At 38.7% G+C, this 72089-nt stretch overlaps 3 protein-coding genes across 5 annotated transcripts in view; 2 read left to right on the top strand and 1 right to left on the bottom strand.

Moving 5' to 3' along the window:
* The window catches only part of LOC121320563 (protein FAM124A), a 29316-nt gene extending 8800 nt beyond the window's left edge, over positions 1-20516 (top strand). The window contains exons 2-4 of the mRNA XM_041258992.1: positions 4409-4440; positions 10729-11468; positions 16388-20516. Of these exons, the coding sequence (XP_041114926.1) occupies positions 4409-4440; positions 10729-11468; positions 16388-17215 (1600 nt within the window). The 3' untranslated portion in view covers positions 17216-20516. The remainder of the gene's footprint in view (positions 1-4408; positions 4441-10728; positions 11469-16387) is intronic.
* A 5563-nt stretch (positions 20517-26079) lies between these two features.
* On the top strand, positions 26080-34103 carry serpine3 (serpin peptidase inhibitor, clade E (nexin, plasminogen activator inhibitor type 1), member 3). The gene is made up of 9 exons (XM_041260175.1): positions 26080-26356; positions 28029-28327; positions 29430-29663; positions 30758-30955; positions 31393-31591; positions 32037-32137; positions 32231-32317; positions 33484-33567; positions 33971-34103. The coding sequence occupies exons 2-9, from the start codon at positions 28069-28071 to the stop codon at positions 34012-34014; spliced, it is 1206 nt and encodes a 401-aa protein (XP_041116109.1). The 5' UTR covers positions 26080-26356; positions 28029-28068; the 3' UTR covers positions 34015-34103.
* A 1357-nt stretch (positions 34104-35460) lies between these two features.
* On the bottom strand, positions 35461-71617 carry LOC121320562 (integrator complex subunit 6-like). 3 transcript variants are annotated; one of them, XM_041258988.1, is made up of 18 exons: positions 71195-71617; positions 70979-71056; positions 70232-70381; positions 62430-62519; positions 56586-56769; positions 54567-54692; positions 53972-54135; positions 51905-52057; positions 50975-51107; positions 50115-50209; positions 47458-47568; positions 44682-44897; positions 44252-44378; positions 43141-43283; positions 41784-42024; positions 39400-39771; positions 38534-38627; positions 35461-36439 (listed from the first exon to the last, which is right to left on the bottom strand). In XM_041258988.1, exons 1-18 carry the CDS (start codon positions 71303-71305, stop codon positions 36346-36348), a joined length of 2682 nt encoding a protein of 893 aa, XP_041114922.1. In that variant the 5' UTR covers positions 71306-71617; the 3' UTR covers positions 35461-36345. The 3 variants fall into 3 exon arrangements, with proteins under 3 accessions (XP_041114922.1, XP_041114923.1, XP_041114924.1); XM_041258989.1 differs by having other exon boundaries at positions 53984-54135; XM_041258990.1 differs by lacking the exon at positions 62430-62519.
* Between the last annotated feature and the right edge of the window lie 472 nt (positions 71618-72089).

Genomic DNA, 72089 nt, shown 5'->3' with positions numbered 1-72089 from the left:
TGCTTTAAATGGTAAGCTGTTACAGCACATAAAATGATTACACATTTGCTCTATTAAATACAGATTGAGAAAACAGAACAATAAATGTGAAATTGCAGTAAGTAATAATCCAGGAAATGTATTAGCCATATGTGCAACCAGTCCCCTTACAGTTCAATTTACATTAGGTGTGTGAATACAACATAAATGACCCATACTGTACCTGTAGGGCAGGGGTGGCCAACTTTTCACAGACCAAGAGCCAAGAAAATAAAATGTACAGAGACAAAGAGCCACAAACTATAAAAAAGTGCTTAATTTAGCATTTCACTGATATGTTTATAGCAATTACTGTTACAAGTCTATCACACACAAATTAAATGAAGTAGACCTTTCTTTTTTCCATTACATACTTAATATTGATATCCAAACAAATACATTTTCAGTATAAGCATAGTTTTGTTTTTGTCTCTTATTTGGGTGAGTAGCTAACTACCATTTGTTTTCTTATGAGAAAAAATAACAACAACAATAATAACAACAATAAAATTTCCTTAGCTTGTATGACACAGGAAGGATCTGCACTCAGTGTGACTTTTGGCATTCTTTGGACTATTTTCTTGAAATGTGACTTGTACTTCACTGTGCTTGAACGCAACAGTTCACGTAAGTGCTCATCAGTCAGAACAGATATCTACTTGGATTTGACATGTTTGAGAGTAGAAAAAGCGGACTCACAAACGTAGGTTGAGACAAACATTGAAATAAGTCGAAGGGCAGCATGCCTTATGTTTGGGTATGTGTCCTTTGGCACAGCACTCCAAAAGTGAAGCGTTCCCTCTTTTAGAATAGACTGCAATCTGTCATCTTCTCGAAGTTCAGTGATTTCCATTTGAGAAGCTGCTTCATCAGTGTCTAACAGGAACTTCAAACAGTCTGCTTCAGCACTGAAAGGGTCAGCCACAAATCTAATCTGAGGTCTTTTCAACTGAAGATCTTGAAATCGTCCAACACAACTGCCTTTAAGAGCTTGAAGCAGGGCTGAGTAGTGATGTATACTCTGTCGTAGTGCTTCTGCCGTATCGTTAATTTAATTAGCTTTTAACGTCGGTGGAAAGTGTGTCAGTTCTCCTTGAAACGCAAACACACTTTGCACAAGATCAGGCAACAACTTTAACTTCCCTTGTAGACCCACATTTAGTTTATCCAAATGCAACAACATGTCTGACAGTAATGCCAGATCTTCTTCACAGAGTTCTTCGATCAGATTTTTTAATTGTGAGTACGAATGTAGTTGACAATTTCCAGAACAATTTTCATAACATGCTCCAAATTCAGGTGTTTTGACACCAGCTGCTCTCGATGAATAATGCAATGAAATGTCCAAAATTCAGGAGAGCTATCATCAACGTTACAAAGGCCCACTAACCCACTTACAGACCCTGACATGGATGGCGCTCCATCTGTAGCAACTGCAGTAAGCTTCTCTAAAGGTAGCTTGTCTTTCTTAATCACAGACATTAATTCTTTGTTGATATCTATGCCCTGGGTTCTGTCTTTAAGTGACACAACGTCAAGCAGCTCTTCTCTTACAGTACAGTGTTCTGACACGGTTCGCACAAACACAGGTAATTGAGGCTTTTCCTGAACATCGCACGACTCATCCAATGCGATGCTTAAATACGCACATTGTTGGAGTTCTGAATACAGCCGTAGTTCAATGTCACTATTTAGATCGGAGATCCTGCGTTCTACCGTGTGACGTGAGAGCTGCAGGTCTGAAATTTGCTTTTGCAGTTGATTGTTTTCTGGACATAGGACAGCAATAACACCACTAAGGCAGGTTTTCACAAACTCGACTTCGGAGTAGGTTTTTTTTTTGCAGGGGCAATGTTCCAGGCCACTTGGTAGGCGCACTCAGATTGTTTGGCAAATTTGGTGAACATTTACATCTGTTTATCCATTTGCTTTTTGAAGGTCTTAAAGACCGAAGTTCAGAATCTTTCGGAAATTCTTTGTCAGTGTAGACATAGCTTATAGTGAAATGGCGTTGCAGATTTGAAGATTTGAACTGCTACATAAAGGCCTGGCAAATAAGGCACATAGGTTTTCCAATGTGTTCAACAAAAATATACTTCCAGTCCCACTCCGGTAAGAAGGTTCGCTATTCATCTTCATATCTGCTTTTTTGCTTTTTTTCTGCCATTTTGAACAAAACAAAATGCTGCTGCTTGACTAAGGTTGGAAATAGATCGGCTTGACATTAAAAAAAAAAAAAAAAAACTTATTGTGTAAAAAAGTTATTCATTGTGTAATGAAATATGTGGAAAGTTCAAAGAGCTGCATTTTGACCACAAAAGAGCCGATGGTTGGCCACCCCTGCCATAGGGGATAAAGTGGAGAAGTGGTAACAGCACTTGTATTTTATCATTACTAAGTATTGAAACATGTGTAATAAATTGTGCTTTCAGTGGAAAATAGTCCAAATCATAAAACCTCAACTCAAGATTGCATGAGTAGAACTTGTAAGAAGGTTTAGTAGATTTAGTACAGGCTGGCTTTAATACTTTCTAGAGTGACAGAGCAAAGAGTGCAGTCAATGAAGGCACCATGTGGAGGAATGTACAGCTTCCATTTCATCTGTGTTCTCCTCAGTACTTATCTGATTAGTCAAGGTTCTTCTTTCCAGTGCATAAAACAACAGAGCTGGTTTGGGAAATGGGAAAATAATTGAATGGGTGGATGGGCTTACCACCCCATACAAGACCATCTTCCCATGGTGAGAAGGAGGGTCAACCATCTCCTGTATCAAAGCCAAGAGGTCTGCTTGCAGCCCTCACAAGAAAGGCACTCAAGGTTGTCTGTCAGATTACTTATGCCCATTGCTTTCACTCGCCTGGGGGGAGAGGAAGTTAGCACACCCCAGAAACCCACCTCGGATGTCTGGTGCTATTTCAAATAAATCGTTAAACTGGAAACCAAATATGTTGTTTTGTGGTGTGACCCAGATGGTCCTTTGTAGCACGGTGATGATGAAGGGGCTGACAGCTGCCCCTGGCCCTGACAAGAGGCACTGCTTCTTCTGTTGCTCAGGGCTCTGATCTTGAATACTGAAAAACTGTATTGGTCGGTTTAGGTTTGTGACTAAATACCCCCAAAAGAAAAAAAAAAAAAGAAGAATGTAGAAGGAGACAAGATACAAGGAGACAAGGTACAGCACGCACTGTGGTTTGAGCAGTTGCCTCAAGATGCCTCAACACATCAAAACTCCAGAAAAGTATTTTTGGGCAACATCAGAATAAAAACTGTCAATTCACTTTTTGTATAGTTTTCAATGAAATACAAATCACCTGACAAGCATTGGTGGGCCAAATGGCTTCCTCTCGTTCGTAACTTTTCTTATATGAGAAATTATATTGTAAGAAAGATGATTTCTGAAATGTAGGCTATTCTGAAACATATCCGATTTTTCGGATGTAGGTAGTTTGTTTTAGGAAGTAGTTATTTTTATGATTATTATTATTATTATTATTATTATTATTATTATTATTATTATTATTATTAGTAGTAGTAGTAATAGTAGCCTAGTAGCAGTAGTAATAGTAGTCGTAGTAGTAGACCTCCTCAGTTGTGAACCTCAAAGCATTTTACTAGACACCAAGGCTCCCGACAGGAGATGTAGCCTTCATTCAGAAAGATCCATTGAAGTCAACTGGAGCTATGCCAGTTGGCGACAAGCCCTAGTCAAGTCTTATTTACTTAGAATTGAAGAAGGCTGTAGCTCATCCAGAGCTTAATGTCCTTTACAGTCAGACGGCTTCGAGCAGTGCCCCTCTGTTACATGGAAAAACACAAGTGAGCATACAATAAGCAACAACTGGGTTTACAGAATGCTGGCAGATAGGTTTAGCGAGAGCGTGTAACTGGAATAAATTTGGTTCCAGTATGGAGATATAAAGTGTTTTGAAGCTCATCCATGATGGAACCCAGTTTGACCCCAGTTCCCACCCACTTGGACGGGACTGTGGTGCTGATCTACAGCGACACCAAGGAGAACTGGGCTAGAAGTGATAATCACTGGATAAGGAGCGGTGCCAGGCTCGTTATCTGAAGGTATTCCCTCACTGGTGATCTATTACTTTGGAACATATTTGGTTTTTTGCATGCTAATGAGGATTGGCAAAAGCACAGGCCTGGATTTGATACAGATTTTCACTTGCTTAAATCTATTCTCAAAACTTTTATCTAGAAGCTGGTGCAATACCAAGGTTAGTCATCCAAGATGTGTTCTTTGTATGGTGGTGTATACATGTGATCTGTGTGTGCTTTTTTATTGAACTCGTTTACACACAATATTTAAACATCTTGGTATTATAGATTTATAGCCTTACTGATTTCATTTTTAATCTTGTGTCATTTTTCATTGCAGGTCTGACTTCAGCCCCATGTCTTCCACTTGTAGTAAGTATAGTCTTGTATACAGCATTTGAATTTCACATCTCACTCTAACCCTTTCCCTCTCTCTGTAACATCCTGTCATTCAGTTACTGGTGATTTAACAAAATTACTAGAATTCCACACATCGTTTCTTGAACTTTTATTAAAAAAAGTTGAAAGGGTCCAACTTCCATTCTTTTTCTCAAGTTACAGCACATGCCTTTTCAGTGTATTTGTACGCTACAGATACCTTCCCAAAAATGAATTAGAACTATGCAAAGCTAGATTTAGAAACACAGCGGATGGGTTTGCCACTAACATTTCCCTCCGCAGTTTAACTACTATATAACCCACACTGCGCAGCACACATGTGCTCAGTGACCTTGCTGCAGCAGGCTCCCAAGTAGATCACAATGTAGAGATTATTTCCAATATTAGACCATTAATCTCTGCTCTACGAAACAGAATTAGCCTAACTAACTGGTGAACAGTAGTGTCTTTTCTTTTCCTGCTGGAGAGAATTGGTTGAAGTGCCCGTCTGTACGTTATACCGATTTACACTCGTTTAGAGATTTGTTTATCCATTTGTGATGGATATCAAACACAGGTAGAGAATTATGTACAATATCCACAGTATACACAGGTAATGTTCTGTGTAGTATCCTGTGGTCATTTTGGTAGGTACTGTACAAGAGGTGTGTGTTACACAATTGATGTAACTTAAGGAAGATCAGTCATGCATGCTGTATGCTTTATACTCACTGTGCTAACTGTTACGTACAAATATCCTCTACGGGTAAGGCAGATTATGTGAAAGGAAGGTTATAATGGTCTGTTTATTCAGTGCTTGAACAATAGTGACTAGGTAGTGGGCAGCGTGGTGCATTTGCACATAATTTGATGCTGCCCACAGATGCAAAGGAGGTATGTGATTATTTATAATATATACTGCAGCTGGGGCCACTTAGGCATGTAGACTGTCTTTACATATTTAGCTCTGTCATTTTCCTTGCCAGTGAATGTTTTTAATGGTAGGGACCATGAAAGGAATTTGTGTTTGAAGGTAGATCACTGACAGCAATCCTTAGGAAGCTGCCTGTAAGACTATGTAGGCAAATATTTAATCATTTTAAATCTGCCTCACAGAAAATAGAAAAACAAAAACCTTATCCACGGATCCTAGTTTACATTTTCAGAAGACACCAGTATGAGCGCCCCGTATAAAAGTTTACCACAGTATTTCTGCAGTTTTATCATGCTTTTCTCATGGTTACACTAGACATTTACTGTCCCATGATTTACCTTGTGTCTTAATATGCTTTACCATGCCTTGCTATTCTTTACAACGCTTACCTGTACTTTACCATGCTTTCACTGTTCTTTAGTACACTTTGCTATACTTTTACTATGGGAAGCTTTTAGAAGGGACAAAAAGCATCCTTTTCATAATTTTCCATTTGTTAAGACCAACCCCTCATTTTGTAGTTAGTGCAAACCACTTGCATTTGTTATTAATTTGTTCATAATATACACAAGTCTTAAAAACTTCATACATGTCTGCAATAAAACCCCAGATTATTGTATTACCTGTGTGTACTAACAGTAACTGTTTTTTAAAAGATCATCTGAGAAACCTGCTTTGAAAGAAAACGACAATCCTCATAGTGTATATTTGCCATAATACATGCATAAATAGCGCCACTTCAAGTACCCTGAGAAATATCTACACTTACACGTTTCTTTATTTATTTGCCTGCCTTGCCCTTGAACCAGACAGCTGCCTCTTTATGTAGAGAAGGACCTCTGCTTGTTTAGCATAGCAGTATAGTTCTGTCACCCAGAGTTGTTGACCTTTGCCCCTGCGGTAACTCAGCTGTCATTCTTATCAGTGTCTGTGTGGTTGTGCTTATTTGGAGAAAGAAGGTTGATCCAAATAAACACAGACACATATCTGGAGCGTCTGTGGTCCCTGCCTTTTTTCAAATGGGCAAAAGTGTGTTTTCATAACAGGCACCCTGGAAATGTGCTGACAGTCAGAGGTATTGACTGGTACATCCATCCTGTCTGCACAACACAATTCATAGCCGCTACATTGTTTATCTGGTAGGAAGGAGAACACACATGGGGCTTTCCCAGACAAGCCGGTCCTGTCTTCGCTTGAACTGGGAGTAAAACACTGAATTTCTCCAAAAAAAAAAAAAAAAAAAAAAACATAACCGTTTTAAGAGAGGTCTTATTATTCTATGGATGATAAGACCCTTTTTCGGGGTATTCGTCCAGTATATTAGACATTTTCCTAAGGAACTTACTGAAAGAATACACCCACTAACATCCAAGTTATCCCTACAACAGGATTTCAATCTTTGCCCTCCTTGTCAATAACTTGTGAAAAGAAGATGTTATATTTACCATGCCAGCCTTTTTTTAAAGAGAGCCACTGAAAAACACTACACTTAGAAAAACTGCTTCCCGGGGCTGTTTCATCTTAATATCTTAATGCCATAAGAGGGAGTCAATTACAAACTGTTTCTGAAACTACAGGTGCAAAAATGAGTTACTGTGTAAAAATGGCCTTATAAACATGTGCATTGAATTCAGTCTGCATTTCGTAGGATCTGCACACGCTACTGTACTAATTAAATGATTTAAGGGGCACTTGCCAGTTATAACTAACAGATGTGTCTGTTTAATTTAAGTAATGAAATGTGTAATGTATTAAAAACATGTGCATAAGTGGTCATCCCTTATAAACAATGCCTCAGCAGCAAAAACTTGTATTATATTTTCTGTTGAGCAGCATCAGTGGTATACATGCATACGGTACATACAGGAGGTTTTGGTCTTGGTAGAACGCTAACTTACAGTATTCACAAAAAATCTTACTTATACAAAAGGTTCTACAGACCATCTCACTGTATCAGATTTATCAGATGTTTTTTTTAAATGTTTTTAATAAAGTCCGTCCAGAGAAGAATATGAGTTCTATGTCGGTGGTTCAGTTTGTGTAACAATATCAGTCTGTCTGGCAATCTGGGCAATGCCTGTCTCTGAATTTGATGTCAGCGCATAGTCTGTCAGCAGCATTGTTAAAGAGAGGAGTCGGGGTAGTCTTTCAGAAAGACTGGTGCAATCTGTAACACACCTGTCAAAATTCGTTTCTGTGTTTTTTTTTTTTTTTTTTTTTTTTTTTTGCTGTCCCATTAAAAATGTATTTTCATTCTTTTGATATTTCAGAAAGTTATTATTCTAGTATTTTTGCTCCATTTAGTAAAGGGGTCTTAGCCACTCACTATACAAGACCTTCATAGCTATATAAATAGGTACATGTACACTAGGGATCACTAAAAACCTGCTTACAAACTGCTTATTTTAACAAAACCTGATTAATTAAAAATACCAATACAGAGCCAGAATCAGCCAACGGTTTACCATTTTAAATATAGTAATACATCTATAATTTTCTAAACTTTTAATGTAATTGAATTGGGTTCTCGAGTCCAACCTATTACAGACTCCAATAAAAATGCCTCTTATAGAATTTTTGTATATAAAATGTGAGCCTTCAGTGTTTGTGTTACTGAACTTACCTACTCTTACATCATACAACCAGTAGCTGTTTCAAAGACAGGATCAGACATCTGATACAGATTAACAGCTTGCTCATACTTTGCTGACAGCATTTGCGCTAGTAATCCTCCCTGTACGATTCTTATCCAGTCCTACCTTTTTCAGATTCGAAGCACATTTTTTAAATCAGTGGTTTTGTTTAATTATTTACCCTGTCTGTTTCATACTTATCAACAGGTTTCTTTTTTTTTTTTTAATCACATCACGCCTGTAACTTTGATGACTGACTGCTGTTAAGCAGCTGTATGTTACTGTCATCTCAAAGGGGGAAACTCTTGTCACCCTGGTGTGAAGTGAAATAGTGAGGAGGATGTGTTCAGCCTGGAATCACGCGGGGTGTGTCTCTGAGCCGTGTGGGCTTAACTCAATAGAAGCACTGCATACACTATAAACATCTAGAAACTGTGCATAATATATTGCCTGTATGTTGGGTACAAACTTTGAACATTTGTTCTACCTGACATCTCGCTTCATGTTAAGTCTGCAGTGCAGTACACGAGAGAGAGGGAAGGAGGTTAGGTTCAGGCAGCAGTGTACAAAGATTAGGAGGGTTGTCAGGCTTGGTTCAGGGCCTGTTAATTGCACTGTTGCCCCCTGAAGAGCAACAAAAGAAGATTTTCTCCGCTGTGTACGTAACTTCAGATCCTAATGAGGGTGTTGTGCTGTGCTCTGGTGGCCTTTAGAGGCAGATTTTCTCACTTTGGAGTCATTGTGGCACACTCAGGGACAACTATAGAATCCTACTGCACAAGCTGTCCAGGCTCCAGGGCTTTTGAGTAGACAAGCCTGCCTCATTCGTCTTTGTTTTATCTGACTAACATGTCTGACCAGGGATTCTGGATTCATTGTTTATAGTGTGCTTTCATTTGGAGGTGATATAATGTACTCATTGTCAGGGACAACGGCAACAGCAATGTTCTGTAAAACCACTGGACTAATAAAGGAATGCTCACCCTATTGAGTGTGTGGGTGGATTGGTGAGAGGGCAGTCACAGCCATTTGAGAAATAAACATGTTGCGCTGCTTTTTACCCTGGATAGTTGAAAGATTTCTCTTGTTGGCTGAGTTGAGAATCAATCGCATCCCATATGTAGTAGATATACACTTCATCGTGTGACAAACATTTTTAATATAAAACACTGTTTGGAATGGCCTAGAAATCTGGATTTAATGGCTCCGCAGCTATATGTTAAACACTGCTTGCTAAATTACATACCTTTGCTCAGGCCCCATTTTTTCTGATATCCACCAACATGTGACTCTTGTAAAAAGTTTGAGTTTAAAATAAAATGAAGGACATAATTTAATTGTCACTGTTGTTGAATGGGGTGTCCCTAATAAATCATATATCACATTTATTATCAGTTCTACTGCTGCATTTACCTTGATGCACTTTTCAAGTCAGACTGGTCTGTAGAGAAGGACTTAATATCACTGTGTAACAATTTATTTATTTATTTTTGTTCCTGGGTAGTAAGTGTTATTTCCTAATTGCTTATGCCTCAAAAGTATAGAAAATGGCTATTATTCCCCACAAACTTTGCTTTTGTGATCAGGACAGGTAAATTTCAAAATATCACTATTTCCAATGAGAAAACGGGCGCTTTTGTGTCTTTTCGTTCACATAAAGTCAGAAAAAAACAGCATATGAATCCAAATTAACATGTATTTATACTAAAGTAATACAACAGTGACTACAAAAGATTTAGAAGTGAGTAGTTTTTCGAGACTCACGATTATACTGTAAATTTTACAGTATAATAGCAATGGGGAATAATAGCCATTTTCTATACTTTTGAGGCATAAGCGATTAGGAAATAGCACTTACTACCCAGGAACAAAAATTGTGTTACATAGTGTATTCACCATCCAGCAAGCCTCCTCCTATCACAATGTAGGTTTAGGAGCAGCACAGGGACTGTCACTTGAAAGTCAGAGTAATACTAATCACCCAGGCACGTTTGTGAGCCAAAGCAGGAGTAAAGCCATTGAGGACGCACTTGAACAAGAAATAGTACCAGACCAAACCGTTGACTTTCTCTCTGAATGCCCAAACGCCACTGTTTCATTTCACATATGGCCAGACACTTGCAATTAATTTTAATAAAGCCAAATACTCAGAGCTTTCAATCTGTAATAAGCAGCTGGTCTGGATTTTAGAACTGTCTTTCACAATAGTCATATTACAATCCGTTCACACGTGCCACCAGGAGCCAAGACTAGTCTTCTGTTTTCAATCCCTATACCACAATGCAAAGTATATAAAAACAGAAGAGGCAGTGCACTCACTGTCCACAAGCCAATTCAAAGCACCAGTCTTGGAGTTCCAAGCATGCACTTTTTGGCAGAGACAGTTGTTTGGCATGTGCACTTGTGAGAACCTGCAAAGCCATAGCTCATCCATGTCCCCCTTCCTGAACTTACAGTAGCTGTATCTTGCCTTGACACAGTGTTGCAAAAAAAAAAAGCTATACAGGAATGTGCCATCAACTAGAGTGTTAGGTTTGCTTGCATTGTATACAATATACAGCAATACTAGTACACAGTTTATAATCTTTTTGTGGGCTTCTGACATTCATTGACAAAGTGCCTACTGAAATGAATATCAAGAGCTCATCAACAATTTAAAAATGATGCATACATGTATTTAAACTTAGATTAACATCTGGTTAATTTTTTTCCCAGGTGAATTGTCCATGGGCGACGTGCAGGACCCATTTCTGGTTAGCGTACATATAATCACCGACCCAGGAAACAGCAGGACCCTCCAAAAAGCCATGGATAATGTGCTGGCCTGGATCCGCCCAGACCTGCAACTCTTCCGCGTCTCTGAGCGAGGCTGCTGGAAGAAGCCAGAGAGGTGCAGGACTGGAATTGTGATCCAGCCCTCGCTGGCCATCATCTTGTTCCTGCAGGAGGACTACGGAGAGGAGCAGTTCCAGCGTCTCCACCAGTCCCTACGACTCCCACCATGGCAGTACCACCACACGGAGAGAGTGAACGGCCGCATTTTGCCCTACATGCCCTGCAACCAGGACTTCTTCACCCTGTCTGGTAGCACCCCACTCTGGGCCATCCGTCAGGTGCACTATGGCAAGGAGATTGTGCGCTTCACCATCTACTGCAGCCACGAGAACTTTGTGGACATGATGAAGATGTACCAGCTGATCCTCAAGAGGGAGGTGTCCCAGAAAAAGGGGGATTTCTGCTTCTTCATTGTCTACTCTAACATGGACATGGAGATCCAGCTCTCCCTGAAGAGGCTCCCCAAGGACCAGTACCCCACCCCCACCGAGTCTGCAATCATCGAGTTCCGCGTCACAGAGATCGGCCAGCTGGTCCCCCTGCTCCCCAATCCCTGCACCCCCATTAGCGATGTCCGCTGGCAGACGGAAGACTATGATGGAAACAAGATTCTTTTACAGGTATAACCATCTTCTGATATTCTGTGGTAACCCTCACAAAAGTTATGCCAAATTTGCTCAATAAATGTACAGTTTGTCATGCTTTTTCACAAGCTTATGTTTTGCATTTTCTGTGCTATATCATGATTAACAAATGGCAAAGCATTGTCTAAATGATACTTCTTTACCATGGTTGCCTTTGACTTACCAAGGGAAGAACAATTAGAATCACTGCACACAGTAAATAACCACAGCATGCTATTGTACTTTGCAGCACCCCCACACACAAAATCAATTACATCTTATCAGTTATAGTCAACCCCTTCAAATGCTGACGTGCCTGTTTTTGTCACTTTTAGTGCTCTTCCAGTATTCCCAGCAAGAGATCAGCCTTCAAAATCTCACCCCCTGTATACTGCATCTGGTTTACCTGGGTATTGCATATGTTTGTCATGATATCCAGGTATACTTTAAAAGCACCATCAGTTTACTAGAAACAGTTAGGTTAATGGATATGTATGGGCATTTTGCTAGAAGCTAGCCTTGCATTAGCGGTCCTGTTGTAAAAACAAGGCATTGTGAAAGTGAAACTTATCTCTCCCCACAGAGACCAATGCTGGTGGCTGCTTTTTCTCTGCACACAATACCTGGAAATTAGCTTTTCTCTCTCTGCCTTAGTTTCCTGTCATGGAGGGCTACAAAAAAAAGTCTCAATTTAAATGTTTCTTCATAGCTCTGTGCAGTAAGTCACTTTCAGTGTGACTAAATTTCACTGCACTTATTAAATGAAGTATAAGAAATAATCATATTGTAACTAAAATTGGTGGATTGTACCAGTGCCTGCATTTGGAAATCAATACAAGCAGTCCTTGCACTTACAACACAATTGGTTCTTGAAAGTCGCGTTGTAAGTCGAAGCGCTGTAAGTCGAGGCACATTTTCCCATAGGAACAATGTTATAAATTGGGGTTACGTTCCTGACTCTTCAGCCAGATAATACAGTTTTACAAAAATGACCCGTTATACTGTACTCATGCAAATATTTATTTAACTCTTTACACTCAGTCCGGTGGTTACGCACATATTACTCAGACACCTACCCAGCTTCGTTTGAAAGTACAGACTTGGGGCTTTCCAGTGACGTATTCAGTGTGTGTATGTGGTACTCCTAGCAGGAAATACGATTGCCCCTCACCATGCGTCATGTTCACAGCTGAGGTTTCATTTTGAGTCGATTGCACTTACCAGACATTGTTAACAGCAAAAAAAAAAAAAAAAAAAAAACGCTAGACTAACTCAGGATGACCACATGTATTGCAGTTCGAACACCGAGCTGCGCACGTGATGCATGGCTCAGGTCTCGCCGTGTTGTAAATGCCGTATCGATATCGTAAAGTCGAAGCAGGGTAATAATACAAAAGAGTCGTAAGTGCCGTGCGTCGTAAGCCGAAGCGTCATAAGTCGAGGATCGCCTGTACTGCTGTATGGTTTACACTGTCAATAGTTGTTTGGCCTTTAAGTGGCATTAGTTACCAGCAAGGACCTTTCTCTCTTTGTAATTGCAGACCTGCTGCTTATAAATCTACATTTGTCAACTGCTTCATGGACATTTACAATACCACTAGGAAATCACAATTATATTTAATGCTAGTGGGCTATATTTTCAAATAGTTACTCCAGTGTTTAATTAACTCCCTATTTTTTGGAAGGAGAAAAACACCAATTAACTTTACATAACCAACACCTAAGTCTAATGTATTTGAAGGACTCTTAAGCAATCTCAGCTTGTTTCTCAGTTTTGTACATTACTGTTGAGTTTTTATCTTTCAATAAATAAATAAAAGTTAGGGCTCCCAAGTGGTGCATCTGGGAAAGGCACTCCAAGTGGAGTGCAGGATGTGTCCTATAGCCTGGAGGTCGTCGGTTCGAGTCCAGGCTCTTCTATTGCCAACCATAGACAGGAGCTCCCATGGGGCCACACACAATTGGCCAAGCACTGCCCGAGGGGGGCTTGGGTCAGCCAGGGTGTCCTCAGCTCACTGCCCACCAGTGACCCCTGTACGCTGGCCAGGTGCCTGCGGGCTTGCCTGAGAGCTGCGTTGTCCTCCAACGCTGTAGCTCTGAGGTGGCTGCATGGTGAGTCTGCAGTGTGAAAAAAAGCATTCAGTCAGCGCAGGGGAGGTAGCGGTGAGCTGAGCCTAAAAATAATTGTATATGCCAAATTGGGAGCAAATAATATAATAATTGGCAATTTCTAAATTTTAAATAAATAAATAAATAAATAAAGTCTACAGTAAGCACTTTGAAAATATGTCCCAGTATGCTGTGACTAGTAACTTGCATTAAATGATCACTAATATGAAGATCTTTACGATTTTGCTCTGTGTTTAGTTTAGTTATTTCACAGGTACATTTAAGTAATACAAGCACTCATACAAAGAGAGATCTGCGCGTAAATGGAAATTATACCCAGTATAGTTTTTCATGTACTGGACTATGGCATTGCTGAAGGGTTAAATGGGGCTTTGGGACACCATTTTATTTGTATTTTATTTCTTACACTTGGGATGATATATTACTGAACTATTTTTCTGGCTCTTTTGAGCATAAAAATTATTTTCATATTTATTTTTACTGGTTTGTTTTTCATGATGAGTTGTTAAATGAGGTTCCTCGCTCACATTGCTTAATGTTGCATGAATAAATCACCATTCAGCACACAGATTCTTTGTTAGTCAGGAGAAAGCAGTTTGCAGCACAGCAAGAGCATTGTTTCTGGCACAATGAGAGATGTCAGACAGGGCCTAGCAAAGTGGAAATTAGGTAACCAGGAGGAATCCAGGCTAATGTTTCACACACAGACAACCATTAGCAAAGTACAGGTAAGCATCCACTGCTTCAACAAATGAATCTGGCAGCATGCGTGTGTTTTTGAAAGTAAAGGTACCTTTCTGTAACTGGAATACTCAGTATACCTGTCTTTGGTATTAAGGGGTTACAAATTTCTTGGGATTATGATTTCCATATCTGATTTTGAAATATGCTAAAATAAAAACAAATGTATAAAAAATATGTACTTTCAGCGCAAAAGTTTCAAAAAGGACAAACAAATAGTGTTACAAAACTAATAAGGAGTACATAGATGTCAGTGGGAATATAAATTACCATAATCATTTATTTCTACCTTTGTATTTAATGTTGTATTTATTTTAGACAAATAAACTTAAATTTAATCAGTCAGACAGACATGGACTCTCCCTAATAAAAATTGAACCCAATTTTGCAAAGTAATTCTTCAGTATTCCTAAACTTTACCATTTGTACTTTTACTTTCATAAGGAACTATTCTTCCTCCATATAAAAATGTGATGATTGCCTTTAATGGTAATAGGACATTTCATTAGGACCCAAGACACATGTCACAGTCTGCAGATAGTCAGGCTGGCTTTATTAACATGCATGCTTATGATGGTGCTTCCCTATTTGTCAGCTGTGGCTGATTGGTTGGTTTCACACACCCTGTACTGAAACATTGTCATGATTAATAAACAGGCAGCCCTGTCCTGCTGGGTGTGGGACACAGGGCAGCAACCCTTATTGATCACGGGGCCGACCCCAGTTTTAGGACTGCCCTACCCACTGAGGCAGAACAAACCTCTTAAACTGCAGGTCATTGTGCTGAAAAGTGTCTGGCACAACAGCCTGAGAAGAGGGCTAGTTATGTGAAAAATGTGTGTTTCATTAAAATGGCCCATTCAGTGCACATCGGTGTGTAATGAGATTTTGTTAAGAGAAAAACTAAAGTTAGATTACATCCCCCAGCATGCTTTTAAGAAAATAAGGAATACAGGCACAAGGAAAGGTCATTCAGCCAAAAAAGCCAGCCCATTTTTTATGATGTCATTGCTTCATAACTTAAGAGAATAGCATTTTGTAAATGCATTATTACTAGGAGGCACAGCTACGTTTATGAGTGTTAACATACCAGACTGCTTTGTGATAAAGTAGAGAACACAGAAGACAGCAATACATTATATTTTAAAATTGAACATTGTACTTTGAAGTGGTCACTGCAGTCTTAGGCTGCCCTCTGGTGGCATCATTATACCTTGGTGCACTTGGATTCACCACTGTTATGTTTCTCACTCGTTCCTTCAAAAATAAAGTTTTATTCACAAAGTTTTAACTTTTTCATCTTTTTGATAGATTATATTAAATGTAATGATATTCATTTCATTATTTACCATAGTTCTGATTTACCCTGCTAGATTGTGCTGGACCTTGCATTAACTATACTTTTGTTATGCTTTACTACACTGTGCTATGATTTTACCACACTTTACCACCTCTTTATCACAGCCAGCCTTTATAAAGGTACATTTAATAATTTTTTTTTGTTATTCTGAAATTCGTACATGTGCTGTATTGCAGATTACTCTAGACTGTATTGTATTTAGTGAGCCATGTGTTAAACATTAGAATTTATTCACAGTCTTTTCCATATGCATTTGCATGTTGTACACATACAGTCTTGTACACAAATACGTGTTGAAGTTGCTTTTCTGATTTTTACAAACACTCCCAATATGTTTAATACATTTAAACATTGTACTTAGGAAACGAAACAAAAAACATCCTTGGAAACATCAGTAACAGATGAGCTGTGCGGTATAGGTTTCCCTTTTTGAAAATACTGTACCAGTAACAGCTTCTTACTGTGCAGCGTGAGCGTTGCCTAATTTAGGGAGTCCTCTGTGGAGATTTTGATTATTTGATATGACTTATTCAACTGTATTTTTAACAGTCTTGCGAGGGGGGGCTTTCTTACGAAAGTAAGATCGGCTGCTGTGGTTGCGGGGGGGGGGGATTTATTGAAATAGTGCAGTTAATTTACAGTACTGATGAAATAACCCCAAACTTCTCATTTGCTGTTGCTGCAGGTCCGAAGCTCAACCAGAGTCTCCCATCGGTGGCCCACTCTTTCTCAGCTTGACCCCCAGCCATCCTGCCCGGCACCTGCCACAAACACTCACCATGGCCGGGGGCCTGCCTTCTACCGAAACAAACGCTATCAAAAGCTGCAGCCACCCTCCCGCTCCAAACAGCACCACCGGCTCTCCCAGCAGGACTTGTCCAGCTCTTGTCTGGGAGACAACAGCAGCCGGAGGAGCAGCAGCTCTTCCGAGACCTCCTGGACGGTGCAGAGGAGCTGCTCCCTTTACTGCCTGCCGGCTGTCAGGCACTGCCCATCCCAAGCTCCCTCGCTGCTCTCCAGCAGCTTCTCTGACAGGACTGCAGCCTTCCGCTTCAAAATTGATGCCCTGGAGGATGCTGAGGAGACAGACGTGGACACTGGGCTGAAGCTCACCAGTTCTGACATGTCTGTGGTCTCTGCCTACACCAGACTGGCTGCTAATTTCCAGTCTTCTTCTCCCGACAAGGTCTACAGACACCCCCCGAGAGCCGTACCCCTTCGGACGCGACCCCTTTCAATGCATAACAGCCCTCTCCCTTCCTACTCCGGCCTTCCCTGCGACTCTCTCCCTTCCCTCTCGGATATCTCCTTCTGCGGCTCCTCTTGCCTCTCGTCTCTCAAACCGCAGCGGCCTCAAAGCGCATTCGACCCCTTGCACAGACTGACTCCCTCAGCCCTCAGGCATTCTGGAGACAGCGGACACAGCACAGAAACCGAGAGCATCAGTCTCCGACAACAAGCTGGAAGTCACGATCTGCCAGAGGAGGATCCTGAGCAGGAATTCTACATCTAGAATGCTGACCTGTCACTAATGAATGGGTTGTTTTAAAAAGCTCAGGCTCCACTTTGGTGTCCTGTTCCCACCATTGGCAGGATGTGTTTTCTTTGGGAGCTACCCCTATTAAACATGAATAATGTTTAAAAACTGTATTGTATAATTATATTGTACAAACACGATTGCAAAATGATATTACTGGAGTAATAGAATGTTGTATAGATTGTCACGGCATTCTAGTTTTCATATTCTTAAATACTGATTTGTACAGATATTCAAAAACTGTTGCCCTGTTTTGCAGATTATTTTTTCATAAGCACCCCCAACACAGGTTACATTTAACGTCTTTCAAAAATTGGAGCAACGTGCCCTTTCCTTTTTATGCCTTTGGTGTGTAAGGCTCACTTTCTGAGACCTGGGGACCAGTGATTAGGGCAGAGGATCAAAAGGCAGGAGACCTTGGGATCAAACCGCAGCTCTGTGACCGTCTCTCCTTAGTCAGGAGACAAAGACAAACTGTAAAATGTGCTAGGGTTTAATCACAGTCTGATTATTTGGTCTGTACAGCACTAAAAATAAATACATTCTGTGCTGCCAGGGCATACTTACTGCAAACTAAAGGAATATTTTATATCACCTACAATTTATATTTAATTCCTTAACTGCTTAACTGTATGTTTGTAAATGTTTGGTGGCTTTCTCTAATCAAGTTGAGAGTGTATTTCTCACTCACTCTTTGCTTTGCCAGGGTCTGTCATACAAAGACTGTAAGATAAAGGTGTCTGCCAATTAAATACTGTAATAATAAAATACACTCTCAACTTGAATAGAAGTAGCCACTGACAACTTACAAAGTCTAAATCTAACTAAAAAAAACAGACAAAAGCCTGATATTAACATACTTAATCTGTTTTTATAAAACCTGTTGCAGTTTAAACATTTAGAATGCTTTGTCATGGATATTCAGAGTGTGAGATGTACACTCTCAGCGAAATCATAAGTGCAGTTGCTGCTAACAGGTTCCAGTGGGCACATACCTTATAATGACTATTACAGCAACAATGTTTCTTTTAAACCAGTTTTGAATTTCTGAAGTGACGTGGTTTCAGAAATAAAACCACCAGGGTGCAGCTGTGTGTGCACACATATAGTGTGTGCAGCTATAATATCTGCCCTGGTTACAGCTGTGATACTGAGAGTTAGTAAATGGAAAATCTCTATACAAAAGTAAAGTATTCTTTCTACTCACTGCAGACAGAAATAAAGAGGATGTGGCTCACATTACCTGCAGGAATCCGCAGATGTATTTCACTTGCAAAAACAAGTCAAAATGGTCAGTGTGATGAGTGTAGGAGAGTCACAGCAGGAAACTCAGAAAGGACAGTTGGAAAGCTTGTAAAGAAGATGGCTAATTGGTCCGTAAATAAATAAATAAATAAGCAGTGCAGTGGAGTAGCAGTTTGGGCTACAGTGCACGTTGTTATGCTTTCATGCAAAGTTCTATAGATAGGGTACTTTTGAGTAAAGAAAAAAATTCTTCTGAATTTAGCTGAGCGAGAGCTAGTGGATGAGGAGGCTGGAGGAAGACAACACTGACTACAGAGAGGCAAGAAGTTTGGGTTTAAATATGGGATCATTTCTGTTGTGGGGTTTTAGTTTTTTGTAAGTTAAAGCCCTGTCTTCAGTGTTTGGGGGCAGGATGCACACCTCTAAATCTTACAGATACAGTGTTGCACACTGTTTAACATACACACTTTGGAGCTTTTAGGGAATGTAAAGCAGCTGATCTTCAAAACCAAATGTGCATGCTTTCTTATTTCCTCTGGTGTCTAATACATCATACTCCCTTTCTGTTGGTGTGCTTTGTATATTTGTTGCATTTGTAGCAATTGTGCTGCTGAGCAATAAAATTGTTGTATCAGTTACATTTTTACATAAAGCCGTGCTTTAGGATACATAATTTATCAGAAAGACAATAAAACTGTTGCCTCATGAATTAGTGCCATGATGTATCCCCCCATGATATAATTACTTTCTTAAGTGAACTTATGACAGTGTTGTTGTTACTGTTGACAGGACTGCATGGTTCCATAAAAAAAAAAAAAATAGGTGCTTCACTGCTTACAGGCACTGCAGAAGTACTGTACATGAATTCCATGGGCTTGTATGACATATAACACTAATTTCAATAGAATTTAAACTGGTAAAAAATAGGGGAGATTTTAATTACTGGAGGATTTTACAAGAAGAAAAGTTGATGGTAAAACTAATGCTGCGTCCCCAAATCTGGAATTTAATTTTATTTACTGGCTCGTTCGCGCCCCCTTGTGGACAATGAACGTGTTTCAAATAGAAGGTTCTGCTCTTTCCCTCAATGTACTTAATATAACGGTTTAATGTTAACATCAATGTTTAATGTAGAACTGGGTCATTTGATAGGACGTCTTTACTTTTTTTTTTCAAAGTATATTGATCACACACGTTATATTGAATTATTTTTTATTTTATTGGAATGTACAGTACTTCCCATACATTAAATAAAAATAGTTAATTGAGTTAATTCTCTTTTAGAGATTGATGTATGGCAAGCCACAGTTTGTGGAGTCATTTTTATCAAAAACCTTATTTTTGTAAAACTCCTTTTTTGTTACAAAAATGAACATGCTATTTATACAAAATATTTATATATTTTAATATTTTCTTTTGACTATGTTTCTGATATGAAAAAGTCTATTTATATCAACAGTGTTTTTTTCTGGATAGCTATTGTAACACCATTAATTGCATTTCCTTTTTTTTCCAGCGTGGAAGAGCTCACATCACTAATACAATCAAACCCTTTTAATGTCACTTCAGAGGACTGAGCATAATTAACTTAACACAGAAGCTGTGTTGTTACAACAAATCTTGCTGTTTTGCTGTGGAACTCAAAAGTAACTCTATACTGTACTGTTCATTAATAGAACATGTTTGTAATTTTCAATCTGCATCTAAAGCACACTGAGAATTAAAAAAACATTAACAGGAGTGATATATCAGAGGGGTTTGACTGTTTTGTTCCAAAAATTCTTTCACAGTTTGGAAAGGATGGTTGCGGGTGACATCAGACCAGGAAATGCAGGACACGCAGTACTATGGTTGTATAACCAGCACAAGCAGCAATTGTCATTTCTCTATTTCAGTTCTCTTTACTCACGTTGCCCCTCTGAACAGCCAACCTCGTTCAGCGAAAGCTGCCTGTTTTTAGACATGTGACCGTCTCCAGATTAGCAATAAAGAATCTGGAGATGGTCACATTCTATGCGAGTTTAGCATGGATGGGGAATTTTAACCCCATCCATGCTGTAAAATAAAACAATGTGTTTTTAAACACCAAACCATACATTTTAAATAATAATAATAATACAAAATACACACTGGGACGATCTTTTATATTGCACTGGGAAACTGTATTAGCCTTTTAACCCAGGCCAGAATTCAAACAAAACGAGTTCCATGTTAAAATGTATTTATCCAGATGTATTTTGCTAATCTAGCAGAAACCATAGATGGCACATCAGTGAGAGCAGTTCATCCTTAGAATCTAAAACACTACAGTGCAATTTGTGTGCTACAGGTATTAGGGTTCCCAGTGCCTGCTTGGGGACATCTGAAGGTGTTGCTATACTCAAGCATGGGGAATAGGTTTAAAACCCTTAGTTGTTACTCACATTTTGTTTTTTCTCATATTATGTATATATGCTTGAATGAACTAAATCTACCTAGGACCAGGCTGCAATTTTGTTGCAGGTTTTTGACTGGGTTATTTTATTACTGGCTGTTTATTTTGTGAAATCACAGTTTGGAAAAAATGTTTTAACAAATCCTTGTTTGTATAAAGGTAAATGTACTTCAAGAGAATAAATGAGAACCGTCTTAATGCAAGACTAAAGAAAACATATGTAACCAGGTATGTTTTGGCTTGCAATAATGTATCCTGGATGTATTGTGAAATGTCCTTGTTTGGTGCTTATTGTCATCATTAAATAATAACATCTTCACTTGAGCAGTAAAGCTTTTTTTTCAGAAGTTTACCTTTTTTGCAGCTTTGTATAACTGCCATCTCTCCCAAAGCATGGCGACTGTTTATATTTTGGCTGCAATTCCCTGATTAGCCTACTTGTAGATTTTCTTTCGGTAAAGTAAAATTGTTCACAGAGAAAAAAAAAAAGCATTCTTGAACAACAGGTAGGATAAATTGTGATCCTGACTCTTTAAAACAACCTCTGTTAAACTTGATTTACTGAGACACCGAAAAAAGTAATAACTTCAAAATGAGACCAAAACCGGACCCTAGGTAACAAGGAAGCACATTCAGGACACCTACTGTAATAATTTCTAATAAAGTGGCTGCACTCATTTTACAGTATTTAAGAACAGTGTATACAGTGTATGTCCTTTTACAGAGTCAGCAGCCACAAAGAATGTATCTAAAACTTGGGGCTAGCACACAAATGATAAGGGTTCTGGTTACTCCTAGAAGTCGGCTGCAATCAGGAGGGCCTTTAGTAGTTATACTCCCTGTCTTTGGAACTCTGTTCCAGATTAGATCAGGAATGCTGGAACAGTTCACATTTTAAAATCAATTTTAAAAACAGATCTGTTTGAGTTAACTTATTTTTTAGCTAGATTGCTTAGCTTTCTTTTTATTTTATTGTAAAGCACCCTGGGATGCTTCACATGAAGAATGTTATATGAAAGTAAATTGTATTGCATTAACCCTGTCCCTGCCTCATCATCCATAATCAATTGCTGTTGCCCTTATCTTGCTAGGTTAGCTTATGGTCTATTAGCAGTGGGATGTGCATGTGTATAATATAATGCAACAATTAAACAAAGATACAGTGCAATGTGTTACTTGAGCACAATGGTGTGTTACTGTTGCTGTCTTGCTTGTAAAAAAAAAAAAATCCCATTCCTTTGGGAGCTGTCCAGGTAAAGACATTTTAATTAAGAACTGTTATGTGCAATGAAATGTTCTAAAATTTGAGACAGCTTTTAGTAATTTACTCAGTGTCCTCTCACACTCTGTTTGGAAATGTTTCCTGCTTATTAGAAATGTTGAGAGGGATACATTCCTTCCAAAGTTTCCTCAAGATTACACTTATAAACAGTTTCCAGTCGCAGAGAGGTTTTCCCTCCTGAAAGCCTAACCTACACTCTCCAAGCACAGACAGCAGCTTCCCCTTTCTCCTGGGTGTATATCCTATTTTCTGCTGCCTCTCAAAAAGCACATGCTCTGGTAGCTAATCCAGATTGTTTTACTTCTTGCGTACCTGGTAGCACGCTACTGTGCAGCAAGCAAATATCACAACCATTTGCAGTTAATTAGGATCAGATTAATTCCAGTTGACAGTTTTTTTTTCTGTGTAAATAGGGCACCAGATGTTAGAAAGGATAAATAACTAAAATAAAATGGCCCTTTGACAGATTCATATTTTTTCACATTTTATAATTGTATTGAGGTAATGACATTATAAATCTATTTTAGCTTGGTAAATGTTGAGGACCAATGAGTTTGTAATGAAAGTGACACCTGTCTCCAACTTTGCGCTGTATTTGGACAAACAGCCACCTCCCTGTACATTATCTCTGTATGTCACAAGGAGAATCAGTTCTGATGTCTGGGATACGGTAAGTCACACATGGGATGCTGTCATTGGAACAGCATGGTACAGGAAGGACCTATGGGATTTCTTCATGTTCCCAGTAGGTGTGATGGAGTTGTTGCAGCTGTGTGGGAACCACACTAAATACAAGGGGTAGGGCTAGAAAATCCATGGGAGAGGAGACAGGCACCACCAGCAGCCCATTGAGACGCAGAGCAAACATCTGCTGAGCCTCCATGGTACCGGGAGGAACGGCCTAGTACAATTCTAGGCTACACAATATGTGTGCGTGTGTGTGTTTTGTTAAGCATATGGAAAACTTCAAAGCACTATGTAATTCAATGTGCAAATTATTATTCAGTAGGTTTCATTTGAGTTTATGAAACAAAATTAATGAACTATATAGGGGGATGCAAAACTTTTGGCCATAGCTGTGTGTGTGTGTGTGTGTGGAGAGAGAGAGAGAGAGAGAGAGAGAGAGAGAGAGAGAGAGAGAGAGAGAGAGAGAGAGAGAGAGAGAGAGAGAGAGAGAGAGAGAGAGAGAGAGAGAGAGAGAGCTATGGTCGAAATTTTTTCATCCCCCCCTATATAATTGAAAATCTTATTTTTGTCTTAAAATAAATAAAAATAAACTCCTGCATATCTTGTAAATGTTACAATGGTGAAAATGATCATCTTATAAAGCCTGAGACTTCATGCAAACTGCAAAGCAATGTAAGTCACTAACTCTTTAGCCAGTGACCCACCTTGGATGATGTCTGAAATTTCATAACCCATATTTTCTAAAACAAATAGTCTCCCAGCTAAACCACACTAACCTAAAATTACCCTATTCACATTGTCAGAAATATGTGATATTAAAAGGACAACAAGAATGGGCTTTAGAAATATGAATAAGTAGGTGGGTTTATAATACCTTCATTGAGAGACATGCATTTGGTTCACTGCTACTGAAGTTAATGCTGAGACTGGTTATACTGATACTGCAGCTGCAACTGGTAAGACTGGTGCTGCCAGTGCTGGAACTGGTAAGATTGGTGCTGACACTGCTGGGATTGGTCAGACTGGTGCTGCTATGATCGACTGGTAAGACTGGTGCTGACACTGCTGCATACATGCCAACAGTCCCTATATGGTCAGGACAGTCCCGATTTCCTAGCAAATGTCCCGCGTCAATATGCATATATTTACACTTTTATTCTGCATAGCAGAGTTAGTGAAAACCACACGCTGTGCTCTTCATGCAGCTGACACATCTTCTGATCACTAACTAACCGGTATACAAAGGCAAGAACACTTCATTGGGTCTGTGTTTACTGTCATGCAGGTCATGTGGTGTTGAGTTGAGGGGATACGTCTATCATTATATGATAATGTTTTTGCGTATGTCCCCTCCCATGTGTAGATATGCATTTATATGGAAAGACATTAAGGCAATGTATACATGAAAATCTATTAATTACTTTTTCCACCATATTGTTTTTATTATGCAAATGTTGGTATTACTTAGACGTAAATAGGGTCAAAATATACCTGAGAAAGTTATGAACCATAGCTTTTAGGCATGCAGCTGGTTCTTTTGATCAATAATCGCGGAATGTGAACATGTATTAAATTCTTCACATATCTTATAACCCCTGTATGATATGGATTTTTAGCAGTTTTGCACTGAAATTATTATTTTTTATTTCTCAGCAGATGCCCTTGCTGTAGCATCACTTCCTGCTGATGTCTAGATAAGTTTTGGCTTTACCTTATATTAACCTAACTTCTAGAAATACTAAATGCAGATAGAGACACTTTATTTAAACAAAAGCAGCCAATAAGTAATAGACTAAAGCCACTATGTAACTGTATGATATACCAGCATTTACAAACGAGAGGCCATTTGGCCCATTTAAGCTTGCCCGGTTCCTAGAAGCTCGTGATTTCAAAACTTTGTCAAGTTGGGTCAAGGGATTCTGCGTAAACAGCCTGACTAAGGACAGCACTACACACACAGCAATTTAATGCAAAACTACCTGGGATCATAATAAACATTCCCTGCTGTGAATTCAAGAAAGTGTCGATAGTGCCTTCCACATCTTTGCATGAGCATGTAGAGCTATAGAGGACCAAGAACCTTTAATAGCTCAATTGTTCAATATAGAACCTTATTTAGGGACATGTATTTTCCCCAGGCTATACTTTGCAGCAATGCGATTGGTTGAAATCAGGTATTCTGGTCCATTGTTTTTGAGGGGTTTCTTTTCCGTCCTCTGTGTTAATTGGAAACACACAGCAGCGCTGAATAGAGATGTCACATACTTTAATATCAGTACTGCACCGAAGAATTCCGAATCCAAAGGCGCGACTACAAGTAATTTTCAGCTAAGTGAACAAGGATAATAGTTTAAATTGATGTATGGGACAAAAGATGATTTTCTTGTTAAGCGCCCATTTTCCTAATGAAATGAAGTGATTGGAATTATTAAAATATTTCCCTGACCGGAAAATAATTATAATTTGCCACTGCAGTTAAATGCGGATGTTTTCTATTGAATGAGCAAAACTATTCATGTTATGAATTGATGTAGTTAATTTTTAAAACAGACAGTTTTTTTGTTTTGTTTTGTTTTTTTTTTTTTTAATTTGTGAGGTCAAAACAGTTTGGTTGCATTTTAATTAAAGCAAGCAGCTGCTATTTACAACTGTAATTTGTTATATTATTATATTATTATTATTATTATTATTATTATTATTATTATTATTATTATTATTATTATTATTATTTTAATCTAAAACAAATAAGATTCGAAGATACAATTAGAGATTTTTGCATCAGTGCAGTTATTTATTTGAAAAATACAAAGAAACGCATTTTTAATGCTTGTCAATTAACTTCATATTTTCTCTTTTAAAACTAAAGAAAACATGTTTTTGTTGTAGCATCGGAAGATTTTTAAATCTAAAAAATGATTGACAGTCTGCCGTTGGAATGCACCACGCCAGTTTACAATGTCTCATTAAAAAATAATTTTAGTAAAACCACGTCAATAACCGCACACAGGTGATGTAAATGATTGATTTATTATTATTGGAAATGTGTTAACTTGCCCTGTGATAGAAGAAGGACCTCGCTTGTTTAATTATTACAGGATTAGAGCTCGCTACTGGTGAACCTAAAGGCAAGTCTTGTACTCACTGCAAAGCAAGCACATGTGTCTGTGTTTTGTTCCAAGCATGGGTTTGGATTTGCTGGTCAGTGACATGCCTATCTCCGCCTGGCTCTATATGCCTGCTTGCACGAATTTGGACAGAGTGGTACAGACATCGCCGATAGAGACTGCAAACACTGACCATCCCCTTTAAACACAGTCTTATGACTTACAGACCTCAATCAGCAGCACATCAAAGAGTCGGACAGGCTAACATACTGTGGCGATCGGAACACACGAAGACACAGACCCGCAGTCAGGACTGAGACCAGATATTGGGAGCAACACTTCAACTGCTGCATCAATAACGAACTGTAAGTACTGCAGTTAATTATTTGTTGTGTAAACGGAGTCGACTCTTACTGGAATATTAACTCTCTCTGGTTTGTGCTACCCAGGGCTAGCATTTGAATGCCAAGCCATCACCAAGTCTGTAACTACCTGCGCAAATGCCGATAAGTACAAAAATGTATTATGGAGCAAGGGGCTTCAGACATACAGACATAAAAATGAATTTGTTAATTTGTATCTGCCTGTTTACTTTAGGGGTTCTCAAACTCGGTCCAAGGGACCTCCTGTGGCTGCTGGTTTTCATTCCAACCGAGCTCTCAATTATTTAACTAGACCCTTAATTGAAGTGATAATTTGCTTAATTAGACCTTTTTACTTGTTTTCAGCTCTTAAAAAGTTGCAGTTCAAATGAAATAGGCAACTGTTTAAGAGCTGAAAACAAGTAAAAAGGTCTAATTAAGCAAATTATCACTTCAATTAAGGGTCTAGTTAAGTAATTGACAGCTTGGTTGGAATGAAGACCGAGTTTGAGAAGCCCTGCTTTAGATTGACTTGTTTGATGTTGGAATATATCCATCTTTACCAATGGTCTCCAACTGTGGACCTGGAGAGCGACTGTGGCTGCTGGTTTTCATTTTAACCAATCTCTGTTACTTAATTGAACCAATTATTGGCTTAATTAGTCAAGATCAATAGGTCTTCCAGATCTTTAGCCACTGATGATGTAAAGACACCTATAAAACCTGCTGGATAGGGACTCTCCAGGACCAGGGTTGGAGACCCCTGATTTAGAGTATTATTTTTGTTGTGGTTTCATCTTGATTTTTTTTTTTTTTATTGTATCTGATCAATCACAGTAAAGGATGACTGATTGCATGTCAATATGGTCTCCCCTAAAACAGTCGATAAAATAAGAACATCTACATTACAATTAGCTCTGGAATTCAAATGCTTCAGTACAGTTGAAATGTTCATTTTGAAATTGGTGAAAGAGGTTTACTACATTTTATTTCTCAGATTGGAATACTTGGTAAACAATAAATCAATTAGACACATGAGCAATCCTCAATTAACCCAATTATTGACAATTATTATTTCTGTATTTATTTTCCTGTAACATGGCCCATAAGTTGGTTTCTGACTGCTCCATATGACATACAAAAATAAATAAATAAACGCCTGATACAAGTGTTTATCAACTTAAGGTTATTACCCACCTTAAGGTTATATCACTGATGACTGAGCATACCAGATGCCTTGCAGAGCATTTCATTCCAAGTCATTTGCCCCCAAAGCCCCCTTCTGGATGAAATGGGAGATACAGGCTGTCCAGAAATTCTAGCTCAGTGCCAGAGAGCCCGTGCCACTGTGTGGAACAATTACAGCAGCAGTGGAACATATCAAGTATCATCAAAATGCCTATGTTGTGTTTAATTTTCTGTACACATAACAGTATGGCATCACCAACCCCTGTCCCATAGGGATGCTTTAAGCTTCAAAATGATTGAAACAGAAAAGATGACAAATACATTAGTTAAGATAACTGGTATTTAATAGGTGACTAGAAGTTACAATTACCAGTGAGGTAAATCTGCTCAAATGGTTCACTATGAAACCGTGTCACTGCAGTGACCACTGTCTTACCTGCTGTCACGACAAGTATAGTTTACTGCATTCTACTGCCTTCTTTTCCAGAGACACCATTCTGTTGAATTATTTCGCTTCCGCTGACGTCATGTGGCGGCTAGCTGTGACCAGACTGTTTCTGTGCCTGTGGGTCGTCAAGAAGGGAAGCAGCCATCTCCAGGACTCGCTCAAGGAAATTAACACAGAATTTGCTGTCCGCTTCTATCAAAAATTAGCAGAAACTAAAAACAACTCCAACTTGATAGTGTCCCCGGTGAGCGTTTCTGTGACACTGGGGTTACTGCAGTTTGGAGCCCAAGGAAACACATTCTCCCAGCTAGAAAGTGCTCTGGGATATAATGTTAATGGTAAGACTGGATGATGAACTTTCCTAAAGTAATGAATGTTTTCTTTAAGATATGTACAATTATAAAGCGATGGCCTACCTAATTGGCAAAAACAAAATCTCTGGTAAACGCATATCCACCAAACAATATAATTACAAAGTACACAGACAGCATGCTCAGTATTTTTATCAGCTTAACCCTCTGCGGTCCAGTGTGGGACCAGGTCCGACATTATAATCTTCCCTTTCCAGTCCAATGTCGGACCCTGTCCCACATCCTCAAAAAGACATCAAGCACAGGTCTCTAGTCGTTTTTTCTCCAGAAAAAGCAGAGAAAACCTTTCAATGGTCGAGTGAGACCGATAGGAGCTGAATGAAGCTGAACAAGAAAAAAGGGTGTTTCTCATAGCCCCATGCACTGCAGAGATAACACGGACATAAACATAGGAGATAGCTGCTTCCGCATCCAGCACTCAAAGAATATATTTTTTGAGATGTTTTAGTAATAAAATAATGACTTGGATCGCATTATTGAGGAGTTTGGTGATAAAACGAGTGATCAGGAGAGGATTTCAGTATGCACATCTATAAAGAGGTCTGTGAAAAATACAACGAATAAGGGGTGGGGCTTGGCTGGAGATACAGTACTGAGTGTCCTTTTGCGATTTTGCCTTTTAAACCTGATTTACGCTGAAAAAAATAATAATTTAAACAGTGCATGTGAAAATAAATTGGACCTGATTCTCCTGACTAACCCTTTGCAGTCCATTTATTCAGCGTTTATCACAACGATGCTCCTGCAGGTCCTTCTCTGTGCGAGTATCATTGCTTGAATATCTTGTTATGAACTGTGCTTAGTGCTCTATAATGCAATGTTTTAAAAACGTTTTGAATGAATTTGGCCAGTACTGTACTACTGTGGAATATTTTGTACCTTTTAACAAACCTTTGTTTCCATAGAAATGGCAATGAGGCTCTTTGATTACTTTAAAATTGCAACAGAAGAACAGCAGACTGTTGCATTTATAAAGTTAATAAAACAGAAATTCCAATGCGATTATTATTTGAGAACCATTTAAACAGTCATTTGTCAAACCTATTTACTTTTATTATTTCCCTTCCAGATCACAGAGTACAAGACTTCCTCCATAGAATGTATGAGGATGTGACAAACTCGAGTCGGAGCACTGTGCTCCAGCTGGCCTGCGCCCTCTTTGTGCAGAATGCAACCAAGCTCTCGCCTGCCTTTGCTCAGTACGTCTCATCCTGGGTGAACAGCAGCCTGCAACAGGCCAACTTCAGCGAACCCAACCTGACACGCACACAAATAAGCCAGTGGGTCCACAGTCAGAGCGGAGGTAAGCATGCGCTGGGAATTCAGTGCAAATACCACAGAGCCCTTGAAGACTTCAACAGGCAACAGAAATCCTCAAGAAGGAGCACAGGGGTCTGTTCATCTGATCTAAATGTCAGCAAGCTGAATACTATCGTCATTAAATAGGACTGACATTGCACTGTCCTAGATTGTAATTTGCATTGTGTAATCTGCTGTGCTTAGGTTTCTTTGCAAAGCAGCAAGCAGTTGAATTTGGGCAGTGGGATCAGTTTTTACACTCTAGCAACGTGCAACAATGCTATAATGTGTTTGGGCTTTTCATTTCTATTATTTTAATTGACCTATTGGGGCCAAAGTCCTTCATCGGTTCATTTGATACTAAATGAAATGGATAGAAGTGTATATTTTAACACAGAGGAGCAGCTGTTAGACATGGCACACCATTTAATGAGTGTCAACATCTATGCTTCTCAGCTTCAGACACCTACAGTATAAACCCCACACATTGCCCTAAGTTTAAAATGCACAGCGGGATTCTGTGAAACCACATAAGGGAACCCCCCCCTACGGTGTTGAGGACACGTTCATAACTTAACCTTGCCTGTAACAACTCTTATTGTCTGATTTGAATGGAAAAACAGAATCAGAGTTGCATATTGACGTAGATACAATAAGCAATGGCTATGACGACAATCCGTTCCACCTCCCTAGCTGACTTGTTTATCCGGAATGTGTTAATACATTCTGAATTGTAAGTGTTTGGAAAATGATATCACCATGATACATACAACACAGGATACAGCAAAGGTAATGAGTTTGTTGTAAATGCTACAGGGGGTTCTGTAATCTTTTCATGACGCATTATATACTGTAGAATCTCCGTCTCTAAATCGAATGACACATTTCAACTTGAAGTCTTTGTCTTCAATGTTGGACATCTCTGAATCAGGTTTATCCAGTTGAGATATCTGGGATGTGATTGGACTCCTTTTACTAATGTGGGCTTCAGATTACTGGCCCGATGAAAAAAGCTTTACTTCCAAAAGACATAAAAATGTGTCAGATAGCGTTCAGAACTGCCTCGCTGGCTTAACTCTGCCTCGTTTCCTTCCTCAGGTGAAATCACTGACGTCATGTCTTGTGACCTGATAAGCTCAACCCTGACTCAGATTGCCGTGGTTAACACCGTGTTCTTCAAGAGCACTTGGCAGAAGCAGTTCTTATTCACAGAGACTCACAACCTGCCCTTCACCATCGCAGACGGATCCACCTTGAAAGTACCCATGATGTACCAGGCAGCTGAAGTCAATTTCGGTAAACCACTCAGAGCTCAACAGCGCCCTCCATTGACAGACCTCTCACATGCAACACAGTCTAGCTTGATATACTCATTTAATTGCTTTATTTACAGTACTCTAAACAAATAATAGCTGTCCAACCTTTTTAGCTAAAATTGACATCCCGATTACCAGGGAGTTTTGATAGAGCCGTGCAAAAACAAAAACTCACCAAAAAAATAAATAAAATGAACTAAAAAGTATTAACTATACAAAGACATCCCATTTCTCTGTGCATATAAAATGTCCAGTAAAACATCAATGTGCTGCATTTTGACTACTTACTTCTATCTAAGATTACAGATTGTCCTTCCTGTCTTCAAACCCATTCAAAACAAATGGAATATTTCAAGAGCCATATTGAGGCTTGAGATTTTAATGATACTTATGCTGTGTTTGTTTTCTGACCCGCAGGTCAGTTTAAAACTCCAGCAGAGCAGAGGTTCACTGTGGTGGAGCTCTCTTACCTCGGGAATGCAGTCAGCATGTTTGTAGTCCTGCCGAGTGAGAGGAAGACTTCCCTCTCCCTTATAGAGCCATACATCACTGCACGAGGGATTGCACTGTGGGCTAGCAGCCTGAGCAAGATCAAAATGGACGTTTTCCTACCAAGGTCAGAGAATGTTTGATAGAGAATGAAACAAATACCAGCGCGCACTTTTTGTTTTGTTTTGTTTTTGTTTTTTTTACTCTGGTGAAAAAGAGCATTAATAAACTTTTCCAAAATGTAGTATAAACTTATTTATTATTCTGACATGTATTTCAAAATTTTTTTTTTTTCCTCCTTTAAGTGGACAATGTGATCATTTTGGTTTCTATCAATGACATGCAAACTGTACTGAGAACTGAAATGCTTTGAAATTTTATATTCGTGTCTTTAATGTCTTATGATTTTTTTTTATTTAATGTCATTTTTATTGAGCTATTGATTTTCTGTTGATAGAAGCCTAAATATATACAGAAATATACACAAAGTACCAATAAAGTAGGAATGAGGTATACATACATCCCATGTAAGATTTATACCATTTTAAATAAAGTATTCCTTTTCATCGTAGGTTTAAAATTCAAAATAAATTCAATTTGAAGACGGTCTTACTTTCGTTGGGAATCACTGATTTGTTTGATCCTGACAAGGCAGACTTCAGGGGAATTTCAGGTAAAGAGACCTGCTAGATTTCTTTAACATCATTTTAATAAAGTAATTTACAAGACCAGTGTTTGACATGTGCTCATGAATGATCTCTTTCAGAACAGGATAGCCTTTATGTTTCAGAAGCCATACATGAAGCAAAAATTGAAGTAACTGAAGAAGGGACCAAAGCTTCAGCAGTTACAGGTATAGCTGTGGTTGCAGTGCAACACTTGTTGCTTTGTACTGAGGAAATATCAGACTTAATAGTGGTGCAGTATCGATGTTTGTTTGCTTTGTGAAAAAAGGAAGTGACATACTTAATAGAATGTTGGCTACTTCCAACATACAAAAACCAAAAAGAAAAAAAAAAAAAAAAGAAAACCAAAGGAGACATTTGTAAGAATAAAGTGCATATCCTAATGAAGATAACAAAGCTGTGTAATTAATAGATCCTTTATTACGTGTGCCAGCTAAAAAAATAAATAAATCCATAACTTAATCAATCTCAATCAAAGGCTCAATCACAAGCAATGAAGTCAGGTAGACAAATGTTTCTTTACCTGACTTTGGTGGGGAAAAGTAAAAGAGAATGGTTTATTGGCCTGAATATGTACCATAGCGTGTAACTTTCTTATCAATTATTGAGATGATTATGAGCTTAGAGAAAAAATGAAGGAACATAATTTGGGTAATACTTTAGGGATGTGTTATAAAGTTATTTCAAATCATGTTATTATTTATGCTATTAAGAGTTTTATAAATTAATTAAATAAAATATTTACCTAATTTTATATATAAATAACCGCTTATTATCTTATAATACCATGATATTGATTTGATACAGGCTTCTGAAATTTCTTTGTCTCAGAAAGAAATGATGCCACTTTAAAACTTGCTTTTCTGTTTCATTGCTCCTATTTAACTGCAGTGAAACATCGATTAAAGGCCACCTTGGTAAAAAGGCCCCCACGCTAAGGTCATTATTTTTACCACCCCCCCTTCCACCGACTTCAGTGTTAATAGACCTTCAATATTAAGGCAACCCCACCATTGAAACCATATTGTGTTAGTCCCTTGACTGGCCTTAATGCAGGGGTTTCACTGTATATATCGTAAATATATGGTGTAGTGTGCTGACACCCCCCCTCCCCCCTCCCCCGGGTCAGGGCCAGGGTCAGAAAGTCCACACGCGGGTAGCCACCCTGACCTCTTCTAGAGTGGGTATAGGCTTGTATCGTACAGCATCCTACACTACCTTACATATACAGTATAACAACTCTCTCAATTAAACTGTTACCACATTTTGTAGTCACGGAAGACCTAGTTTATACACAGGGACTAATAATATCTCTTGTTGATGTTGGCTGCAGCCATGGTGCTTCTCAAAAGATCCAGGGCCCCAGTTTTCAAAGCAGACAGGCCATTCTTCTTTCTGCTGCGGCAGGCCAATACAGGTAAGCTACGCTTCATTTCAGTTTATCATGATGTAATACAGGATCTAAACGCAGAATAATAATTGCATACTATGTACATTAAATTAAACCATTACAGGATAAATCTAAAACTTACAGTATGTTGTCATGATTTGGATTTGTTTGCAGTGCATGTTAAAGGTGAAAATCGTATATGGTTTCACAATAAGTATTGATTTTTTTTTTGTTGTTGTTTTACATACTGTATGTTGCATTATAAGCTCTTGCTGAAAATATCAGATGTTTAATGCAAAACTGGATCAGTGCAACAACTATCATACTGTATACCATTTCCAATTTTAATAATTTCCATATTTGGTGTACAACCTGTTTTTATTTCCATTTCATGTATTTCTGATTCTAACCTGTAGTTTTCTATTGACAGGTTCTATTCTCTTTGTTGGAAGGGTTCAAAACCCACTGGCATAGGCAGGGTCTGAGCCCTGCTTTCACACACACAATGCAGATTAAGGAGTGTAGCAAATTCCTGTTTATTTTGGATCTACTGGAATTTAGGGACCATCTTTTGTAAATAATTATAAATAAAATGTGAATACATCTTTTGCATTTATGGTGTTCAGGGTTTTCCTTCAGCTCTTAATTTATTGAGCAATTATTCCTCTCAATAGGGTATGGCTGTTGTTTCTGAAGTCACCTTTATCTTTGGAGAGAACAGCACTCGTCTGTCTAAATAAGTCCCTGTATGTGGAAGCCGCTGCTTTGTCCGAACTTGACATGTTTTGGAAGTGCTGGCTACGGTCTGTCTTGGCTTGTCCTCAAAGTATTGCTATGAACAAAACTTCGGAAATGGTTAAATCTTTACGATTCTATGGGAAAACCTGCTGCAGGGCCATCTACTCAGTATCATAATCCTCTTCTGAGCCTTCAAAAGCCTCTTTCCAGTAGAGGTTTGGCTGAAACTCCTACAGGTTCAGGAAACCAATTATGTTCTTCTGACCCAATAAATAGACCATTTAAAACAAAATAATTAGAACATTTTCAAAACTGCATTTTTGTTTTTTGTTTTAATGGTGAAAGTAACGGCTAGTTCTAAATAGATCTACTGATGTTGCTACCAGCTACAACAAAGTAATGTTCCATCCCAGTAAACTGTTCTTACCAACGACATGGATCCCTCCCAGCTAGCAGACTAACATGTTTAAATTACTGGATGTTTTATATGTACAGAGAAATCGATTTTTTTACGTGTTGCTGCATTATGAAGTTATGTAAGGCAAAATGTAATAATAGTAATAAAACTGACAAGTGCTGTTCCTCTCCAACATCAATTGACCCCTCTTGCTGGAAACACTGCTGAGCAGTTTATTCCATTGAGGGAAGTTAGGATTAATTGTAGTGTTTTATTATGCTCAAGTTTTAAGCAAATGACTAAATTTGTGTTCCACAGGAAAAAGGTTCACATTTGCTGGTAATGTTCCAGACTCAAGCTGGCTACATGTCAGTTTAAAAATCCACTTAACACAAGAAACATATTTCCAATACAAGACATTGAAAAAGACACTTTATGATTATCTACTACTAGACTATCAAGTTGTTTTAGGTTATACCAAGAATGTATGATTGGGAGTTTGCAATGCTTCATGCCACTGGACAACTTCAGACCTTAAACCTACATCGGGCTGTATTTGAAAAACCATTGCAGCACCCAGAACATCTCACATCTTTAGTGGTTTACAGTACTCAGGATCAAGGTACCTACATATACATGCATTTGCATTAAAACAAAGAAAGTATGGAAATACAAATTAAAAGTTGATACTCATTAACTAAACACGTATACCAAGTTTGTACTTTGAAACCACATAAGTGGCTTTACAGCTTCTACATTCACAGAATCCATTAGCAGTAAAAGATACCCCATTTGCAATTCAGGACCTTGGCGACTGCCAAATTCAAGAGAAGCACAGTATCAGGCGCAACTCCCACAATGAAGAGTAAAACCAACATGGATTAGGGATGGTGTGGAATTCACTGTTATTCTGGGCACCTCGCTAAAACCAAAAAAACTACAAGATGTTTATAGATTTCAATACAACATGACATTTGAAACCACGATAAGCAATGTTTTCTTAGACCGTCTTCATAGAAGTTTGGGGAATAAAACTCCAGAGTTAACTGCACAATTCATTTCAAATCCTCTTGCCTTTATTTACATTAATCATCCACCGTGTAAAATAGAAACTTTATTGATGGAAATAATTACAAAAAGTGCATTTTCTTTAAATATGTGTTCAAAATATGGTTATTTACAACTATACATTATATCCAAAATACCTTAATGTAATGTGCTCCCCCCCCTCCCCCAAAACATATTCCACAACGTTTGGCCAAGTATGTAAAACCTGATGGACCACAGCCTACAAGCAGCATAAAAAGACAAAGTGTTCTTCCCCACTTCCACTGCTGGGGAGGTTTATTTTGCAGAGGAGATGTCTGAAAGTATTATTACAAAAAGTGTTAACCCTCATTAACACTGTCTCCGAGGTTGAAACTGGGGTTTAAAATGTTCTACAACCGCAAATAAACTAGCAGAATATTGTTTGGTCATTGGTGCTTTTTGAACGGCAGGTTTCTTTACCATTTGCTTCTCTCCCGACTTTCAATTCTGGATCAGCCTCACAATGCATGTAGCAGTGAACATGAATACCACTGTGTCACAAACAAGTTTGCAGCGGCCTTTTGTAGTCAAGTGCACCCTGTTTTGAATGCATTCATATCCAGCGAGTTAAAGCAGTGTATTTATATGCTATCCACGTGGTTCATCTGATTGTATCGGCAGTGGATTTCTTCCAAGAATCCTTCCAGTTGCTCTATAAGCACGCGCTTTTTAAACCTGCAGACACAAGATCAGAGTTGTTTAAAACTTACTTCAGGTCATTCAACTTTTATTCACTAAAACTACTATTCTAGTTCAGTACCTCTTATATTTGAATTCCACATTTTCATTACTGACATGCACCATGTTCTAACAACGTTTAAATGTAATTTGTCACGTTTCTGCCCAATTCTCTATGATGTCTAAATCCCTTTGGATCTCCTGGGCTGCTGCATACATTAAAGCCATTGCTTCCAGGCATCCAATCATGTCCAGAGCTATAGATCAAGTGGGGTGATATGCAACTGATCTAAACTCTTGGGATCTAAATAGCACCACAGTTTAAATATGAACAAACCTGGTATTTTACTTGCTTTCAAAAAAGCAAAACACACACACCGTTAGAGATGTTGGTTTCCACAAATGTACAGTGCCTATAAAAAGTCTACACATTCTAGACTGTTCACCTTTTGTTGCCTTATAGCCTGGAATTAAAATGCATTTAAAAAAATATTGACCTTAATTAATTATACGTAAATATATATATATAATGTGATATATATATACATATATATATATATATATATATATATATATATATATATATATATATATATATATATTTTTTTTTTTTTCCCCATTTATCTACACATCCTACCCTACAACTTCCAAGTGAAAAAAAAGAATTCTAGAAATGTGTAGAAAACAAATTAAAAATAAAAACTTAAATAGCTTAGTTTGATAAGTGTCCACCCCCCTTGTAATAGCAATCCTAAATTAGCTGAGGTGTAACCAATCGCCTTCAAAATCACACACCAAGTTAAGTGGCCTCTATCTGTGTTAAATTGTAGTTCCTGTAGTTCCCTCTGCTGGGTAGTGCATTTCAAAGCAAAGACTCAACCATGAGCACCAAGGCGCTTTCAAAAGAACTCCGGGACAAAGTTGTTGAAAGGCACAGATCATGGGATGGGTATAAAAAAATATCAAATGCCTTAAATATCCCTTGGAGCATGGTCAAGACGATTATTAAGAAGTGGAAGGTGTATGGCACCACCAAGACCCTGCCTAGATCAGGCCGTCCCTCCAAACTGGATGACCAAGCAAAAAGGAGACTGATCAGAGAGGCTACCAAGAGGCCAATGGCAACTTTGCAAGAGCTACAGGCTTTTACAGCCAAGACTGGCCAAAGTGTGCATGTGACAACAATATTCCAAGCACTCCACAAATCTGGCCTGTATGGTAGGGTGGCAAGAAGGAAGCCATTACTCAAGAAAGTCCACCTTGAATCCCATTTGAAGTATGTAAAAAAAAAAAAAACTCAGAAGAATCTGTAGCCATGTGAGAAAAAGTTTTGTGGTCTGACGAAACTAAAATGGAACTTTACCTAAATGCAAAGCGCTATGTTTGGCGCAAACCCAACCCAGCGCATCACCCAAAGAACACCATCCCTACTGTGAAGCATGGTGATGGCAGCATCATGTTATGGGGATGTTTCTCACTGGGGTACTTGTCAGGATAGAAGGGAAAATGAATGGAGCAAAGTACAGAGAAATCCTTGAGGAAAACCTGCTGCCCTCTGCAAGAAAACTCTAACTGGGACGGAAGTTCACTTTTCAACGACCCAAATGACAACGACCCAAAGCTACACTGGAGTGGCTAAGGAACAAAAAGGTAAATGTCCTTGCGTGGCCCATTCAGAGCCCCAAACTAAATCCAAATCGAAAATGTGTGGCATGGCTTGAAGATTGCTGTCCATCAACGCTCCCCAAGGAACTGGAGAGAGCTTGAACAGTTTTGTAAAGAAGAATGGTCGAATATTGCCAAATCTAGGTGTGCAAAGTTGGTAGAGACCTATCCTAACAGACTCACAGCTGTACTTGCTGCCAAAGGTGCTTCCACCAAGTATTAACTCAGGGGGGTAGAGACTTATCCAGTTATGATCTTTCAGTTGTGTATTTTTAATGTAGAATTTTTGGAGTTAGATGGTCCTAAATTGATTACACTGTTTAGCTTTGTGGTTGAAAAATAATTCTGCACATCTCCATTAAATGTAAACATTTACAATTGGTGATACTTTGAAAATGAGTGCATGACATTCTGAACTGTACATACCTTGCTGCTTCTTTGATAACATTCTGTAGGAACATGAGTCTTGTGTGTAAACTGCCTTGCACTTGTTCCAGGAAATAAAAGATTCTTTCATATCCTTAACATAGAAGAGAAATTGTGTCAGATACTGAAAGCTCGCTAATGAGCTGCAGATCAAATGTCAAAATTCATATCTGCGTGCCTAATAAAAACATCTGGCTTTAATTGCATCTCTCAAGTAATGAACTAATCATGAGAAATGGTTTCATATTTTTAAAAATACTTATTTCGCTCATTTCAAAGCCTATTCCATTTTTAAATTACTGTTTTATAAACACATTAAAATAAAACTGGGAGATGTATGTCAAGTCATTCTATCCTCATATTACATTACAAATCTAGAATCAAAAACATGCTGTGACAAAGCTTCAGAATTTAAGTCTATATGAATAAAACCATAATTGGTATCCTCTCGAGATATATTTCACTGCTATCTGCTAATCACTATTTCCTCATGCACAGGCATTTGAATTAAAGTGTATACAAACTACCTTTATAACCCTCCCAATCCCTCACACTGACAGATCAGATATTTCCATTAATCAAGGCGATCTTCTGGATGTTCAGAGACCTGAGTTTAAGCATCCTTTGCTAATAAATGGGGTGGTGGGGGCAATATCTCTTGTCCAACATCCCTGCCATATTAACTCCTACAACCAATCTGAACATTTGCATTGTGTTGGTGTGAGGAATATAATTTGTAAAATAAGCAGGAAAGTAGCAATTTCAGCAAAAAAACATTCAATTTTTTGTTAGCTTATAAAAACCAAGTTTAGTGTACAAAAACCCTTTCAAAAGTCCTACTCTGACTCCTGGTTTTGTATACATACTTCTGCCTGGTTTTCTAATCTCTCTGGTGATGAGGACTTTAAGCTCTGCGTTGTTTTCTTCACTCTTGGAGTTGTTCAGCTTTTTCATTTTGCGTGATTGGTGCAGACCCTCCTCCAGACATGTCTCCCCCTCCTCACTGTCTTCATTGGTTCCCGTGGGGCTCACTGTGTAAAGGTTGTCGACCCCTGAACGGTTGATTCCCAGCTCGCCTATGTGGTTCTCCGCTCCTGCTGGAAGCTGCTTCATGTTGAAAGGATCAGTGTCTGAATTCAGGTCTGGAACAGGGTCTGGTAAAGTTTCAAGTGAGTGTTGGCTCCCTATGTGGTTTTCAACAACACCGTCTGTGAACACATTAGGGTTTTCTTCAGGAGCTGCAAGACAGAGACAGTTCCCCAGGTAAAGTCGTTACCAGTGGTAACAATCTGTCACCTTGATATTCTTTTAATAAACGATTCAAGCATATGTGATGAACTGCTTAAATATATGCCATTTAAAACCACCTCATTTCAATGCAATGCAGTGTAAATATAATTTTTATTTGTTGCACAGTGCTGTAATGTTGTAACATTTATTTCTTATAAAATCTGAACAGAATGAAGTGCCACCTAGTGGAGGTATATGCAATTGTGGTGTCAGATTGCAAGGATCGGAACACGAAACAAAAGACAATACTTGCAGCAAAGCAACTAAATGTGGTCAGAATATTCTCTTCAATGTATCTTGCCTAACCTGGAAACAGCAGTACCCTAACAATAAAAGTAGCCACTAGGCTTGTATGAACATTGAATATAATTAAATGTAAATACATTTAATTCAGGGTGCTTGGTTACAACAAACATTCTGCCCAACCCTACCAAAGACTACACACAATGGCATACACATTGCATTCCAGGTGGAGATGGGGGCAGAGAACTGGGCAACTTGCAGCAGTAATTGCAAGTGTCTCTATCCGTTGGCAGGGCCAGTAATTGTAGCAGCTTCATTCCATTCTGTACAATTGAGGAACAATGTTCAAGCAGCGCTAATGCCATGATAACTGCTTTGCAATTCAATCTTTATGCCAACGTTTCTGAAGCATTCCCTTTCAAGAGTGATAATTGACTGATTTACATAACTTCGACATAGCATTAAATGGGAAACACAAATGGCTGAACCCATTATTTTATAAGAGAATAAAAAAAAAAAACAACATTTGATTGAACTTGGTGAAACATATCTATGGGAGACCAGGCAATGTATCAATGACTTCATCCACCAATACTTCATAGGTGGTATATTTATCAGAGAGAGACAGAGAGAGAACAGAAAACAAGTTGGTGACTGTCAAGGCTGGCACTTGAGGACATGAAACACTTGAATAAGAGCTACACAGCGATCAAGAATGCGGACAACATAAGGAGTTGAATGGTGTGGGGGGTCTGAAAATGGGGCTTTACAAAACAAAAAAGATGAGTTGTTGTAGTAGGCTTGATGTTTGCCGAATCCACCAGATTATTTCCACAGGCACCATGTGAAGAAGCAGACTATTCATGTTCTACTGCTTTCATTTACTATAATAGGCAGCCAGGGATCCCATGACAGCAATAACAGCATGAGAGACATTTGCAACAGAAACAAAGTTTATTTGGTGTGTGCAAGCACTAACACGTTCAGGGCACCTGCAGTCTAGGACAGACTATCCGAGTAACACCCAATTACAAACTAGAGTACTTATTACAGGCACCAAAACAAGAAATGGTAACAGAGCCTGCCAGTAGAAACATAGTGATGACTACGAGCATCACCTTACATTTTACAGCTATTACAAAAAAAAAAAAAATCACATTGTGCTTTCCACACACACAAAAAAAAATTCTGATGGACACTTTCCTTATTTGGGACCTCTTTTTAAAAAATTGTTGAGGGTATGCATGGGACACTATCCCTATCCCCCCATAAGCAATACTTAGAACAAGAATGGACTTACATCACCCTTGTTCTTGGTTATCCATTTGTTTCAACTACGTAATACATATTGAACCCCCTACATATTGTAGGACATATGGTTGAACTGTTGCAAGAAACAGCAGCTCCAGAAACCTGATCTGGGAATGTGAAAAGAGAATAACAAAACAAACTGGTACCACAATCAATAAGTGAATTGAAACTTTTCCCTATTTCGTCTTAGACCACACAAAAACAGTTCAACCACATGTTGACCACTAAACTACTATAATGATTAGAACAGTAGGGGGTGGGGGTTGATTACATTTCAGACCTGGACTCACTAAATAACAGTTTAATGAAGTGCGATAAGCAGTCCTGAATGAGCAAGTTTCACAGAGCATTATCATTCACATGAGACCTGCATGAACTAAGCAAATGGTGAATGTTTGAGGCTTACCTTTACAGACAGGAATGGGTTTTACAAGGTTTGGATGTGCCAGTGTTACAGGGATGGATGGGGGGCCCTTTCCCCCTATGTGGTTATTGACAGCTGGTGGAGTGAGGGGCCGACCCCCTCTCAACAATGGAGACATGCACCTTCTCCTTTTTGGCACCCCTTGCATACTGGGGTCTCCCGGTCTCTTGCTCTTGTTCTGGGGACCTGAGACAAACTCATCTGCTTCGTCAATCATCATTCCCTGCAGAAAGGACATCGAAGAGTGAGCTTACACATTACAAAAGAACATAAGGAAGTTGAACGCGAGGATGACCAATGCTCGTCCGGTTCCCAGTAGCCGGTTGTTTTCAAAACTGTCAAGCTGGATCTTAAAAGGAGCCCAAGGATTCAGAGTCATCCACATGGCTAGGCGGCCTATTCTATACCCTCGCCACATTCTGTGTAAATAGTGTCTTCTACCCTCTGTCTCTGCTTCATTTTGAAATGTGTCCCCTGGTCCTGGTATCTGTGTTGTGCTTAAAGTATTGGTTAGGGTTGACTGTCAAACTTTAAATCAAGGTACCCCAATTTCATCTTTGCGCTATGCTAAATAAATTCAGTTCCTTAAAACCCATCTTCACAGCTCCTTCCATTAAGTTCTGGGATTCCTAGGAACACTGCAATAATATTCCCACAGAAACATACAAAGTTGCCCTCCAAAAAGGAGTTATTTTACATGCTCAGAGTCTCGATGAAATTGTTATCTTGCGGAATGTAGTTTGTCCAGCTACAATGTCTGCTGGAGCGTTGCAGATACCAGCATCTAAAATGAATGCTATACATATCTATTGCCATGCACTACAGGTTATTACTGGCAGTAACTTGCAAGCAGGATATCAATAGGTTTTATACTGGACAGCTAAAAAGTTGAATAAATGAATAAAAAATAAGCAAACTGAAGGTCTGTCTATCAACAGTAAAACAAATATCCTTTTGGTTTGTTCACTGTGGATAATTTGTACATCCGATCACCTATATGAATGCATATAGCCTTTTAGCTATTGTGTTCTTTTATAGTAACATTGATGTGCTAAAGAATAAAAGATATCACAGACTTGCTAAATGTTTTGTTTCCACGAAGAGTCATTACATGAAAATGGCGCGCTTCTTACAGTAATTGACATTTGACTAAAGGCAAGCACACAGTTTTTGTGGTGATGGGTCTATCATAATATGCAAGTGTGATCAAAGGCTTGATGTTGCTATTGATGACTTATGCAACACTTTCATGGAATGGCCCTTTACTTGCATAAGATTTTGGGATCTACGACTGAGCAGTAAACATTGTAGCATTTGAAGAGTTACTGTCTTCCTGTACCTTCTTGTCCAGTTTGAAGGGGTTTCCGAATGTGTGCAGTCGTTTTGGCTGGTCAGGGTCGACCTCTCGCAAGGGAGAAGGCGACAGCTTCAGGAACTCTTGGTAATTCCCCATCTGCGCGATAGGAATGCTGTGCAATTGATCTGAGAAGAGAACATTAAAGTCAGTGCCCACTGCCAGTATCAAAACAATTCAAGTAAATCTTAAACCAATACGTACTGCCGACATTTTGTCTCACATTATCTTTTATACATGGATTACCCCTTACAGATATTCCAATGCTACACTTCCACATCCCTGCATTGCACTTCACATGAAGGAACACAACTGACATTAAAAACACATCAGTTGTAGGAAAGACAGTGTGTTACGGGGAAGGTAAGTTTGAGTTCTTGAAGTAAATAAATAGTAGGAATTTAGAATGTTTTAATTTTTTCTTGAATTTCTTTTTTTTTTTTTTTTTTAAGCATGTTGAAAAAAAAAAAGTGAGTCAGAAAAATACTTTTTTGTTCACCAACAGCTGTAAAAATATACCATAAAATACAAGTTTACCATAATGTGCGCACTGTTTCATGTGGGAAAGATGCGAGTGGTGTGAAGGAAAGGTAAGACGTATTAGATAAGGTTTACTGGAATTACTAGGTTAGCCCTGTGTACTTCAGCTGAGAGCTGAAACCAAGCACATCTCTCTGCACTGCAGAAACCATTTAAAAACAGTACAGCACCTGAACAGACTTTTTATGAAAGACCATACCTTAAAAAGGATAACACAGTGGCCAAGTGACTAAGTGACCATGGGGCCCTATTTCCCCACTGTGCTGTAAAGACAAGGCATGCTATAAAATCACACTATATAATTACACCTGTTCCATGTTTCCAGTTTAATATACAATTCTATTTATTTCTATTCGGCATGTCCCTAACCTTAATAAAAGGGGCCTTTTCAGCACTGCTCAAGGGAAAGTGGAGAACTAAAGCCCATTTTACTCTAAAATTCAGTCTGGATAATCCACACTGAAACATTTATGTATTCATATTCCTGAAATGGCAAAAAATGGCTTTTGGTTTTGTATTAAAAAAAAAAAAAAAAAACAATTCGCCTTGAAATTACCTTCATCTTGTCCCTTCAGTAGTCCTTGAGTGGCTTTTAAAAGGTTGGATCTCATTCTCGACAAGTGATCCAACAGACTTCTTCTGGGTATGTCATATGCATTTCTGAAACTCTGAGGCTTCAAATCCTAGCAAGAATGAGTAACATATTGAAGAGTACGATACTGAATTAAAACAAATCAAGGGGAAAGTGCATATTTATATAAATGAATCTACAATGTATGCTCGTTGCTATGTAAACACATTTTGCCTGCATAATTTTGACAATTTGAAACATTTAACACTTGGCTAAACTGTAAACTATTACAACTTGGCAGGAAGGTAGGGGGTATCCACATTTAAGGCAGAAACTGTTTTATTACAGAGTATTATAATAAGCAGTGTAAAACTATGTAACTGTCTGTACAATATTTTCTCCTCCTCAAAAGTACCTTATTCAGGATGCCGATCTGGAATCCAGTGAACTCCTTCATGTTTAGCTCCTGTAGGACATGTGGAGCCTCCCCGGTGATGCCCTTCAGGAGCTGCTTAAAGTCTTTGCAGTGCGCCAGCGACAGGGTGCTGGCCTTGTTCTTCACCTGCACCCCATTCTCCTGAACCGGCTTTTTACCTACCAATGCAATGACTCGATCAGACTCCGCCTTCGCCTGGAAACAAGGAGGGAGGGGAAATAAAAAAAACAAAAAAAATTTATATATTATATATATATATATATATATATATATATATATATATATATATATATATATATATATATATATATATATATATATATATATATATATACACACACACACACACACACACACACACACACACACATATATATATATACACATACATATACACACACACACATATATATATATATATAGGCACACACAGTACCAGTCAAAAGTTTGAGTACACTTGCTGGAAACTAGGTTTTGTTCATAATTGTTTTACGTCGTATACGTTTCTGTAAATACTTGAAAATGAAAACACATGTTACAATATACAAAACAAAACATAAGGAGTATCAAAGCAATGTTCAAGAAAATTGAAAATTGTCTCTAAATCTTGGATTCCTCAAAAGTCACCCTTTGCCTTAATAACAGCCTCACAGACACGAGGCATTCGGTTAACAAGTTTCAGCAGGAAATCACCAGACATGTCTTCCCAGCTCTTCTGCAGCAATTCCCAGAAATGTAGGGCATTTGTGAGTAGCTTTGCTTTGACTCTTCTGTCCAGTTCGTCCCATACAAGTTTTATGGGACTGAGGTCTGGAGACTGGGCAGGCCAGGTCATTAGATTGAGTTGTCCTTCACTTTCCTTCTTCGTCAGATAGTTCTTGCACAACTTTGAGGTATGTTTCGGGTCATTATCTTGCTGAAGAATGAAGGACTGCCCAACTAGCTGTAATCCTGATGGAATGGCATGCCTTTTGGCCCAGGCAAGTCTCTTCCTCTTATTCTGCACTCTTAACAATGGTTTCTTTGCAGCAATTCTTCCAGTTAGGCCAGCTTCACGCAATCTCCTCTGAACAGTTGATGTTGAAACATCTGTACTTCTAGTAGCATTTAGCTGAGCTTGTATTTCAGGGACAGTTAAAATCGCCGGTTTCGCAGACATGCGACTCAAATTAACTTGTTCTCTGATTCTGAGGTCACCCTTGGCCTGCCTGACCTTGTTTGGTCCTCACGAGTGTCAGTTTCTTTAAATCATTTGATGGTCTTGGCCACAGCAGTTACAGAAACTTGCAAAGTTCTTACAATTTATCTTAAAGATTGAACTTAATTTCTTAAAATAATTAGACTGTCTTTTTTCTTTGCTTAACTGAGCGTATTTTGCCATTTTCTGCTCCCTTACATTCAGGAATGATAAACTTGTGCCTATGCTACCTATATTTATAGTAATTTTGGACCCTCACATGTTAACAATAATTGGTGACAAAAGGTTAATTAGGTAACATGCTAGTTAACTCAGAGAACATCTAATAAAGACACTTATACTTAGGCCAGTGTTCCGTGTTATACACATTTCAGACTTTAAACTGACTTGGGCTTCAGACTGAAATCCCCTTGCTTAGGGTGACCATTTCATTGAAAAATTGACAAGATTTACATTTTCATTTAAAAATTACATTTTTGAATGCAATTCACTTATGATTATCAGTTTATATAAGTAAATGTATCATATAATGGAATATTAAGTGTCTACAGACACGTTTATACAGTTAAAAGTATAAATAATCATGAAAAACCTGGTTTCAAGCAGGTATACTCAAACTTTTGACTGGTACTATATATATATATATATATATATATTATATATATATATATATATATATATATATATATATATATATATATATATATATATATATACACACACACACACACACACACACACACACACACACACACACCTTGTATAATTTATCTAATCTTGTATAAAAATAATTATTTTACCTTTATAAGATTAGATAAATTATACAAGATTAGATATATGTTCATAGAGGACGATACAGAGCTGTCCTAATGACACAAACTGGACTACAGCCACCGGTGTGAGTTGGAGGGGGGTTGAGGTAGTTAAATTAAATGAACACATATGTGGTAGGGATGTTAACTGTTTAGAGTTCAATGTTTTGAATTTTTCCTAAATGTGTTAACATTTTCAAAATGTCAATTCAGTGCGAGCTAGATTCTCAAATGCTATTAACTCCTAATAGTCATTAACATGACTTTTTCCCCCCAGACAGTAAAAAAAAAACAAAATAACAAACACACAACCAATAAGACATTAAACTTGAAACTCAGATATTTAAATGTAGTGGCTTATGGGTGTCAAGTTTTTTCTTATTCATTTTAGAACTGTAAATGAGTGTCTTTTTTCCCCATCCCTTTTTGAACAACATTTTTGCTAATGATGACTTGGAGTAAATGGCTTTGGCGAATCTAGCCCCTTGTGGTCAGTGCACGGTCTTTCCCATGAACACACAAGTTGTACATGTGAGCAGTATTCTCATGCACGTTAATGATGTAGTACATCAAAACAACAAGGCTTCTCATGGGGGCTTTTCTAATTGGTTACAATTAGGAAGTTAAAACAGACCAACACACCTAATTTATTATTATTTCTTAAATATAAAATAATGTTGGTTTAAAACAACTTAAATATTCAGTGATTAAAAAAATACAAAAAGAGGGACAGAACACAAGTTACCTGCTGGCTTAGCTTTTTGAGATATGAAACAACACTGTAACTTAAACCATACTCCATGCTTTCTGCAATTAGATTAGGCGCTCCCATCATCCGGAGAGCTTTCTTCAGAGGCTGTGAAAAGGCAAAAATTCAGTACTTTATTATTATGTACATCTGAAATAGTGCAATTCTTTCTTTATAGAAATACATAGACATATATTTAACAAGCTGTTCTTGTATACTAGGCTATATTCACAAAACTTAGACTTCAGGAATGTTTAAGGATTGCTTTTACACATGTTCACGGGTTAAACAGTGTTTTGTAAATTAAAATAATCTAGTAAACCCTCTCAACACTTCAAAAGGGTTCACAAACCCTAAACTTGACTTCACTGATGAAAAAACTTAACAAAAACTTCCTTAAAATAAGCTTACTGTACATTTCACATCATATGAGGCATAAAGTTCCTTTATCAAACACCAACAAAGTTGTGAGTTTGTTCTAATAAATAAATAAAGTTTGCTTTAAGCCTTAATTTTGAATGGCTTGAATTTGTATGTGAAGCAGTCAGACTACAACTACTGGCAACAAAACAAAGGGCAAACCTTTTCTTTGAACACAGACCGTATTAAATGATTAGAGGTTTATATGAATGAGTCCCTGTGGAAGAGTGTCCTGCCCCTTTATGTTTATTGGGAAAAAGAGGCCGGTGAAAGCAGCAACCTTCCCAGCAGCTAGAGCAGGTGCTCTGGTTTGAGATGACTGCATCCAGGGAAATTCCTGACGAGGACCTGGATGTGTTTGTGGAGGCTTGGGAGAGCCAGGGGGGATGGTGCCTCCTGTGCAAACATTACGGGCATGGAGTGGCCTACTGCCCTCTCCCGGATACAGAGGAGGGGCAGTCTCCACGCCAGTGGCTGGAGCCAGAGCGCCTAGAGGCCCAGGAGAAGAAGGTGAGGAGAAGGAGGCAGAGAAGGGAAAAGGTGAGGAGGAAGCAGAAGGAGCTAAGGTGGTGCACCCTGTGCATTGCCTATGGGCATGAGGACGAGGACTGCCCATAGCGTCCTACGCCTGAGTGGGAGGAGCCTGAGCATCCACAGCCCGAGTGGGAGGAGCCTGAGCATCCACAGCCCGAGTGGGAGGAGCCTGTGCATCCACAGCCCGAGTGGGAGGAGCCTGTGCATCCACAGCCCGAGTGGGAGGAGCCTGTGCATCCACAGCCCAAAGAGGGAGGAGTCGGTTCATCCACAGCCCAAAAGGTGAAAGCAGAGCATCCACAGCCCAAGTCTCCACCAGCAGAGGAAGAATACCTGCTGTTCCCAACTCCACCAGCAGAGGGAGAATGCCTGCTGGTTTCACCTCCACCGCCGTGGGAAGAGTATCTGCCATTGCCTCTCCAGGATCCCCTCCTGCCGTCGGCTCCCAAGTATCCAGCGTCATTGGGAGAAACCCTGCCAGAGGGAGAGCCGCACCAGACCCCCGCAAGCGAGGGAGAGCCGCACCAGTCCCCTGCAACAGGGGGAGACTACACACCGCTCAAACCTCTGGTCGCCGGGAGACTACACACTGCCTCTACCTCTGCCACCTCCACTGCCAGAAGCAGAGCAGCAGGAGCTGTCTCTGCCTCCACCACCTCCACCGCCAGGAGCAGAGCAGCAGGAGCTGCCTCTGCTTCTGCCACCACCATGGGAGGACTGCTTGCAGCTCCAACCTCCACCAGCAGAGGGTGAATTTCTGCTGGTTCCGCCTCCTCCGTCCAAGGATGCCTGCCTCGCTCCGCATTGACCAGGGAGCTACTGGTTACAGGGTACGAGGGAGAAGTGGAGCTCCTGCTCCCTCCTCTATGGCCAGGGGCTCCCCTGCCGAGTTCGCCTCCCGGAGGTCCGCTGCTGCCGTTGCCTGGGGTCGCCGAAACTGCTTTGCCTGGGGTTAGTGTCAGCCCTGCTTTTCCACAGGAAATACTGTGGCCGGAGCCCAACAATGGGGAGCTGCTGGCTATGGGCGGATGGGTCAGGAGACCACCTCCCCCAGTAGCAATTTCACTGCAGGGAATGTGGTGGCCAGAGTCCCACAAGGCAGAGCTGCTGGCTATAGAGAAGGGGGAGGTGGTCAGGAGAGCAACCCCACAGACAGCCGGGCGGCCGCCAGGATTACCTTGGCCGGAGGAGACGGCCTGTGTACAATCTGCCTGGCCGCTACAGCTGTTGGGGTGAGAGGAGGACCTCCCACCGTGGTTGCCCCCTTTAGCCCGTTGCTGCCCCTGTTCCTGGGCCAGAACTATGCCTTTGGGACTGAGGTGGGAGGTGGCCATTGAGAGGACTCACACAATACTTGTTTGGTTCGTCTACGTCTGTCTTGTGTGTGTCTGTTTGTCTGGCCAAAGCGCCCTTTATTTTCAGTTGTGTGTTTTGTTTAAATCTTTTGTTTATATTATTATTTAATAAATAAATTGAGCACCACGGCTCAGTTTTCACTGCCAGTAAGTGTGTTTTGGTTTCTGTTCCTGGATCTGACATCACCCATGCAAAGCCACCCTTTCACAGTTCCAAACAAAAAACAGAACGTTTTCATATTTAAATAAGTTCATAATGTGTAAATAATGTGCACATCATAAAATCAATGCAAACTTTTATACATATTTAACCTTTAAATACAAGAATACCCAGTACTGTCTTACCCCAATATAATATGGTGGCATCGTCTTTAAATATACTTCGAATGACTGCCTCCACATTAAAGTTGGCTTTAGCTTGTGAACTTTGAACAAATCATCTGAAATAAAAAGCAAGAATAATTTCAAAACAGCCAAATTACAAGTGAGTATATAGTAGGACATCAAGCAATGACATGAAATATAATTTTTTTTTTTTTTTTTTTTTTTTAATTAAATAATTTAGTAGGTTTACCTGGAAAGAACCCAGTAGAAATATGTCTTGTATCTAGTAGCACAAATCAGCGCCCAAACATAGAAATTAAATCCAATTCAAAGCAGCTGATATAAAGAACAATGCAACATGTATATTTCATATAAGTTACTGTAACTAGCAGAAGGAAGGACAGGCATAAAAAAATACATTTATATGCAAAATCCTTCAGTCAACAATACAAAAAAGTACGTATTTAATATTAAATCTTCTCAAAATGAAGAATTATCCTCTAAAAATAACACAGTAAAGCATCATTATATCTGCATGTGTGTAACTGTAAATGTCTTCCAATAAGACAGAACATGACAGCAGACACTTCCATCCTCTGAATCTTCACTTCCTGTCACTGCCTCTCAGTTAAAAACAACCTGGGTAATGTTTTTTGTACTGGTAGGCGTGCCTCACAGGCTGTGTGTAAAACTCTAATTCTGGTTTGTAGTAAGTCTGCTGCAGACAGTGGGCATGCAAGGCATTATGTTACCTGTGTAACATGCACGGTTTGGTGAGATTTACTCACAGAAACAAAATAAAACTGCTTTATAAAACTTCTACCTGCATGCATGAACATAAAGCTACACACAAGCCCACAGAAGACACATTCTATACTCACCCAGAAGAGGAAGGAGTACAGGGAAGTCGTAAGGCATCACAAACATGTTAACACAGTTCAAAGCTGTACTGGCTTTCAAATAACCAAACGGCTGGCCAAGGTCACTGTACTTTGCACTATTGCAGACGAAAACCTTTAGGAAAAGGGTGATAGGAAGGTGTGTCAGTAATATACATACCCCCACCAACACCCAAGATGCAAAATTACAGCAATCGGGCTCAAGAAAAAGCATGGGAGTAACTCACCATGTAAAATGTACCTTTCTAAGTTTCATTACAATTGAGTGTTTTTTCAACAAACAAAATAAATTAAAAAACACATGTACATTTGTCAAATCCTGTAGCACAAATCAATTTTGAAACACAGTGTAAATGGTCCCCCAGTCCAGGGAAGTGTAGTAATATTTTAATAATGTACAAATAGCAGCAAAATATAGTTCACATATTTAGTGTTTGAAAATATTATCAAACACAGTGGTAAAATAGCCAGCAAGAGTTTAGACTACAGAAGGTCATATTCACAAATTGCCTGTTTTTCCAATAAAGAATACAAAGAATTGATATTAAAAAGCCTCATAAATGCAGGAGGTTAATTGAAGAGCCCCTAGGTCTAACTTGGTTGTTTTGTATTAGTTTTGTAAATATGATGTAGTTTTGTAAATATGGACATAAGTCTAGAGATCACAAATGCAAACATTAGGCAGTCTGTTGATAAGGATTCACACATATCAATGAACATCTCATTTACTTTTGCACATCAGACGTGAGAGTTATCTTTGAGGTAGCATGGCAGCCTCCCCCTTGTGTAATTTGGCCAATTGAAGCATGTGTCATACCTATTTCTGTATTCTCACATTAAAAAGAACAGTGTATAAGGGTAGTACACTCCGTACTCGCTTGTGTAATACAGGAAATGTGGTGCTTCATCTACCTGCCAACAAGTATGTGGCGATTTCCTCTCCAGAATGTACTGCGTAAGAGGCGAGGGTTCAAGTTCGTATTTATCGAAGGGAAGCTTGTCGATTACCATGGGCTCCGAGTCGATACAGGAGAAGCGGACCTGAGGATGGGCAGTACGGGACGGCTGAAGAAAGGAAAACAAACAAAATCTTTGTAAACTGAGCACAGGCAGAATACTTGGGTGTTTATAAATTCCTGTAATGGTGTTAGCTATATGTAGGTTTATGTATTTTCTGACCCTAGCATTGATAAAATGCAGAAATACAGTCGGTCACAGTAGTGAATATCCTAGGGTTTTAAAAATGTTTTTTTTTTTAATTTTGTAGTCGGCAATTAATTTTTACCCTGTTTTTCTCACAATTTGAAATCCCCAGTTGTATTTAGGCTCAGCCCACCGCTACCACCCCTGCGCTGACACGGGAGCGGTGAAGACGAACACACGCTATGCTGTCAGCCGACCGCTTTTATTCACTCCGCACGCCCGCTATGCAGCCAGCCCAGAGCTACAGTGTTGGAGGACAACGCAGCCCTGGGCAGCTTATAGGCAAGCCCGCAGGCAACCGGACAGTCTAGGATGGGGTCACCGGTGTGCGTTGAGCTGAGGGCACCCTGGCTAGCCTAAGCCCTCCCCACCATGGGCGGCGCTCGGCTAATTGTGCGGCGCCCCCTGGGAGCTCCCGTCCACGGTCGGCAGTGGAATAGCCTGGACTCAAACCGATGACGTCCAGGCTATAGGTGCATCCTGCACTCCACGCGGAGTGCCTTTACCGCATGCACCACTCGGAAACCCATTAATGTCATTAACTACCAAATTACTTTTTACTTAAAAATTAAAAAAAAATACAACACACACAATAGGGCCTTAATCCAAGCTAGTTATTTCTGGGTTGGGAATTACTGGTGAATGAACACTTCAAAAAGGAAAACAAACTGCAAAATTGGCAAATGCTATGTAAAATAAAAATATATGCTTTTTTGAAAAACATTAAGTATAGCTGGGTGAGGCATCTGCCAATAATGGCTTCTTTAGCAGCAATGGGAAGTGCAGAATAGGTGGCAAAGCTCCAATGTCATTACTGTTTACTTCTCTTGCATCAACACCCCAGAGAGCCAACTACAATCTCACTACCAGGACTGCTGCACACAGCAGAGAACTCTCTACACTGTGTTAACACGGGCTAGCACCAAGTTATGCACTGCTATGTTAAGCCACTGCACCAGCAGGTAATGAAACTCTGTAGGTTTCATTCTAGCATCAAACCTGATTGTCAATTACCTTTGGGCATACTTCGTACTTTAAAAAACCAATATACATCTGGGAAAGGGACAGCTGTTTCATCCCAAAATTAAATATTTTGGAACCACGAAACTTTGCCTTTTAAAAAACAACTTCGCAAATACCTATCAGGACAACGCTCTTTAAAATACAAATATATTTTCACTTCCCTCTTTGGCAACATACAACACCAGCTAATACTGTGAAGATATATTCTTAAGTGAATGCTAAAAGATCAAAACACTACATAAGCTTATGCAAAGCAAACATAATTTTTTTTACTGGGCTGCATACAGTGCTAAGAGTATAGAAATCCCTAGAATTACTTTAACACTTTGCCTGTTTTTTTGTAAGAGGAACTACAGGGGAAAACACTGCCTTAGCAATGAGCTGTTTTCTCATGTTGGTTGTAACCACATAAGGTTGAAAGATGTTACCTTTTTGAAAACTTGTTCTATTATAAAAAGATAAAATCTTTTACAGTAGAACTGCTAAGTGTTTTTTTTTTTTTTTTTTTTGAAAGTTAAAATCTCCTTTCCACAGCAAACTGTTTGTATTGTATTTTTACCTAGAGGTACACAAATACAATGTGCCTATACATATTGGTCCATTCCTTGAAGAGTTGAAAAGGTTACTGGAAAGAGAAGACCTGCCCATAATCAGAAATGGCTGTGACGTAACTGATGATTTTAAAGCAACAGAAAACAATGAATGCATAAATTAATAAAACGCACACATCATTTTGGAAAATATGATTCTTACATAGACACCTACAAGTGTTGGCGAGTTCTGATCAGGCCAGAAGGCTTCTGGGATTGGCCAGTGGCCAATAGGAACCCCTGTTTTGGGGTTGGGTCGGACATAGATGAGTTTGTGACAGCTGTGCCAAACCTGGGGTCCGGGTTTGGGTGTGTCGAGGGGTCCATCTGAGACAAATAAATCAAATACAAAAGTACAATGAAATACAAGTTTCTTCAAAAGGAAGTCAACTAAAAACCTTGCCATTTCTTCTAAATAAATGAATTAGGCAAATGCCTTCATCAGGGTCACCAATTAAAATATAGCTAATGATACACAGTGCAGGCTCAGATACTTTAACCTTGAGGAGAAAACACTTGCTAAAATCTCCTTTACAGACTGCCTCGGTCCGGTTTCTCCCAATAAATACTCTGTAGAACAGTTAAGATAAAACTCGAAAGGAATACATTCAATTTTATATGGCTTCAGGATATAAACTGTTTTATTAACTTTCTGCCATGGGGTCTTAACTGGTTCTTAGTGAGAGTGTGGGCTGCATCTGTCAGTAAAATCGGCTCTAGAGATGTCAGCATAAACCTACAGGACCGTTTTCAATTACCTTCTATAGGTGGCGGCTCGGGTCCTGTTTTCTCAAAGTTTATTACCACCCCACTCTGGATTTTCTGCACCAGTGACTCCAGACACTGATTGAGCATCCTCTGTGAACAGACGCTGTACGAACGACCTGCAGAAGAACAAGGACACCATTTTCATATCATCTAAATACAACAGTCCTGGGATTTGGATGATTATCTACACCAGTCAGTCACTGGTAGGAATGAATATTGTTATCTCACACACTTTACAATCTACAATGCAATGAACAAAGTAAAGTATCACACGAAGGACTGTAGATCAAGGTTTTAAAATCCATTCTCTTAACTAATTCGCTTTATTACTGCCCCCCTCCTTTTATTGTGCCGAGAATCTTTTAGTTCTGAACTTTTTTTTTTACTAAATCAGGACATAGTTTAAATAAACACTATATCTGCTGGGTTTTGGTATCTGCTCTATAGGTCACATGGTCTGATTGACGCTAAACCACTGAATAGTTTTTAAACTACAACACAGGAAGTGATTTGCAACCAGGAAGCAGCCCCAAATTATTAGAACCATTGTCTTTTAAATAACTGCATATGTCCAGATTAATATAAACCAAAAGGACCAACATAATTTTCAATAACAAAAAATGATAAGATGATAATAAAAGAAAACAATGATCACAAATTGTAAAAGCAGATAACTTTGAGATGTTCATAAGCAAAAACAACAGTGAACACTGAAATGATGCTGGACACGTAGCTTCCAATAATACACAACCTGTTTCAGGGTGAAAATCAAGGCAGGCTTTTAAACAATGAACAGAAACAGGTCAGGGAGATTGCTATGCTCAGGAGGAGGCAAGAACTGTTTCTCGTAGAACTCAGTATCTTGTCAAATTTGTTCTCCCAGGTTTTATGCGACTCAAGACTCAATCCTTATGCATTAGCAGTGTTATGTATGACTGATCTTTCGAATGCCTGCCTTATCTGCCTCATTCAGATATCTTCTTTTAAGCTTGCATTTCAGAAACGGTGTTACACAAAAGGTACAATTATTAATTTAAACAGCTGACAATGTAATTATGGGTTTGAGCTCCAGAACGTTCCAACATCTTCACGCTCACCCCAAAAAAGTGATTTTGGATTTAAATGCTGATTTGTGAAAATTACGGCTTTACAAAGCAAATATGCTTCTATACCCCCTCCACATAAACTGTACTCTATTTTCTGAACTGTAGAAGTCACCTACCAGCCCTGCTGCATGCTGCACTTTTCTTTCTTTCTTTCTTTCTCTCTCTCTCGCTCTCACTCTCTCTCTCGCTCTCTCCCTCCGTCCTACCAGCTGCTGCTGCTCTTTCTTCTCCTCTGCTGCCTCTCTCTCCTCTCTCTCTCTCTCTCTCTCTCTCTCTCTCTCTCTCTCTCTCTCTCTCTCTCTCTCTCTCTCTCTCTCTCTCTCTCTCTCTCTCTCTCTCTCTCTCTCTCTCTCTCTCTCTCTCTCTCTCTCTCTCTCTCTCTCTCTCTCTCTCTCTCTCTCTCTCTCGGATTTTAAATTATAATAATCTGTCTCTCTCTCTCTCGATTTTAAATTATAATAATCTGTTATATGGAAACATTTCAATGTAATTAACCCTTGAAGAGAGAGTCAAGATGATCCAGTTATTACCTTAAATAAAAAAGACAGACAATCTTGAGTGGAATGGTTTGTCAAAAGCTATTAACTTCAAATCAGTCTGCCTGCCATTAAAACTCAATTATTAGGCCATTTAACCCGTTCAGGTAATATAATTTGATATGGTGTACCAGTATACTGAATTCACTGCATGCTTGGCAGAATCTGTACTGAATTTTGGTTTCTCATAACAGCCTTCTGCAAACTGGGCCTCCAGTACAATAAACAGTCTTCTGTTTTTCTATCTCAAGGACTGGGGGAGCCGTTCCAAGTTGGCTAACAAACAACTTTTTACTGCTTTGCAAAGTATGTTAAGTCAACATGAACAGACTCTGGTTTAGGTAAAACAGTTAAGTACGTTTCTTACCTCCCGTGACCTCACACATTGGAGTAATGGCAGAGTCGTCCTGAGGAACGCCTATCATTTGCTCTGGCTCAACAGCCATGTTGCCTGGGATCCTTAAGACGAGAGCAAACAGGCGCTGATCCCAGCGGAAAGGTTCCTTGGTCAATTCACTTCCAGGTAAAGGGGTGCTGAGGGGTAAGTGGAGCTGAAAACAAATGCAAATTAGAAGCTTAGTTATATATAGCTTTATCTGAAAAGAAAATTTGAAATGAGGGTTCACAGTTACACTTCAAAATGTAACATTTACAAGTCTGTGGTGTCAATGAAAACAATCATTTTTCTCTCTCCAATAGCTTGCCTTTGGTAGAAAAACAGGGTTACAGCAGTTGAAAGTCTTGCACTGCACTGGTTTGAATCGGTGCTGGTGCAGCTCAATTTTCATGGATATGACTAAGTGTTGCAGGGCTACAGCCACAATAGTGGCTTTGTCAAGAATGTAGCCAGTTTTGAATCCCCCTTGTAGGGAGATGATTTATTTATGCATTTTATTTCTAATGTATTCCACCAAAAAACTAAATCAATAGCAAACACGATACACAAATACACCAACTGATAAACACACAAAGTGGTGCACAATGCAGGAGCTGGTTAAAGTTTGTTAAATATAAAAAAAACTCCAGTAAATATAATCCATGCCAGGCTGTAAATTGAAAATTTCATATGAAGTCAAAGTTGATGATGACAACAGTAGGCTCTGGGTATAGGAACACACTAAGAGAACACCTTTGTGGTGAAACAGATTCTTCCCCCCATTGTAAATGCTCCGGCTAAAGGAACAGGAACTTCGCTTAAAAGAACACCTTCGTGACACCGATAGCAATACTTTCACAATGGATACAGTAATGTTTTGTAAAACAGTGACTTGTCATCGCGACAGTGTCTTGAGGGACACTGACTGGTTTATTAAATCTTTCCAGAACCGCCATCATATCACTGAATTATTTTCTATTCTGATTTCCACGGGTGCACCTCATCGCTACAAAATGGCATGCAAACAAAACAAAATGCGTCCCTGTTTCTCTTGCTAGACAAAGCTGGAAATTGTTGTGAATATCAATTTCCATGACAACTAAATAAGTGGAAAGTGGGAAGAGTGAGACACTTGTGACGGCCTTTCATCCACAGTTGGGGAAGTCATCCACAGTAGGGGATAATAAAAAGCTGACAGGTTATATTCAATTTTTCCAGTGGATACATGGGGAGTGTGTGTTTTACTGTTTCTACCTTTATGTATACAGAACTATAAAACAAACTTAGCATTACTACTTTTCTTCAGTGAAACACTAAGAGAAACTAATTTTTTTTTTTTTTTTTTTAAATGAGGACAGGTATGTGCAACAGAATTAGTCCTAGCAGCCCTATTCCTCCTTTGTCTCGGTAGCAATACAGCAGCAGTTAACACTGAAACCAAAACTGGCACCCTCCCACAACAACACACACTTAATACTACAGTAGAATTCACTGGCTCAACAGCGACATTTATATTTAAAAGTATCTGTGCACAGATAAAAACTGCTCTTTCCAACGAGTGACCTGCATGTGAGGAGTTCATGAGATCACGTTAGTATGTGCAATTTTGCAACAGTAACTCCTATACCTGTGTGTGGTTTTGAACAATCAACACAAAGTAAACAAGCTCTTGGACTCATGCCAAATCTACCGCCCAGAGTGCATGGACAGGCTTGTACAATCTGACGTTACACTCCACACTCCACTACGCGCAGCAGATTCACCCGACCCATCACATGCCAGATTATTTTCAAGAAGGATATACGATCAGTTTTCACCCTGGTTGATTAAATGAACATGTGGTGGCCGAGGTGCAATTCAACATTGAAAACTAGGCTAATCCTAAACGATATTTGGGATGTGTTGTCCGTACTTTCAGAGAGAAGCATTTCTTTTCAGGGATGGAAATAAGACTCCTGTTGCATATCAGTTTTACCTATTCCAGGTTTTAATACAAGCTTGATTAGCCACAGTGTATGGGTGACATGCTCAGGTGTGTCATCATTCCTATCAAACTGCAATGCAATAGGAGTTATTTCCATAACTGCTTTTGTTTTATTCACCTTCCTTTTATAGAAAGGAAGGTATAGGTTTACCTGAACTACAATAACTCATATTCAAAACCTATATACCAAAATGAAACCAATCATACATCAGTCTAGATAAGAATAAATAAACCCACTAAAAGAAAATACTGTATGACTACACGGACTACTCATTTTGTGCCTTTAAGTGGTCAGAGGGAAAGGCAGGATTAAGACCTTTGTAGCTTGTACCAGATTACCTACATGTTTGTGCCTCAACATCAACATGACAGGAAGCATATTTCCCCTCACTAGAAAAATAAGCGGACCTTATGGAGGGAAACATGTTTTTTTTTGTTGTTGTTGAAGACCAATTTTAACTTGCAACAAGAGGGATTATGGAATGCTTCAACTATGCTGCTGTGATTTATCATTCAGGACTCCAAACCCTCCATTCAAGAAGCTCTATGCCTTACAACAGAGCCAATACATTTGTGACTAAATCTCTTAAAACCACACACACTAATCTCCATCATAAACTGAGAGGTAAAACTATAAGAAATCCAGTCAAGTAGACAAGCGTTAGTCTTCTACCTCAGAAGAATTAAACTGACTACCATCACTTCCTTATCCCACACTAGTTTGTGTACAGTGTTAATAAGGACTTTTTACTCACTGCCAAGTATAGACTAACTTTTCTACTTCTCCTTCAAATTATACTTCTTTCTCCAGAAAGCACACCCTGTTGGGCAGGTGTGTGTGTAATACATTTCTTCAACTGTAAAAAGGTTTTCCAAAATAAATAATGAGATTATCACCCCTTACTGCTACACACTGCCTACTGAGGAGTAGGGTGACAGACATGACAAGTACTTTTGATATTGTGGCCCCAGTTAAAACTTGAACAGTCTCTTAAGCAAGCCATACAGTGCCTTAGACCAAATGAAAATGTAATGTTGTAATGTACAAAGTAGATGGTGGGCTGTTAAATTCACTATGATATTTGGAAACAATAGCTACTAAAAGTACAATGAAACTGAGCACAGCCAGATGTTGCTATTTCTCATTGAAGTTAATACTGAAGCATTACCGATACCTACTAAGTGTGAAGAATGCAACTATTTTCAAAATAAAAGGAGTACTACTTGGGATCGAATTCCTCAGGATGGTTAGAATAAATTAATGATGCAGATTAAATCTTACAAATGTTTCTTAGATCCAATGCCAACTGAATTATCTACCATTACTTGTGAGGTCCCCCAGAGCTCTATTCTTGGTCCCATATTCTTTTCTTTGTACCACTGGGTGAGATCATTCGTGAACACAGTATAAATTTTCACGGTTATGTTGATGACACATAGCTTTATATGTCTGTGAAACTTTGGTGACACCACTCCTATTTCAACCTGAATAGTGTCTATTACCGATCATCAAAAGTTGGAGGTCTCAATTTCTAGGAATTGACCTCATAAGACAGATGTTTTGCGGTTAGGTTCCCAGCAACAACTACAGCTTGCAAATTCCTTAAAGATTTGGGCAACCTTACTTCTAATATAAAATCAGATTTGAGAATTATAGATTCTGATTTGAGTTTTGGGGGTCATATTCTAAAAATCACAAAAGTGTATTTGTTATCATTTACAAAACATTGCTGAAATTAACTTCTCAGCATCAGACAAAGAAAAGATCTAATTCATACTTGTTTAGTTTAGACTTGACTATTGCAATGCTTCTTTATTTGCTGGGCTTTCAGTCATGCCTTATCACGTTTGCAGTTTGTGCAGAATGCAGCTGCGAGGGTTCTTACTAGAACAAACTGGCTCATATAACTCCTTTGCTGGCCTTACTGCACTGGCTTCCATTGTGTTTTAGAACTGATTTTAAAATCTGACGAATTACATATACAGCGTTAAATGTCTTGGCACTGGATTACCAAAGAGAAATTCTGTCCCAGTATAAATACTTTAAGGTCAGCTAATATTAGTCTTTTGTGCCTCCCAGAGGTAAAATTGAGGAGGAGAGGAGAAAGTGCATTTAGTTTTGATGCCCCCAGATTATGGAACTCGATGCCCTTTTCCATTAGAGATGCTGCTTTAGTCAATATTTAAGTAAAGATTAAAGACTTAATTTTATAGTTTAGCCTTTTTAACTTTGACTTAAACAAAACAGATACAAACTATTGTATTAGTTTTTTTTTTTTTTTTTTAAACGTTGCGTTTTATCATACATATTCCTTCAACAGTTTTACTGTTGCTTATTGATATTATTTTGTTACTTTGTAATTTTTACTACGTCCTGATACGGCATACTTCTGTTTTGTTTTAACCAACATGTAAAGCACCAAGAAAGGCGCTATATAAATAAAATAAACAATTTTAAATTGAAATTAAACTGGAGGGGCACAGATTGCCACAATAAAAGTCAGGTTTTTCCTACCTTGTAGGACATGTTTTAACCCCCCAATCACTCACTCATTAATTTTATTCAGGCCACTGTAGTTATCTTTTACCAACTGGTTACTGTACCTTTAAGTAAAGTATATACCAGAAGTTTTTTTTGCGCCATCTACTGGGAATAGGTCTCAGTTGCGAGGAAAGCAGAGAGCTGTGTAGACATCCCTTGGATGCATCCAGTTCTGTGTGTTAACTAATAAGCTAAATAACAGTACCTGACTGTGACTTGTACGTTACTGAATTAAACAATGGACTCTTTGCACTGTCTTCTGGCCTGAATTAACACCAGCAGTGTCTGGCCATCATTACACTGCTAAAAGCCATGCTGGCGTCAGTTCTCTTTTCAAGATTTATAAATTCATGACAAACTACTGTCTTGTAAATATCCTGACAAACACCTCTTCTGCATAGCTGTGTGAAAACAAGCTGTCAAGGTGCAGATGGAACCAGTACAGTAGAACAACAACCACCCCTGTGTTTAGCACCCTCTTTATTTATTAGTGGGCATTAACTGGGAAGCAAACTGGCAACACCATCTGTTCACAAACAAGCACTCTAACCACTGCTCGGAAAAATCTGTGCTCCCTTAGGGGAATGATAAACACTGGAGGGAAGCCTGGCGCTCAGCAGTGACCTCTTCGTTTGACATTTCAAAAACCGTAAGGACCCTGGAAGAACTGAAAGGCACAGGGATATTTTACTTTTTTTTTTTAATTTTAATTGAGCATTTTGCAGTTACGTATTTTATCACAGCTCTCAAGTTTTTGTGTGTTTATGATTCTGTAGTTCAACATTACATAAAAGATGTTGTTAGAACTACAAATACACCCACAGAACACATTTTCAACATTGACAAAAAAAAAAAAAGAATAGTAATAATAATTTTCAAACTGTTATGGTGCACTTTTAAATACAAAATATCTCCTTGCTCGCATGTGGTTTTTGATGAAGATGTTGGCTGTGGCAGAATTGGAAAATGGAAATATTTCTACTATACTGTAGCTGTCCAGCCATTACATTGTGCTTCTGCAGTAGAATGAGTTATCTAAGAGGAAATTCTGATAAATGTGTTGTCGGTTTTTCTTTGAGCTATTTTTCAAAAAGATATTCCTTGTCTTTCTAGCCAAGACTACGCCAAGATAAGCATGTGCTTTTCAACGTCATAATCCAATGATTTAATAAACTTGCCCAGACATCAATTTGATGTTGTTATAAACCTGGCAAGGTAATGAATTAAACTCCTGAACTGAAACAGTTACAGTGCCCAGGCACAGGGAACACCATTAACAGTGCTTTTGTCAGGGGAAGAAACCGCTTACCTCATCCTGAACTCCACTGCTACTGGTCAGCTTGCTCCCATCTGTGATTGTGACAATAATTGAAGGCTCCAAGAAAAAAGGATTTCTTCCCTAGATAATAAAATGGCAAATATTTTAATTAAAAACAGATATCATCCATGGCTGCATGTATATCAACTCCATGACTAAGTGCAGAGCCATTATTCTGCAGAAAACAAATACTATAAGCATTCTGAGTGAGTGATACAAAACACTAATTCTGGAATAAATAGATGGGGATAAAAAAAAAAAAATGCCATTTACAAGTACGTTCCTCTGAGAAGAGCCCAAATTGTACTTCGCTGCCAAATAGGATTATTTAAAAGACTGAGCAAAAGCACATTTTGAGAAAGGAATAAAACAATTTGAACAGTTTAGGGATGTGAATATAAATAGTCTCATCTGCTATGCAAGTAGCATCCTTGATGCAAATCAGCACAGGGATGGAAAGCCTTACTGTGAGCAGTAGCAGTTGGCAAAATTCCATGATTTACTGTGATATTAATTAGACCAACAACAGATACCCTATTCACACTGCCTATACAATAGACGGTAAATCATTCAGCTTTAAAACATGCTTTGCAGTCTTACTTTCATCACTGCAGTTTGTCACAATGATCAAGACAGTGGATAAGATTGCACTCAGTTGGCAGGTGCATCCCTATTAAAAAAATAACATCTTAAAATCTAAATTTTATTCCTTTCAGAAAATGTGCCTTTGTACTCTGCTAGATAGGGCTCTGAATCTCATTGCAAAACAACAACAGTAGTGCTTCTCGTTGACACCTTTAGATGAACATATTTTTGTGGATTCAAGGTTGACTGAAGTCTGAAGTGGATTCTCTTATGGTTCAGGCAGGCTCGATTTCTGGTGGCGAGACAACTTCTACAGTCCCGAGAGATCATAATAATTGGCCATGAGGGACCAGGGAGTCTACAATTCATCTTGCAGATCTCTGAGGACTGGACACAGGTGCTGCTAAACCATACAGGGCCCTCTGCCAACAAAACACAAACCCCTCAATATCCCCAAACATCCCCAGACAAGTAAATGTTAATTATATGGGAAGGAGGGACGGGGTATTATAAAATATGTACGGTTTAAAATAGACCATTATACTTTCATATTTTTACAAGGCTCTGCATACAATATCATCAAGAGACATTAAAACAGCATACAATTAAAAAAAAAAAAAAGTCAAGTGAATAAAAAAGTAAATATAAACCTACTGGGAATTAAACATTTGATGTTAAAATGATCTGCATTTGCTAAATGGTTTTAATTGTTTATTTTAAGGGCAACCCAGACATTTTGCACACTTGGCTGTCGCAAAACAAAATCAAACAAATTTAAATGAAAACTAGTTATGAACAAAAAATGATTTAAGCAAACTAATTCAGGTTGGGTTATTACACGACACCTTCTTGTTAATCTTCACACTGTATTCAACCAAGTATAAGCACAAAGAAACTTCAGGGAAAATTCTACAAGAAAGAGCTGGAGGAGGTTTGCCTTGTACATCCTTTTCTGAATCAGGGCTTCACCTCTATTTATACAGCTACCTTCTCAGCTTAAAAAAAGAACCATTAAGACTGCTCCAGTTATACATCCAATGCAGACAGGCATTACTTTTATAAATATCAAAAGAGATCTGAAGAGTCTGTAAAAACAGATGTTTAAATGCACGTACAAGGAGCGTTTATCAAGTCTACGATTAGCTAGGGATTACCCACTTTAAGATGGTTCAATCTGCATTTACGACTTCATCGTCACACTGAAAACATAATAAGAAAAGGTTTTATAATGGTGGCTCCCTGAAGTATCAAAAGTAACATTACATCTACATTTATTTTATTTTTTAAAAAAAGTGCAAATTAAATATCCAGTGTTAATACTGCCCAAGAGGGCAGGAGACCACTATTTTTTGGTTGCTTTATTTTTTTATAGGCTCCAAGTTAGTCCAATTGAAACAATGCACTGAAAATTGCTCCCAGTGGTGTCTGACAGTACTTACTTAATGCAGTGTGAATCAAGCATAAAAGGATTAGGCCCACATTAATAATATCATTAAAACCCAATTAGACAAAGTTCCCCTTCTGGATTCCCCTGTTCCTCCTACAGCAGTAACAGTCTCTGAAAGGGCTCTGGTAATGGGCATGTCTAAACAGATTTGTGTTGGAAACAAAATCACTATTTTAGCCCTTTATTACATCTAGTTGACTCATAAGACACTTCTGGTATATCTTAAAGTTTTGTCAGTTTAAAAAAAAAAGCAATCTATAGGAACTTCAGTAACACGTTTACAATGAACGATAACAAGAATAATTAGTTTAAGTAGTAACTTAGAAGGCTAGCATTTATAGCCCTGTGTGAATTATTATTACAAGCACCAGAAGTCACACTTACAGTAGACAAAGTCTGCTTATTCAAACTGAGAGTTAGGGTCGAACCATAAAACAACAACTACATAGAATCTTGGTCAGGTTGTTTCTGCAGTTATATACTATATAATATATATATATATATATATATATATATATTATATATATATATATATATATATATATACACACAAAAACAAAATGGTCTGGTAGCATCAGACACTAGATGACGCAGAACTAACTAGATGTCAAGCCCTGCAAACTTCATTGACAACTGGCTCAGAATTCACTTCTCTCTCAAGTGTACTTCTTGGCTCAACAACTCTTTCCCTTATCCAGGTGGACATGCCTCTGAAAATAAACCACATACCAAAAGGGTGCCCACATACCTCTGTTGCTTGCATTACAAGTAGCATCCGATACAAAAATCTTACTGTGAGCAGTCGCAGTTTGCAACACTTACTTTAATCACTGCAGTTTGTCACAATGATCAAGACAGCAGAGAAGACTTTTCACTCAGTGGGAAGGTGCGTCTATTCAAAAAATTACATCTCAAAGTCAAAAGCTTTTGGGGATATTTAGAAGATCGCTGCAGATTTCCAATCCCTGAACTTCCCTGGCAGATGCATCAGTGCCAAATGTTGGCTGGTTACCCATGCTGGCTCTACACTTGATGCAAGGTGGCAGGACTTGAGGTGAAAATGTAGACGACGCAGAAACAATTCATTCAGGTTATCTGCTTTGGCTATATACGAAACACCCTGCCACTGTCCTTTGAAAATAGCAACACTGTCGCGTCATCATCTGGGCATTAGCTATTGAGCCACAATAGTTTCAAACAGATTTGCTGGGATTCCTACAGCAAGACAGCAATACAGTATCAATAATAATAATATTTTTCTATAGCAATAGCTAGGCAACTGATACTGTAAAACCTTCCCAAATGTTTATAAGACTGACTTTGTGGCAGGAGTCATTAACTGGTCAATCAAACAGCATGATCTATTTGTTACCTCCCCAGGAGGTAGACCTTAAGAATGCAGACTGCAATGCATAATCACAAGGGAGATGGGAAGCCCACACAAGAAAATAGGTGATATAAGCATAGATTTATGTTTCGTTTAACTGTGTGTAAAAATACAGAGCCAACACTGCAGGATAACTAAACATGGTCAATAGGATCGAACAATTTCCACTTTGAGAAGCAAAACAACAATGTGTAAAACAGAATGTCTGGGTAGATAAAGCTAGAAGGATCCCATTAAGTTAAATAAAATTTAAATGAGTAACTTCATACTGAAGGAGCTTTAACTTTTTTTTTTTTTTACCCAGGGAATGTATATGTAAATATTGGGAGATAGTGTGAGAAACACCTACTCGAAACATCCATGGCAGAATATATTCTGTTTCTTCAGATATTTCCAAATGTAGCACTATTAAGTGTTTAATAGCTATGGATGTTATTAGGAAGGGATGAGCTGTTGTATTTAAACAAAGACCAAAAAAAAAAAAAAAAAAAAAAAAAAAAACCTATGAATGTGTTAATAATGGCTATGCTGTTTGTAGTGCTGGGTGAGCCATGCGAGTGTGGGAATTCAGTTGGCACCACCAAGTTGCTGATTTTGGCTACAGAACCACTGGCCATTGTACTACTTTCACATTGCAATTCAGCGATCCCTACTGGTCAGGCCCAGCGACAGACTTCCCAGGCTGTGCCTTGCCTCCAAAATTCAGTAGTTTGGCAAGTACAGTAACCTGGTTCTGTGAAAGAAATGTGCTGATCGCCTTGATAGCGGCAATGGACGTTTATCTTATGTCCACCTGAACGTGAAGCGGGTTCTAATTATGCAAATAAACTAATAGTGCAAGATCGTACTAGCATGTTCCAGTGTTCAATTCTATGTATTTTTTATAATAAAAATTGGGTCGTCCACCCCACAACAATCTTACACCTTAATTAGTATACTAACTTTTACTAAATTTGAAATTGATTTACATATTCTTTACTGATTTATATACTGAGCATTAAAAGAAACTTCACTATTAGAACACTTTTTTTTCTTTTTTTAAGGTATATAATTGACAAAATGTTTTTGGTTTCTTTTTAATCACTCGATCATTCATCATTCATCATTCATCCTTCATCATGACATGCTTGAGTGACTGTGACTGAAGCATATGCACTTAATCACCTAATTAGTGGATATGGAGTGATTTTAGCTGTTGAATTGCAAGCTTGAATAAAAGCAATAAAAAAAAAATCACAGAAAAAACAAAACACAACATGCCACGTCTGTGAAGAGAGTAGTGCCATCGTGCAATCTGCATGTTGGAGGCTGGGCTAGGGCAGTGTACTGTGGCTCGCCGTCTTGGGTGCTCACAGCCAACAATTTCAAACCTGGTGAGGCAGTATAACCAGACACACTCTGTCAATGACAGGCCACAAACTGGGAGTCCAAGAGTACAGCACCTACCCAAGATCGACAGATCATTTTGCCACATCTTTCTGATGTCAATTGTTAATAAGCACAATAAAGTCACTGCACCTGCTCTAAAACACAGTTTGTCATTTTGCAACCACATCTATTGAATTTTATCCAGATGTAAGTGATACATTTCTTTTGATTCTCAAATATAAGTGATAAGTTTCTTTTGATGCTCAGTATACAGTGTAAAATGGTGCAAACTTTGAACTAGAGAAAAACAACTAAAATCTGTAAATAACATTCCATTTTCAATCTGAGAAGTAAATGAATGCATACTGTTATCAACTCAATATATACACTCCCTATACTATCAAACTGATTCACATATGCACTAAAGTATATTTGTAAAATATGGTAGCCACCTCGGTTTAAGACATTGACCTTGATTCACGTCCTCAAAGCACTAAACCCATTTAAGAGCAGACATCCATTACTCTGGTGTCAGTGAATACTAACATTGATTTACAGACAACTCATTAAACATTCGCTCTAGTTTAACAAAGACATTAAAATCGCCACCCGGTGGTATTTCTGAATTTCAAGATTTAAGCATTTAATGAATATCAATGTGTGTGTGTGTGTGTGTGTGTGTGTGTGTGTGTATATATATATATATATATATATATAGTCTAGCATAAAGACCACATATACTGTGGCTTATCTGTAATATTTTTCCTCAGCCAGATAGGCCACCGCATGGGCGGAAATACCCAGAAGCAAGCAACTTTACACCAGACCTGCACAACTCCTTGCAATCCAATTTTCTACATTATTCCAGTCTGACTAAAGCACACTCTGCAAACTATCAGTCCAGTTTGTTAACATCCTTCAGAAACTAGCTTTCACCTCTAGAGGACTGGATTAGAATGTCACAAGTGATGTTTAGTGTAGTCTCAACCTAGCTCCCAGTGGAGATCATTCCACATGACAAACCCACTACGCAACTCTGAGCACAATCGGCAGTCTTACTTGAAACAAGGTGTATTGAATGGGGAGGTTATGAAAGCACAAGGGAGCAAAACTTTTAGTAGGTGTCATTTTGGATTAACTATCAGCTTGCAAAATGCCCATTCGATCAGAATCTCGCTTTGAAAACTCAATGAACAGAAAAGTTGGATCCAAAACGGCACCCACCCAATAAAGAAAAACACTAAGCTATCGCCTTTACTAGTTTTTTTTTTTTTTTTTTTTAAATGTATTACAGCATTGATCACCTAATCAATACTGGACTTGTTTCTGCAACACACTACTCTTGGAACTTCAAAAATATTTAACATCTTCTATCCTGCAGATACTTACTTTGTGCTGTGGGTAGCACACACAGCTAAAATAGAATATCACTAATAAGAACTATTTATGTTATAGCTGGTATAACTGTTTTTTTTTTCATTTTATAGGGTGCAATTTTGTTTATATTAAAACTTTTGGCATTTATGCTGAAGAATTACTATACAATTTTGACGTAAAACACCAAGAGTAAGCTGCTAAAACAGGCATCTTTATAGGACCAGAGATTAACATGTGCAGATATAAAGGAAAAAGGAGTATAAATTAAAAGTGACTACTTTAGCAACATTGGTGTAAATGGTTGTGGAGGCTCAACAGATTTATGTATTATCTGCAGACTAATGGCTCTCCAAACTTACATCACCCACTTAGCAACCGAGTGTTATTGGAGGTTTGATTAGATTATTGATTAGATTCTGGCACTTATGATACATGAATTATGTTATTTGTGATAAAAGCTAAATTCAAGCTAAAGAAATATCAAACCCTCCATAAATCTTAACTTTGTTATCTTTTGTTCTTCTAAATATTTGTCTAATTTCAAACTTAAACGCAACCCAAATTTGCATCTACTCATAAGAAAACGGCACATGGAGGCAGTCTGCAGTTGTCTCCTGTCACACTGAGCATTACAGTTATGTGCGGCTTCTCATTTCCAGTTGTGATTGCCAGCACGTGTTTTTGTCCCTTTTTTTGTGAACTGTGTTCTTGATTGGCAAGTAGAGAAATACGGGGATCTGATTAGAATTGAGCCTGATAACAAAACACTGCTGCTGTGGTAAACAGGAAGGCTTGCCCGGAGCGGAGCTGACTGGGAGGTCCTGACTGACTGGGAGGCGTGCCTGGGGTGCCTACACCTGCTTAATGCAGTAGCCACAGTTTGACACTACTGCACCATGGCCATAGCTACATAAACGTGCACCGAGCAAAAGGAGGCGAGCATACACTCCACAGGATAACTACTAAAGAACCCTTCAACTGCCAGTCAGTCACGTTGCTGTTTGTGTACTCGGGCAGTCACAAGTTTTGTTGGTGATTTTAACACACGCATCATTATACTGTACTCGAATTTAAGAAGCATGTCTTTTTTAAAGAAACAATTGGTTAAAAAAACTGTGTCTTAAATTCAAAGGAATATGGTAACAGTGCAACCTTCTTTAGCTTGTAGTATTGAACTGTTGCTAGTTTGTTTTTGTTTGTTGACATAACTGTCAGGAAAAAATGTTAAGGGATGTCCATTGCAGATTTTCAAAATTATTTACAAAAAAAAAATAAAAAGATAAATATTTTTCAGGGGAGTTGTTCCAGGACCAGGTAAACAATCAGAATACTATTTCGGTGTTTGTTCAGTCACGTCTTCCTTGATCCACTTGTAGATAGAGTAAACTCAGCAGTCTGTATTTTTCTGTTTTGAAAACAGGATTTTGACTTTTTTTCAATGCCAAACTGTTCACTACCACTATGCTTGTACAGGAAACATACCTTCACTTCTTGAACTCTCCCAAGCAGAATGGAATAGGGGGGTAGAGTATTTGACTAGGAGTGTAATGCTTGTAAGACTGTGTGGGGGGTGTCTTGGGGCCCTTGCCATATATAGTCTAGTTTTTACTTTTACTGCGATTGACCTACCTGCCCATAGTTGTCTATTCCAGAAACTAATCTATTTAGATTTAATAAATCAAAAGCTGTCCTTAGGGATTGGCCAACAGTGGTAAGTCCAACAGCCTGGAGATTCTTCAATTCATGCATAAATGTGGCATGGTTTTCTTTCCATCCAGCCTGTGTAAAAAAAAAAAAAAAAAAAAAAAAGAAAGAAAAAAAGGTGACTTTAGAGCTAGGTTAAAATAACACTATACAGGCAACGTGAGTATATCACACGTTGAAAATGTATTGAAGTTCTGCTTTTGATATAAAATACATAATTGTAGATAAACGCTTCAGCTCTCAATTCATAAACATCGCCTGTCAAGTGACTATTTATATAAATTCTTTAGCAACATAGCGCACCACAAGTGTCATTTATATAAATCATGCCCATGCTTTAACCAAGCCTGCTTGAGGGGTAAAGTTTAACACGTGACCTGACAAAAATCACATACTTCATATCGCAGTTTTTAACTTCTGATAATTTCCCCTTTAATGCAAACTAGCTGGTCTCGCCTCTTCCTTCCCCCTCCCTTGACATTTTTCTGTTCGTATAAGTATTACCCATAGTTCATTGCTGCACATTGGAACAAAATGTCGGCCATATTTATTAAAGCTACTGGCGCTGCACTGATCATTTATAAAATTAAGTGTCATAACAGCAGGTCACAACAGGAGACAACAAAACACAGCAAATACAAAAAACACGAATTAATCAAAAAACGCGTTTACCTTGATTCCACAGGGGAACTCCTCAAAAGTCACCAGCATATACCGGTCTCCTCTGCTCGCCGGATCTCGGGATCGGAGCTGTTAGGAAAGAAATAAAAAATAGACAACACAATTAAACGTATAATTAAGCGTCTCCTCGAGAAAATCCACCAAACCTACCCTACTTGGGTGGTAACGGTTTTTGTTCGTTGTCCCTTCTGGGAGACGTTACAGTACCTTCATAAAAGTCTCAACTGCCCCTTTAGCTATGTCCAGGTAGGTAGTGCCCAGATGGGCGCGCTGGTTCATAGAAGCGGACGTGTCTATCAGGAAAAGTAAAACGGGCATTGTGTTGGTGATGACACGTACTGCATGGACTGAACAAGAGCATCAAACAAACTACAGATCAAAATGTTCTATTGTCCACCCCCTGACTGCTGCTTCATGAATGATAAATATTGCACTCTAAAAGTGTAAAAGCGTGAATGTTGATGTTCTGTCCCCGTTTGCTTAAAAAAAAAAGAAAAAAAAAACTCAAAACCCGGGAGGAGATTGTTGATTTACAAGGGATTATTATTATTATTTTTTTTTTTTCTGTAGTTTTACAGAAGTTTTTGATAAAGTCCTATACCACTTTCACTATAGCTCTCCCTCTACTGAATGCTCCTATCTCACTCACTGGTTTTAACTCTAGCTCGAGAGTTGGTACCGCCTCTTAAGAGGCGTTCTTAATACCACGTGACCACCAATCTCTCTACCGGTTGGCTGGTGAGGACTCCCTCATAACATACCTAAATGAGCTTGTTGGGCTCGGCTCCTGCGCACGCGCGAGACTGAGTACTGGAAAGTTAAACGGCGCACGCGCGTTGCTGTTTGTAGAAAGATCTGCAGGCAGACAGTGGGTTTTGCGTAGTTATATCTTTTAGAAGCATAATTCAATATATTGCATTTCCATTATACTGAAAATATGTTCACATTGATGATAACGACTAAAGTCACAAACAGGCGTTAGCTACATAGTTATTTCAGAGTAAGTCATACTTTCTGGCATGAGTTTACTTCCCACAGACATTAACAATAATCGTAACCAAGTACTGCAAGGCCCTCTTCAAGTCCAACGAGTTCCTTTATC

This window comes from Polyodon spathula, chromosome 9 (genome assembly GCF_017654505.1).
Source record: "Polyodon spathula isolate WHYD16114869_AA chromosome 9, ASM1765450v1, whole genome shotgun sequence".
NCBI classification, from domain to species: Eukaryota; Metazoa; Chordata; class Actinopteri; order Acipenseriformes; family Polyodontidae; genus Polyodon; species Polyodon spathula.
The sequence above is the reverse complement of the archived record's forward strand: the minus strand, read 5'-3'. Positions and strand labels throughout refer to the sequence as shown.

What these genes read in the sequence shown, in the direction of transcription:
- LOC121320562 (XM_041258988.1), bottom strand. Translation starts at nt 71,305, where the DNA reads ATGCCCGTTTTACTTTTCCTGATAGACACGTCCGCTTCTATGAACCAG. An exon ending in CGAGCCGCCACCTATAGAAG is followed by an intron (nt 54,136 to 54,566) that starts GTAATTGAAAAC and finishes TATTTGTCTCAG; the next exon opens with ATGGACCCCTCGACACACCC. An exon ending in TCAAAAAGCTAAGCCAGCAG is followed by an intron (nt 44,898 to 47,457) that starts GTAACTTGTGTT and finishes CCTTGTTTCCAG; the next exon opens with GCGAAGGCGGAGTCTGATCG.
- serpine3 (XM_041260175.1), top strand. Translation starts at nt 28,069, where the DNA reads ATGTGGCGGCTAGCTGTGACCAGACTGTTTCTGTGCCTGTGGGTCGTC. An exon ending in GGCAGCTGAAGTCAATTTCG is followed by an intron (nt 30,956 to 31,392) that starts GTAAACCACTCA and finishes TCTGACCCGCAG; the next exon opens with GTCAGTTTAAAACTCCAGCA. An exon ending in ATGGACGTTTTCCTACCAAG is followed by an intron (nt 31,592 to 32,036) that starts GTCAGAGAATGT and finishes TTTTCATCGTAG; the next exon opens with GTTTAAAATTCAAAATAAAT.